Below are 72,089 nucleotides of genomic sequence, written 5' to 3'. Positions count from 1 at the left end.
GCCGAACTGTTCGTCGAACTGTTCGTCGAACACCTTCGAACACCGTTAAAACCAATGGCAGGCAAACAAAAACACATAGAAACACATAGAAAACACGTTCAAAGGTGTCCAAAAGCTGACAAACTGCTCAGAAGACACAACTAACACATGGAAAAGTGACAAGTACATATAGTCATGCGAAAAGAAAAGAGGTGGAGGAGTAAAAGGAGGGGGAGACACAGATATAGGCATGTCATGCCCTTCTAAAATCCAAAAAGTGAGAAGCCGACACGTTCAGTCCGCTCCTGCCCGTGCCACCTCCGTGTCGCCGGGTTTGTGCCAGAGCCGCGGTGAACCCTGACGGCCAGCCCCCCTCTCCCAATACTGGTGCCTGTCCGCTGGTGGGTCGAGCGAGCCCCCCTGTGGTGGAGGCAGCTCTAAGCTTTTTAATTTAAATTGTCTCTCTAATTTGAATAAATACACTTTAAATCCATTTACAAGGATCTATTGGAGGGCAAGTCTCATGCCAGCAGCCGCGTAATTCCAGCTCCAGTAGCGTCCACTAAAGCTGCTGCAGTTAAAAAGCTTTTATAAGGATCGAGCTCGGCTGTCCACCGCAAGGCATCCTACTGCCAGTCCGAGCCCCTATGCCTTGGGGTGCCTCCTGATGCTCTTCACTGAGTAGGCGTGGTCCCGAAGCATTTCCTTTGAAAAAATGAAGTGTCCAAACTACAGGTGGTGTAGCTTGCTTAACAGCCGGGATAATCCGCTGACTAGCAGACCCTGCTACTAGGCACAAAGTATTTCCTGGGCTAGATGCAGTTAAAAATTTGTAATTAGATACTCTCGTTGGATGCTGAGAAAGCATTCCATAGAGTCTCCTGGCACGCCATATATGATTCTCTTAAAAAGCTTGGGGTAGGGGTCTAGGGGACCCTTTTATAGCCAAAATCACGGCCCTGTATCTCAATACGTCACCTAGGCTGAAGATAAATGGAACTGTAGCACCCTGAGGGCTCGGTTGCTACAGAGGTATTGCACCTCACCCAGAGGTGTGATATCTCACTCTCAGGTAAGGATGTAGTGTGGATCAGGACCCGACACCTGCATGCATTACACCACATTGCCGTGGGGCAGGGCGACCAATATGCCCCTGAGATGGGCACGACAGTCCCTGTCCCTGGCTGGAGTGGGGGGAGGGAACACTGAGGAAGGGGAACCCTGTAGTGCAGGAGCAGGGAGGAAGCAGTTCCTGGGTGCATTGAGAAGGGAGAATAAAAGGTGGGCACCATCTTAGTTCAGTGCAGAGAAGTCTGAGCAGAAGTGGCAGGGAGCAGGGGCTCTGCATGAGCTCTGCTCCGGAGGCGGGCCTAGTAACAGAGGCCCAGGCCTGGAAGAGGGAGAAGGAAGGAAGAGGAGCGGAGAAGGCTCCAGGAACGAGGAACGAAGGGATCTCAGGGGTGCGAACGGGCGAGTCGCCACCGCACGCCCGAATCCACCTGCGTGGAGGGGTCAGGCCAAAGGGGGAGACCGGACCCTGAAACTAGTGGAGGCAGGAAACGACCCTCAGCTAGAAACAGGAGGCTGTGACATTCTATGTGGCGCAGCCCCTCGCTACACCCGCTAGGAAGGCTCCACATAGGGTCAGGGAAACTGGCGCCAAGTTTACCAAGAGGAGGCCCGAGGCAGCCGGACAGAAGGGTTGGTAAGAAAGGCCAGACAAAGGACACACAAAGGGGGTCCTGTGAAGCACTCCAAAGTTATCTGGGAGTTGTCTGAGCCCCTCACCTGGTGAGCACAGTACGACGTGGGCAGCCGTTACCTGCAGACGTGGTCTGGATAATAAGAACTGTGAGTAAAGGCCCTGGACTGCATCACTGACTCTGTGTCATTACTGCTGCTGCCCTGCACCATCACCCCCATCCTCCGCATACACTGCCCTGAGGCTATACTCCTCCCGTGGGGAGTTATGCTACGCTCTGCTGCACCCACAACACCAGCCTCAGCGGTCTGCCCTGGAGCGGCGGTTCACTCTGACCGCAATCCACGGGTGGCGTAGTCGGACATTTAAACATCAAAACCACATAAATAGTTCCGCCACTGGTTTGACCGCCCTGAGCCACGGAACCGGGTTGCCGCCACGGAGACTACAACCACCAGCATCCACCAAAAAGGGTCCGGCTCCGGGTGTCCCAAGGCCCAGGGGGCGCGTCAGAACATTTTCATCACCTTTCACAATCACCAATGGGACAAGGCAGGGATGTTCTCTGTCCCCTCTCTTATACATCCTAGTGACGGAGCACCTGCTCTCATCAATTCGCCATAACCCAATATTAAGTGGATTGAGGTGGGAGGCACCAAGTACAAGTGCTCTCTATTTGCTGATGATATCCTAGTATATATCACTCAATCACATATATCCATCCATGCTGTTATGGCTGAAATAGATCACTTTGTTACATGGTCAAATTTTAAAATCAATGCAGCGAAGTCTGAGGCCCTCGATGTCTCCCTCCCCAAATCCATATAGGATTCCATCCAGTCCAACTTTCCCTTTGCCTGGCCCTCACAGGGTATCAAATACTTAGGAATTCCTATTCATAGAGACCTCTCCCATCTATGTTATCTTAATTTTGGGCCCTTTATTGAACAACTCCATACAGACCACGGTTGGCAAGTTAGAACTGTAAGATTCACTACGTGAACCACTGGTATTTTGTGGAAAAGCACATGTACACTGTGTTCCAAATTATTATGCAAAAAGTGTTTAGGAGTGATAAGGGAAGAATTTGTTTGTTTGTCAGTTAAACTCATTGATGGTGATGTGTGTCAGGGCTCTTTATATCACTGTAAGCAATTGCAGACACCTGTGCTAATTAGTTTGGCAGGTGTGTCCAATGAAAGGCAAGACTACTTAAGAAGGCTGTCTCACATTATTAAGCAGCCTACATTTTCTGCCAAAATGGGAAAGAAAAAGGATGTGTCGGCTGCTGAGAAGCAACAAATTGTGGAGTGTTTAGGTCAAGGCATGACTACAATCAACATTGTGCGATGATCAGGATGAAGTGTCTTGGCAATCAAGAAGTATGTAGCTGATTCACAGTACACACGTGTGCGTGCTGATAAGGGCAAATTGAGGACTCTTTCCTACAGGCAATTACGTCAGGTTGAAAGAGCAGCGGCAAAAAAGCCTTGTCATAGCAGCAGACAAGTTTTTGAAGCTGCTTGTGCCTCCAACGTCCCCCGAACAACAAGATGCAGGGTCCTTCAGAGGTTTGCAGCTGTGCATACGCCATCCTGTCGACCTCCTCTATCCACTTCACACAAGCAGAAACGGCTCCAGTGGGCCAAACATTACATGAAGACTGATTTCAAAACTGTTTTGTTCACGGATGAGTGCCGTGCAGCGCTCGATGGTCCAGATGGATGGAGTGGAGGATGGCTGGTTGATGGACACCCCATGCAAACACGGCTACAGCGCCAACAAGGAGGAGGTGGAGTAATGTTTTGGGCTGGAATCATGGGGAGAGAGATTGTCGGCCCCTTTAGGATCCCTGAAGGCGCTAAAGATGAACTCCATAATATATGTGGATTTTCTCAAACAGCACTTCCTGCCATGGTTCAAGAAGAAGAACCGTGTATTTCACAGCAAGATCATTTTTCTGCATGATAATGCACCATCTCATGCTGCACATAAAACATCTGCATCTCTGGCTGATATGGGCATAAAAGGGGACAAACTTATGGTGTGACCCCCATGCTCCCCTGACCTCTACCCCATTCAGAACCTTTGGAGCATCATTAAAAGAAGTGTCTATGATGGCGGGAGGCAGTTCACATCTAAGCAACAGCTCTGGGAGGGTATTCTGTCCTCATGCAAAACAATTGAAGCAGAAACCATCCAAAACCTGACAAATTCAATGGACGAGAGAGTTCAGAAGCTCCTTTCGAACAAGGGGTCCTATGTGAAAATGTAACATCACCTAGAATAAAGTTTTGAGTTGAAAACTGTTTGATTTCAGTTTCTAACAACCTGCTAATGCTTATAATTTCAAAAATGACCATTTTTTTGGTCTTTATTAAAATGAAAAGGTTGATCGAAAAGTTTGGGGGATCTAAGAGTGTGGCAACCCAGTAGTCATGATTACTTCGAATTCTGACAATATGAGGGTCATGCTGCAGGTAGTGCAGCAAGAAGGCACTTATGTGACTTGCGCATCTCGGAGCCCCTAAATTATTTTCTGGGCTAGATGCAGCTAAAAATTATTATTAATTTTAAATCTGGTGAAGCTTTAGTATAGATGGCCTAATAGGATCAGTGCTGCACACTGCTACAAAGCCCAAATTATTTTCCAGTCAAGATACAGATAAACATGATTAGTAATTTTAAATCTGGTGGAGCTTATTATAGATGGCCTAATAGAATCAGTGCTGCACACTGCTACAAAGCCCAAATTATTTTCCAGTCAAGATACAGATAAACATGATTAGTAATTTGAAAGCTTAAAACGGTTGGTAGGGTGATTTTAACCAATCATCAAGCTTTTACTCTCCCCAGGATGACACAGGGGTAGAAAAGTCGTTTCGGATCCTTGATTTGTTCATCTTTATGAACGTGAGTCTGTCTACATTATCAGTGGAGAGCCGCGTGCGCTTATCTGTCAGCACACCACCAGCAGCGCTGAACACACGTTCAGACAGAACGCTGGCTGCGGGGCATGACAAGATCTCCAAGGCGTAAGTGGCTAGCTCAGGCCATTTATCCAGATTGGAAGCCCAAAAAGAGCAAGGGTCCAGTGACACAGTCATGGCTTCAATGTTTACTTGGAGATACTCCTGTACCATCGTCTCTAGGCGTTAACTATGTGTCAGACTTCTTGTCTCCTGTGGCCTTGCAAAGGATGGGCTAAAAAAGTGGTGAAATGATTCCGCAAAATTGATGTTACCAGCAGATACTGTGGTTCTGTTATGGTTTGAGTGCTGAACACTTGACGGTCCCACGGTTGGCAAGTTGGAACTGTGAGATTCACTACGTGCATCACTGGTATTTTGTGGAAAAGCACATGTAAGATTCTGCAACAGTCTCTGCTGATACTCCTGCATGCGTGCATCCCTTTCTATGGCAGGAATAATTTCTGCAAATTTACTTTTGTACCGGGGATCTAACAGTGTGGCAAACCAGTAGTCAGGATTATTTCTAATTCTCACAATTCGAGGGTCATGTTGCAGGTAGTGCAGCAAGAAGGCACTCATGTGTGTTGCGCATCCAGGAGCGCCAAGTCCCTGTTGTGTTGGTGGCGAGGTAACAATCATGCTTCCTTCCTCTGTCCTCTCCCCCCAACCTCGCACAACAGAAATGTGATCAAGGTCTCCCTCATCTGATGAGTCTTCCATCAGTTCGTCCTCCACTTCTTCCTGGGCTCCTGCACCTTCCTCACTAGTTTGGCTGCTACCATGCGCCCTGGTAAAACCATCTCCCCCACCCTCACATGCCTGCCGCCTTGGTGCTGCCGACCGTCTGGACCTTGCAGATGTTAGCCCTTCCGCATACAACTCCTCCTCCTCTACTTCCTCCACCTCCTCTTGTGCCACCACCTGACTCCGAATTCTGTTTAACATGTGCTCCAGCATGTAAATCACCGGAATAGTCATGCTGATAATGGCATCGTCAGCACTAAACATCTTCGTCGCCATTTCAAAACTGTGCAGAAGGGTGCATAGGTCCCTGATCTGAGACCACTCCTCCAGCGTGATTTGCCCCACCTCTGGATCTCGTTGGCCCAGGCTATACGTCAGAACGTATTGCACCAGGGCTTGTCGGTGCTGCCACAGTCGCTGCAACATGTGCAGAGTTGAATTCCACCGGGTAGGCACATCGCATTTTAGCCGGTGAAGTGGCAGGCCCAACGACTTCTGTAGAGATGTAAGTCGCTGAGCTGCGGGATGCGAACGGCGAAAGTGAGCACACAGCGACCATGCCCTCTGCAGAAGGCCATCTAGTCTGGGATAGTGGGCTAAAAATTGCTGGACAACTAGGTTCAAAACGTGAGCCATACAAGGCACGTGTGTGACATTGCCCCGGCGAAGGGCCGCACCCAGGTTTGCAGCATTGTCGCACACGGCCTTCCCTGGTTTCAGGTCCAGTGGAGACAACCATTCATGAAATTGGTTCTCCAGAGCTGACCACAACTCCTCAGCTGTGTGACTCACATTTCCCAGACATTTCAATGTAAAAACCGCCTGATGACGTTGAGCCCTACTGCCAGCATAGTAAGGAGGCGTGCAGGATCCCTTCTGCGCAGTTAGAAAGCTTGTGGCATGACCAGACAGGCTTTGGGTGCAGGTGGAAGACCGAGAGGAGGTTGAGGAGGCAGAAGCAGTGGAGGAACTTTGACATAAAGAGGATTGACGCACAACTCGTGGGGACGGCAAGACTTGGACAGCAGCCCCTTGTCCTGCTGTCACCATAGTTACCCAGTGCCCAGTCAGCGACATGTAACGCCCCTGTCCATGCCTACTCGTCCAAGTGTCTGTGGTGAAATGCACCCTGTCACACACAGAGTTTCTCAAAGAAGCGGTGATGTTGTGTGCGACATGCTGGTGGAGGGCAGGCACACCTTTCTTTGAGAAGTAGTGCCGACTGGGCATCTGGTACTGGGGCACTGCGACGGACATAAGGTCTCGAAAATCCTCTGTGTTCACCAGGCGGAAAGGCAGCATTTCTGTAGCCAAGAACTTGCAGATGGTGAAATTCAACCTCTTAGCTTTCTCATGGCTAGGAGGAAATGGTCTTTTACTTGTCCACATCTGAGGGACCGAGGGCTGGCTATTGTGCTTAGACGGGGTTGATAAGGGTGTCCCCGGCAAACTGCCGGTCTGTGAGGAAGATGCAGGCGGACATGTTAGGTTGCCTTGATCCAAAGGTGGTGCTATCGATGTCGGACAGCGCTCAACACCAGCTGGTGTTACCACCTCCAAAGAAAATGATGACCTGCCAATCACGCTGGCTGTTGCGGGTAAAGAGGTGGCAGGTCTGCGCCCCAAAACAGGTGTGACTGCTGTCCCCCCAGTCACAGAGGATGAAGAGGCCGCGGATGCACAAGATATGGCAGACGGTGGTTGGCCCGGCCGGCTAGGCCGCATTGTAGCACACTGAGCTTCCCACTGCAACTTATGCTTCATGTCCATGTGCCGGTTCATGCATGAAGTACTCAAACTATGTATTTTTTGGCCTCTACTTAGCTTTTGCTGACAAATGTTACAGATAACACGAGTTGGGTCATCTTTATCGATCTGAAAAAATGCCCAGGCTATGCAAGGCTTAGCACCCATGCGACCTGAAGAGCCACCACGACTTGTGGTGAGAGGCAGAGTTGTGTTTGAGGATGCAGTTTTTGACGTGCTTCCAGTACTACGTCTCTGTCCAGGAAGGCGCAACCTGACCTCGTCGTCACTAGCATCTTCCTCCACCTCCTCTGCTGACCTCATCTCTTGGCTGACTGTGGGTTGACAGTAAGTGGGATCTCCAACCTCATCATCATCACCCTGTGCGTTATCACACCCGTCGTCCTCAGAGCCAACCTGTTCCTGCCCTGACAAAAAACTAAAGTTGTCGCTCCAATCAGGTATTTGAGTATTATCATCGTCTTCCTCATTGTCTCCACCAACAGGAGTTACAGTTTGGGAATGAGGGTCTACATTATGGTCAGAACCTTCTGCGTCTGGTCCTGGATCCGACTCATAAAGATTCTGGGCATCAGTGCAGATCATTTCCTCGTCTGGATTCACAGAAGCGCTGGAGTCGACCTCTGATTCCCAGGCTATAGTATGAGTAAACAGCTCTGCAGACTCAACCATCTGTTCTACCTCATACTCAGACGGGAAGCTGGAGATTTGGGAGCTGTGAGGAAGCAAGTGCGATTGGGGTGACACCTTTGAGGACTGGAGTATTTGTGATGTTGAAGTTGATGTGGAGGAGAGCCCACTTAAAGGAGCACTTGATATCCGTTGAAGCACCTGCTGTTTTTGTGCCTCATCTGGAATTTGTAGCGATTGGCGTGGCCGTAAGAAAGGGATCTTATCACATTGTCCGCTAAAAGAAGTAGACATTTTAGTTTGGCTGGAAGATGGTCTTTCTTCTGCAGATGTTACTGTTGCTTTAACACCTACCCCACGGACACAACCTTTTTTCCCCTTCCCAACACGCCTATTCCCCTTTCCACCAGCAGCAGGCCTTTTTCCACTCATTTTGGTTGTTAACTAATTAACAACTCTGGAGTTGTTTGCACAAAAAAACAATGGATGGGAACCGAGCAGAGCTGAGTGGCCAAACTGTGGTATTAGGCCAAAACTATTGGCTGGGTTAGATGCAGAAAAAAATTATATTCAATTTGCAACCTGATGGAGGTCAGTATAGATGGACTAATAGAGAAAGTCCCACACACTGCTAGAAGGCCAAATATTTTTTCAGAGCTAGATGCAGAAAAAAATATATTCAGTTTGCAACCTGATGGAGGTCTGTATAGATGGATTAATAGAACAAGTCCCACACACAGCTAGAAGCCCAATATTTTTTCAGAGGTAGATGCAGAAAAAAATATATTCAGTTTGCAACCTGATGGAGGTCAGTATAGATGGACTAATACAACAAGTCCCACACACAGCTAGAAGCCCAATATTTTTTCAGAGGTAGATGCAGAAAAAAATATATTCAGTTTGCAACCTGATGGAGGTCTGTATAGATGGATTAATAGAACAAGTCCCACACACAGCTAGAAGCCCAATATTTTTTCAGAGGTAGATGCAGAAAAAAATATATTCAGTTTGCAACCTGATGGAGGTCAGTATAGATGGACTAATACAACAAGTCCCACACACAGCTAGAAGCCCAATATTTTTTCAGAGGTAGATGCAGAAAAAAATATATTCAGTTTGCAACCTGATGGAGGTCTGTATAGATGGATTAATAGAACAAGTCCCACACACAGCTAGAAGCCCAATATTTTTTCAGAGGTAGATGCAGAAAAAAATATATTCAGTTTGCAACCTGATGGAGGTCTGTATAGATGGATTAATAGAACAAGTCCCACACACAGCTAGAAGCCCAATATTTTTTCAGAGGTAGATGCAGAAAAAAATATATTCAGTTTGCAACCTGATGGAGGTCAGTATAGATGGACTAATACAACAAGTCCCACACACAGCTAGAAGCCCAATATTTTTTCAGAGGTAGATGCAGAAAAAAATATATTCAGTTTGCAACCTGATGGAGGTCTGTATAGATGGACTAATACAACCCAGTCCCACACACAGCTAGAAGCCCAATATTTTTTCAGAGGTAGATGCAGAAAAAAATATATTCAGTTTGCAACCTGATGGAGGTCAGTATAGATGGACTAATACAACAAGTCCCACACACAGCTAGAAGCCCAATATTTTTTCAGAGGTAGATGCAGAAAAAAATATATTCAGTTTGCAACCTGATGGAGGTCTGTATAGATGGATTAATAGAACAAGTCCCACACACAGCTAGAAGCCCAATATTTTTTCAGAGGTAGATGAAGAAAAAAATATATGCAGTTTGCAACCTGATGGAGGTCAGTATAGATGGACTAATACAACAAGTCCCACACACAGCTAGAAGCCCAATATTTTTTCAGAGCTAGATGCAGAAAAAAATTATATTCAATTTGCATCCTGATGGAGGTCAGTATAGATGGACTAATAGAATGATGCTATGCCCAAAAGATTTTACTTCACTAGGTGCAGTAAAAAAATTGGTATTCTATACACAGGTGGTATATCTTGCAACACAGATAGGCTACTCCACTGACTAACACACTCTGCAATAGGCCAAAAAGGTTTAGCTTTGCTAGATTCAGCCAAATGCTGTGAAAAAAACTTGCACAGCACTGGCACAGACCTGCCTGGCAAAAACTGATAGGAACTGATGTAACCTAGTCCTGAAAAGGACTCCAATTACAATTAGTCTTTACTCCCACAATCTATCTATTTAAGAGCACAGACCTGCCTGATAAAAGTCGTAGGAAATGCTGTAACCTAGTCCTTAAAAGGACTGCAATCACAACTATTCCCTACTCCCAAGCTATCTGTAGATTTGTGCGAAAATTGGCTTGAAATTAACAAGGTATAGCGCACACAGCAACAGCGGTGCCGTCTAACACGCAGCTGCAGCAGTGAGAAAATGGTGGCGACGGGGAAAATGGCTTGGTCTTATAGGGCAAGGACATGTGACATACACTGCCAATGACACATGCCCTTGCTTGTGTGAAAAAAAGCACTTCGCTCCGTGTGTGCGCTGCTGATAGGCTGACAGATTGCACCTCCCCACTGTAAATGCGGGAAAGAGAAAAAAAAAATGGAGATCTTCATTGTTCCTGCAGAGATCCATCCCCTGCCCCTCCCCCCACCCCGCTGTACACTCAAACTGCGTATTAACATTAATTTTCATCATTACTGAGAAAAAATACAGTTATGATTTTGGTGCACGAACAGTTATCGAACATAACCTCGAACAGCCGAATTTTTCTCAAATTGTTCGTGTTCGCCGAACGGCTCGAACACCGCCCAAAACAGCTCGAGTTTGAGATTGGCGAACAGTTCGAGTAGAGCAACGCTCATCTCTAGTGCAGAATTATTAGGCAAGTTGTATTTTAGAGGATTATTTTTATTATTGATCAACAACTATGTTCTCAATCAACCGAAAAGACTCATAAATATCCAAGCTTAATATTTTTGGAAGTTGGAGTGGGTTTTTTTTAGATTTGACTATCTTAGGAGGATATCTGTTTGTGCAGCTAACCATTACTGTCCCGAATTATTAGGCAACTTAATAAAAACCAAATATAATCCCATCTCACTTGTTTATTTTCACCAGGTAAACCAATATCAGTGCATAAAATTTAGAAATAAACATTTCTGACATGCAAAAACAAAAAAATTAGTGATCAATATAGCCACCTTTCTTTATGATGACACTCAACAGCCTTCCATCCATAGATTCTGTCATTTGCTTGATCTGTTTTCAATTAACATTGCGTGCAGCAGCCACCACAGCCTCCCAGACACTGTTCCGAAAGGTGTACTGTTTTCCCTCCCTATAGAGCTCACATTTTATGATGGACCACAAGTTCTCTATGGGGTTCAGATCAGGTGAATAAGGGGGCCATGTCATTATTTTTTCTTCTTTTAGACCTTTACTGGCCAGCCACGCTGTGGAGTAGTTGGATGCATGTGATGGAGCATTGTCCTGCATGAAAATCATGTTTTTCTTGAACGATACCGACTTCTTCCTGTACCACTGCTTGAAGAAGTTGTCTTCTAGAAACTGGCAGTAGGTCTGGGAGTTGAGCTTCACTCCATCCTCAACCCGAAAAGGTCCCACAAGTTCATCTTTGATTATACCAGCCCATACCAGTACCCCACCTCCACCTTGCTGGCGTCTGAGTCGGAGTGGAGCTCTCTGCCCTTTACTGATCCAGCCTCTGGCCCATCCATCTGGCCCATCAAGAGTCACTCTCATTTCATCAGTCCATAAAACCTTTGAAAAATAAGTCTTAAGATATTTCTTGTCCCATTCTTGATGTTTTATTTTATGTTTCTTGTTCAAAGGTGGTCGTTTTTCAGCCTTCCTTACCTTGGCCATGTCCCTGAGTATCGCACACCTTGTGCTTTTTGATACTCCAGTAACGTTGCAGCTCTGAAATATGGCAGAACTGGTGGCGAATGGCATCTTGGCAGCTTCACGCTTGATTTTCCTCAATTCATGGCCAGTTATTTTGCGCCTTTTTGGCCAACACACTTCTTGCGACCCTGTTGGCTATGTACCATGAAACGCTTGATTGTTCAGTGATCACGCTTCAAAAGTTTGGAAATTTCAAGACTGCTGCATCCCTCTGCAAGACATCTCACAATTTTGGACTTTTTTAGAGCCGGTCAAATCTCTCTTCTGACCCATTTTGCCAAAGGAAAGGAAGTTGCCTAATAATTAAGCACACCTTATATAGGGTGTTGATGTCATTAGTCAACACCCCTCCTCATTACAGAGATGCACATCACCAGATTTACTTAATTGGTAGTTGGCTCTCAAGCCTATGCAGCTTGGAGTAGGACAACATGTAAAAAAAGTATCGAAGTGATCAAAATACGCATTTGCCTAATAATTCTGCACGCGGTGTAGAGTGTCCGGGAACCTTCCCACACACTTTTCTTAGCAAGGACTGCTTCTCGGCAGGGTTGAACGGTCCCACCAGAGAATCCTCTGGTGTGCCTTGGCTTCTACCTCAGGAGAGTTCATGATAGCGCTAACTTTGCAGCGGCTATGGGGCTCTTGAGCGGTGAGAAAGGTTATCCCTCAGAATCAAATCCTCTGGTGGGCACAATGTTTTTCAATCTGAAACAGCTTCTCAGTGGGAGTTGTATTTCACCACAGCCATATTCTTTAGCTCGGTGAAAGGACTGGCATAGAGGGAAACCGTATCTACCCCGGCTGTCATTTCTCCATCCCCAGGTTCCACCCATTGTCACACACGACCATGCCTGGCTGTATGTTCAGCGGTGAGAGCCACAGATCAGGCTGCTGTGTTACAGCTTTCAAGAACTCTGCAGCGCTGGGCGGTTTGTCAATTAAGCATTAAGCATGTTATATTCAGCACAGCCAGTTGCCGCTTGGCCAAGGCAGTGCTGCAGTGCTGTCAGCTTGTGACTGATGTAGTCATTTCGGAGATGGAGGAGGAGGTGCATGAGCTGAACAATGTGATTACATTGAGGTTAAATTGATGACGCTGTTTTTTATACTAAAGAAAGATCATATTGTTTTGTTTTTTTACCTTATTTTTTAAGATAGATGCATTCACCGGGAAATGTAATTTTAACATTTTACAACCTTATCCGGCAATGTGGTGTGTGACACATCATCAGACACATCCTGTTTTATTTATGATGGAGGGACTCTGAAAGTCATAAAGCCTATTTTTATAGGGCCATCAGACGGCCCTTACTATTCTTAAAAGGCCAGCAGTCGGCCCTCGCTATTGTCAGGGAGCCATCAGCCGGCTATGCTTTGTTGTTCCCATTATTAACAAGTGGGTCTCCTATACTGTTATTGCGTATCCAGTGACTGCAAGGGCTGCCAAAAATTTGGACGCAACCCAATACCCCTTTGAAGAGACATAGAGGAGGGTCTCAGTTAAAAAAAGTTCCCATTATAAAGGAGTGGGTGGTAATGCCCATGCTGTGACTGCAAGGGCTGCCAAAATTTGTGAAAAACCCCTCTAAGAATTTAAAGACACATAGAGCAGGGCCACAGTAACGACAAATTCCCATTAGAAAGGAGAGGGTCTGCTATACAGTTATAGGGTATACAGTGAGTCCAACGGCTGACCAATTTTAGGAAAAACTCCACTAAGAATTTAAAGACACAGAGCATGGCCACAGTAACAAATACGACATGTTCCCATTAGAAAGGAGAGGGTCTGCTATACAGTTATAGGGTATGCAGTGAGTCCAACGACTGACCAATTTTAAGAAAAACCCCACTAAGAATCTAAAGACACATAGAGCAGGGCCACACTAACAACAAATTCCCATTAGAAAGGAGAGAGTCTCCCATAGTGTTGGCCTATGCAGTGAATGCAAGGGCTGCCAAAAATTTGGAGGCACTTCAATGCCCCTTGGAAGAGACGTGCAGGAGAGCCTCATAAAAAAATGTTCAAATTAGAAAGGAGCGGGCCTCCTATACTTGTAAGGCCCATGTACTAAGTGTATGGGCTGACAAACATTTACCCCTGGGGGGTATACATGAACATACTGTATAAAAAAAATTTTTTACGGGCATCATAAACACCCTTTAAAAAAATTAGGTGGGTGTTGCATCATGGACCACTGTCACCCTGGTGATATGGTGGTGGAGGATGAGGATGAGGAGAAGGAGGAGGACAAGATCAAATAGCCAAAATCAGGAAGAGTATACCCATGCGTGGGTGTGAAGAGGTGCATGGGAATACACCTCCCAAAAAAATACACTAGATTTGAGTTTATGCTACAACGAGGGTCAAGGGAATGGCCGCGTAACATAAACTCAGCCATGCGTGCCAGACTGCTAACAGGCAAGAGTTCCGTGTCCTCACCAAGAGGATGACTGACCATGCTCTCCTCCTCCTCCTCCTCTCTGTCCTCTGGCCATCCATGCTGAATCATGGACCATGGTCACCCTGGTGATATGGTGGTGGAGGATGAGGAGAAGGAGGAGGACAAGAGCAAATAGCCAAAATCAGGAAGAATATACGCATGTGTGGGTGTGAAAAGGTGCATGGGAATACACCTCCCAAGAAAAGACACTGGATTGGAGTTTATGTTACGCTGCAATCATTCGGTGGTGTTGAGAAGTCTGGCCCAATCCAGCCCTTGTTCATTTTTATAAGAGTCAGCCTGTCAGCATTTTCAGTTGACAGGCGGTTGCGTTTATCAGTTATAATTCCACCAGCGGCACTAAAAACCCGCTCTGATAAAACGCTGGCGGCAGGGCAGGCCAGGACCTCCAAGGTATAGAGAGCCAGTTCATTCCACGTATCCAGCTTAGATACCCAATAATTATAATGCACAGCGGAATCACGGAGGACGTTGGTACGGTCGGCAAGGTACTCCCTCAGCATCTTCCCAAACTTTGCACTCCTTGTGAGATTACCCCGCGCCTCAGGGCCTATGCGATGGGAGGGTCTGAGAAAACTCTCCCAGAACTTTGACAGTGTTCCCCTGCCTCTGCGGGATTGAAGTTGTGTCTCTCTCGCCTGTACTCCTTGGTTGTCCAATGAACTGTGCCCTCTGCCGCCAGCATTTTCAGATGGGAATTTCTTTAATAGTTCCGCAACAAGGGCCTTCTGGTACAGCCCCATTTTTGTAGACCTGTCCGCCTCAGGAATAAGAGATAGAAAGTTCTTCTTGTAGTGTGGGTCTAGAAGTGTCACCAACCAGTAATGACTGTCACCAAAAATTTTGAGAACGCGAGGGTCATGGGAAAGGCAGCGTAGCATAAACTCAGCCATGCGTGCCACACTACTAACAGTCAAGACTTCCGTGTCCTCACCAAGAGGATGACTGACCATGCTTTCCTCCTCCTCTCTGTCCTCTGGCCATCCACGCTGAACAGACAGTATGACAGCTGTGCAGGTAGTACTGTCTATAGTGCATAAAACTAGCTCCTGTCCTTCCTCCTCCTCCTCCTCTTCCTCATTATCACCCAATCCACATTGGGATGAGATGAGGCTTGGCTGTGTGTAATCACCCTGTATGGTTCCTTGCTCTATCTCATCATGCTCTGCCTGCAATACTTCCTCTTTGATTGTGAGCAGAGAGCGTTTCAGAAGACAGAGAAGCGGGATGGTGATGCTAATTATGGCGTCATCGCCACTCACCATCTTGGTGGAGTCCTCAAAGTTTTGGAAGATGGTACATATGTACATATGTACATCCATGTCCACTCCTGAGGTCTTATGTGTGGAGTCTGAACTGAATACCGATGGCCTTGTTGATGCTGATACTCAAAAACTGCCCTCTTCTGCTCACAAATCCTTCCCAACATCTGCAGTGTAGAGTTCCAACGCGTGGGGACATCACACACCAGTCTGTGAGCCGGAAGCTGCAAATGCTGCTGAAGCACGGCAAGGCCGGCGGAAGCTGTAGCTGACTTTCTAAAATGGGCACACAGGCGGCGTACTTTAACAAGCAGATCCGGCAGCTCCGGGTAGGATTTGAGAAACCACTGAACCACGAGGTTAAGCACATCGGCCAGGCATGGTACGTGTGTGAGCTCGCCTTCCTCAGAGCCGCCACCAGGTTCCGGCCATTGTCACACACGACCATGCCTGGCTGTAGGTTCAGCGGTGTGAGCCACAGATCTGCCTGCTCTTTCAGAGCTGTCCACAACTCTTCAGCATTGTGCGTTTTTTCAGCTAAGCATATTAGCTTCAGCACAGCCTGTTGCTGCTTGGCCGAGGCAGTGCTGCAGTGCTTCCAGCTTGTGACTGATGTGGTCATTTCGGAGATGGAGGCTGAAGAGGAGGAGGAGACTGAGGAGGATGAGGAGCAGGAGCTGTAGACCGTGGGGGCAACCCTGATTGACCTAGGGCCCGCAATCCTTGGCGTCTGGAGGATGTTTTCTGTCCCAAGGTCCGACTGGGTCCCGACTTCCACTATTTTAACCCAGTGTGCCGTCAGCGAGATGTACAGTCCCTGCCCACAAGCACTTGTCCACGTGTCTGTGGTTAGGTGGACTTTACCGGTAACTGCGTTGTTGAGAGCACGGCTAATGTTTTGGGACACGTGCTTGGGTAATGCGGGGACGGCACACTGGGAGAAATAGTGTCAGCTGGGGACCGAGTACCGAGGGATGGCTGTCGCCATCAGGTTGCGGAATGCTTCCATCTCCACAAGCCTAAAAGGCAACATTTCCAGCGTAAGCAGTTGTGAAATGTGAGAATTTAGAAGTGTGGCCTGTGGGGCGTTGGCTGCATATTTGCGCTTGCGTTCCAAGGACTGGGGTATGGACAACTGAACGATGCGCTGGGACAAGGACATGGACGTGCTTCCTGATGCTGCTACTTGAGAGTGTGCAACGACAGGTGCAGGGCAGGAGGCGTCTTCGCATGCACCATGGACAGGGCATTGGCTTGCATGCACAACAGCGGAAGAAGCAATGGTGCCACCCGGAGACACTGTTTCTGGACCCTGGGGTTCGGCCCACAAAGTCGGGTGCTTTGCTGCCATGTGCCTGATCATGCTGGTGGTGGTCAGGCTGGTCGTTTTGCCACCCCTGCTGATGCTGGCCTGGCAGGTGGTGCAAATGGCCTTTTTGGGGTTATCGGCAGAGTCTTTAAAAAACAACCAGACTCGGGAAAACCTAACAGTTGTACTGGCAACTTCCTTTGTGTTGGTGTTACAGAGAACGGTTTCCTGCCTTCTGTCTGCGGCCACCACACTGATTCTTCCTGCCTGTTGGGGTGCTCTGTCTCCCTCCCCCTGTGTGCTGCTGTCCTCGCTATGCATGTCCTCCTGCCAGGTTGGGTCAGTTACTATATCATCCACCACCTCATCTTCCACTTCCACACCCTGGTCCTCCTCCTGACTTTCTGGCAATTGTGTCTCATCATCGTCCACCTCTTGTGACACTTTCCGACCGTCGCCTTCGTGTGACCGTGGCTGTTCAAATTTTTGGGCATTGCTACACGCGATCTCCTCTTGCACCGCTTCAAGTGGATCGGCCTCTGGAAAAGTGAACAGCTCTTCAGAGTGTCCAAGTGTGGGATCAGTTGTCTCTGGGTACTCGGCATGGTGGGAGGAAGGAGGATCAGGGTGAGGAATATGGGGTCAAGACTCACAGCTACTGAGACTTGACCATGTGGAAGATAGGGTGGTGGTGGTGGCTAATTGACTGGAAGCATTATCCGCTATCCAACCAACAACCTTTTGACACTGCTCTGGGTTCAATAGTGGTGTGCTGCGGTCCCCTAGAAATTGGGACAGGAAGGTCAGGCGAGAAGATGTGGGTGTTTGTTGTGGCATAATTTCAGCTTGCCCACGGCCTCGTCCTTGGCCTCTGCATGCACCATTACCATCACGTCCAGTTCCCCATCCCTTGCCACGTGCCTTGCCCATTTTAAATGGAGGACAGTATCTTCCATGCTCACTACAAATGACTGAGTTTGGAGCGAACTTATATGTGATCCTGTGATGGAGAAAACAGAGTTTTAAATACCTGGCCTGTAGGTAAGTAGTTTGACTAGCAAACTGCTGTGAATTGCTTCACTGACACACTGAAAGAAATTTTTAATGGAGGCCAGAAATGGCAGTATTTTCTGACAACGTATATGTGATCCGTGGATGGAGAAAGCAGAGTTTTAAATACCTGGCCAGTATGTAAGTAGTTTGAACAGCAAACTGCGGTGATTTGCTTCAATGACACACTAAAGGAAATTTTTAATGGAGGCCAGAAATGGCAGTATTTTCTGACAACGTATTTGTGATCCGTTTGATGGAGAAAACAACGTTTTAAATAGTTCGATTTCTAGCGCTCTAATATGGAAAGGACCTGGCTGTATTCTGCAGTGCCAACAAGAAAATGGCACAGAAAAAATGGTGTTCTCTGGATTGCTTTTTAAGCAAATAATGAGGATTAAGATCCAAAGAAAAGTATTCCTGGCCCCTGAGACCTGGGCCTTTGTATAGAAATATCTAACAGCAGCAGGAGGCAGAATTGGAATGGAGCCTCTTGTGCTATGTGTACTGCAGTCTTCTATATACCCTGCCTGCCTATACACCCTGCCTGCCTGATATCTCTGCAGATGGATTAGTCCTCAGAAGGACTGTTTGTTAAGATAGATATGTGTAATGTACGGTTTTTCTCCCTACACTACCTAATACACGATCAAATCTGTCCCTGACGCAGCAGCAGCTCTCCCTACACTGTCTGATCCGGAGTGACTGTGACGAGCATGGCGGCGCCAGGTCTGATATAGACCTGATGACGCTGTGCGGCCAGCCAATCACTGTAATGCCCACAACCAACATGGCTACGGCATTACAGTGCATGGCAGGCAATCCCTGCATGTTTATTAGTTCTCTAAAGAGCGCCAAACATGCATGGAGGGGATCCGAGTTCCCGCCCGAGCAACCCGGAAATACCTGGCGAGCGCCGAGCATCTCGAGCAGTGAGATGCTCGGGCGAGCACCGAGCAGTAGCGAGCATGCTCGCTCATCACTAGTCACAACCCATCAAACAAAGAAGAACTGCTTACATTTTTGTGCCAGGAGTGGCATAAGGTCACCCAAAAGCAGTGTGAAAGACTGGTGCAAAGCATGCTAAGACACATGAAAGATGTGGTTAAAAATCATGGTTATTCCACCAAATATTGATTTCTGAAGACTTCCTGAGTTAAAACATGAGTATTGTTGTTTCTAAATGAATAAGGACTTGTTTTCTTTGTATTATTTGAGGTCTGAAAGCACTGTTTCTCTTTTATTATTTTGACGATTTCTCATTTGCTGCAAATAAATACAACATTTTTAGCTTTGAATTTCGGAGACATGTTGTCAGTAGTTTATAGAATAAAACAACAATGTACATTTTACTCAAAAATATACCTATAAAGAGAAAAATCAGAGAAAATGAAAATTTTGCAGTGGTCTCTTAATTTTTGCCAGAGCTGTATATATTGTCTAGGTTAATGGCAAAATCTGTGCAGTGCATGTAATGCTTAGAGTGCTTTAAAGAGCTGATCCAAAGCTGGCTGGATCACTTGAGTGCACATCCCGGCCAGCTTTAGTGCCTGTACTCCTCCATTGTAAAGCACACAGCTTGGGCTAGCTGCACTACCATCGTGCTGTCAAAAAGGAAGTCAGCAGACTGGGAGTGGAGCATGAAATATGAAAAATAAGAACAACCTTTTAAAGGGGTGGTCCAAAATGCAAATTAATTTTCATCCCAAATCTCTATCTAAGGCCATAATCTAACAATTTTCTAATATACTTGAATTAAAAATTCCCTAACCTTCAATAACTACACTATCTGACTGCTTTTCTTTTTTTTTCCTGCTTCCTTTTTAATGACACTTCGTTTGAGGATTCCAGTGCATGCATTCAAATGATGCATTTGACTCGCCCCCTGGGCCTAGTGTGGACTTGTGTGGGATACCCGGAGCCGGGTCTCTGGGGGTTGTAGAATCCGTGGCGGTGACCCGGTCCCGTGGCTCAGGGTGGTCAGGCCGATGGCGGTATTTTGTGGGGGTTTTAGGTTAATTGTCTGACTATGCCACCTGTGGATTGCGGTCAGCGCGGACCGCCGCTGCAAGGCAGACCGCTGGGGCTGATGGTGTGTGCAGCTGAGGTAGTGTGACTCCCCACGGGAAGAGTGGAGCCCCAGGGCAGTGTAGTTGATGGTGAGGGTGATAGTGCATGGGAGTCCCAGCACTAGTAGTGCTGGTGCGGCGATGAAACAGGAACGACTCAGAGTCTTTGCAGTGCAGTTCAGGGTCTTTACTGGTGATATTAAGGCAGACCCTCCCGGGAGTACTGGCTAACATAAGGGGCCTGGTCAGTCTGCGAGCAAACAGGAATTCCCCTGGCCAGGTGGAGTTGTAGGCCTCCCCGTCTATCTGCACTCTTTCTGGCTACCTTGCTGTAAGCGGGTAGAAGTAGCCCATGTCCCTGAGTATACCGTGTGGTGCTCAGCCGTATGGCTGGTGACTTGGGGTCTCCTGTTAACCTCCGCTCCTGGATGGCGGTGCTGGTCCCTTCCTTGTGACTGAGCCTCCGGGCTTCTATGGCCAGAGGACCTGGAATCCCCTGCCGGCTGGTTTCTGCTGCTGGGTGGATATCAGTCCCCACAGCTTCAGACTCCGGTGTCCGATACTTGGTTTCTTCTGCCAGGGCGAGCTCTGCTCAGCTCCAGCCCCTGGTCTTCAGCTACTGCTCCTACAGAGCTCCTGCTGTAACTCTCCCTGTGTCTGGAACTGTCTCCAGGCTCTGACTGAACTCACTAATCCCGCCCCAGACCCAGTTTATAAGGGCAGATTCCTCCCCTCCCAGGTCTGGGCAGGAAGTGTTGCTTGCTTAAGGGCTCCTGACCAGAGAAACCTCCCACCTGCTCTCAGTCATAATATTTCTATTACTGTGGCAACCAGACCCCTGGGGTGCCACATTCCCCCCTAGTGAATTTTAGTACTCCGGGACTAAACACATTTTTAAGAAAACACAAATACAGGTATAAACAATAATACAACAACATATATACAAGAAGGTGTGTCCGTAACCGGGTGTCCATATCACCCAACAAGGTGAAGTCTTGGCACAGAGTAGGGGACCTGTCCAAAGCAAACCCCAAGCGTTGGCCCTGGGTGTGGCTGCAAGGCTGAAGCTAGCTACTTTGGGCCACAAGGAGGCCACGCCAGACAGGTTTTCTCTTCCACGGCCATCTTCGCAAGAGGCACCAAGGTGCAACTATCTACATGTAGTTCCGGTTATTCAGCGTCCATAACCTGTCAGTCCAAATAAACCTACAGGGTAACTAGAGAAACATAATTAGTAACCAGGTAACAAAAACATAAACCTTTTTCAACATTTGCAATTTACAGATTACATTTTAGATTCTCCAGCGAGCGGGCATCTGTCCTCTAGTGCTCCTGGTGGACCTACGTAACCCACTATCTGGTTCTGCACTACAGGGTGTAGGAGGTGTTACGGGCAGGCCTGGCAGCTTTCTACGCACTCTTTGGCTTACTAGGGGCACGGCAGGTTCACTACTAGCAGAGGGTTGATTCTCCTGGGCTGCTGGTATGGATTCTTCTGCCTCCTGGGCCGGCTGCTCTTCTGACACTACCTGTTCTTCTGTAGGCCCTTGAGGGGCTGGCTGGAAAAAGGTGAGGACGGGTACCACGACTGCGTTGTTGATCTGAGTCCAGGACCGGGGAAAGTCTCCGAGTACGGTACTGATCATTTCTTCCCTTTCCTCTGCGGGTTGAGGGTTTTCTTGATCTTCTTCAGGGCTTTGCAGCTGCTCGGGACACTTCTTCAGGTGGTCTCTGGAGACAATGGCTGTGGTCTCTCCTCCATCCTTAATGAGGATACATACTTTTGGGTTCTCATGACTTGAGGGCAGTACGGTGTACGGGTCCTTCTCCCACTGGTCATCCAACTTGTGGAGCCGTCTCTTTCTCTTCAAGACCTGCTCTCCAGGTACCAGGGGAACAGCGGGAGCATACTGGTTATAAGCCTTCTCTTGCCTTTCTCTTGCTTGAGACAGACTTCGCTCGACGCTTTCCTGTACTTTCCGATACTGCTGCTGCCATTCTGTATCCCAGTCTGTCTCTGGCAAGGTGTCTTCAGGTGTCAGGACTCCCATATCCAGGTCAATAGGCAGCTTACCAGGTCTTGCTCTCATTAGGTAAGCCGGGGTACAGTTGGTGGAGCCTACGGGGATGTGATTGTACAAGTCCACCAAATCAGGCAGTTTTTCCGGCCACAGACTGCGTTCCTCCAGGGGCAACGTTTTTAGCAAGTCTATCACCACCTGGTTCATTTTCTCACATAGTCCGTTGGTCTGAAGGTGATAGGGCGTTGTTCTTATCTTCCTGCAGCCATACAGATTGCAGAACTCCTGGAAGACCTCCTCTTCGAAGGCTGGTCCTTGATCCGTCAGCACTTGCTCCGGGTACCCGTGTGGATGGCAGAAGTGCAGCTGGAAGGCCCTGGCTGCTGTTTGGGCCGTTAAGTCCTTGACAGGGACCACCACTAGAAACCGGGAGTAGTGATCTACGATGGTGAGGGCGTAGACGTACCCAGATTTGCTTGGAGCCAGTTTCACATGATCCAGGGCTACCAGTTACAGTGGCTGCCTGGTGATGATGGGCTGCAGGGAACTCTTCTGGCTGGCACGGTCCTTTATTCTTAGGTTGCACGGGCCACAGTCTCTGCACCACCTCTCGATGGCTCCTCTCATGCCTACCCAGTAGAACCGTTCACGCAACAAGAACTCCAGCTTTTTCCATCCGAAGTGTCCTGCTCCGTCGTGGTACGCCTCCAGAACCATAGCCGCGTCACGTCTTGGGACCACTACCTGCCAGGTCAGCTCATGTTTTCTAGAGTTCACCATTCTCCGGCACAGCTTCTCCTTGTAAAGAAACAGTCTGCTTTTCTCCTTCCACAGTTGCTTGGTCTCCTCCGGAGCATCTGGGTCAAGACGGGCATCAGCCTGTGTCAGCATTTCCTTCATCAGACGGACTGCGGGATCACTGTCTTGTGTCTCCGCCCAGCTGTAGTGGGGTAAGGGATTGAACGTGGCAGAGCGCCTGTCCCTCACACGGTGGGAATACAGGGTAATCCCATGGCGGTGGAACGCAGGGAGTTCGATTTCTTCCAGTTCTTCTGGATCTTCCCCTACGTCCGGTAGGTTTGGCATTCTCGACAGGGCATCCGCGTTGGCATTTGAGCGTCCCGCCGGGTATTTGATGGTGAATTCATAGTTGGACAGGCGGGCCATCCATCTCTGCTTCAGGGCACCAAGTCTTGCAGTGTCCAGGTGTGTCAACGGGTTGTTATCCGTGTACACGGTGAACTTGGAAGAGGCAAGGTAATGCTTGAAACGTTCGGTCACTGCCCACACCACTGCCAGGAACTCTAGCTTGAATGAGCTATAATTCTCAGGGTTCCTCTCCGTGGGCCGTAGTTTTCGGCTGGCATAAGCGATTACCCGTTCTTTCCCCTGCTGGATCAGGGACAGTACGGCTCCTAGCCCGATGTTGTTCGCATCCGTGTGGAGAATAAAGGGCTGGCTGTAGTCAGGGTACGCCAGAATTTCGTCCCCCGTGAGGGCCATCTTCAGCTGGCGGAAGGACTCTTCTTCCAGCTTTTCCCATCTGAAGGGCGGCTTCTGGTTTTTGGCCTTCCTGTATTGGCCTATCAGGAGGTCCTGCATAGGAGCTGCCATTTTGGTGAAACTGGGAATGAATATTCGGTAGTAGCCTACCAACCCGAGAAACTGCCGCACTTCCTTTATGCTGGAGGGTCTTGGCCAGTCTTTAATCACGGTGATCTTATCGGGGTCGGGAGCCACTCCGTCAGCACTCACCACGTCTCCCAGGTACTGCACCTTTGGTTTCAGCAGGTGACACTTGGAGGGTTTCACCTTGAGGCCGTAGCCTGCCAGGGCATCAAACACTTCTGCCAGGTGTTTCAGATGGTCCTCGTAGGTTTTGGAATAAACGATGACATCGTCCAGGTATAACAGGACCGTCTCGAAATTCCGGTGTCCCAGACAGCATTCCATCAACCGTTGGAAGGTTCCTGGTGCGTTGCAGAGCCCGAACGGCATACAGTTGAATTCGCTGAGGCCCATCGGGGTGGAGAATGCAGTCTTCTCCTTGTCTGCCTCTGCTACAGGAACCTGCCAGTACCCGCTAGTAAGATCCAAAGTGGAGAAGTTAGCAGATTTTAATGCAGCTAAAGATTCTTCTATCCTATGTAACGGGTAAGCATCTTTGTGTGTGATACGGTTGACCTTTCTGTAGTCTACACACATTCTCATGGTGTTGTCCTTCTTTTTCACTAGAACTAGTGGAGCTGCCCAGGGGCTACAGCTGTCCCTGATTACCCCAGCCTCCTTCATGTCCCGCAACATCCCTTTTGCATGCTGATAGTGTGCAGGGGGTACAGGTCAGTATCTTTCCTTTATGGGCGGATGGGGGGATGTGATGTTCTACCCCCTTTACTCGCCCGAAGTCTAGCGGGTGCTTACTAAAGACTCTTTCGTACTCCTGAACCACCCGGTAGACTCCCTGTTTTTGGTGTGAGGGAGTGGAGTCAGTACCCAAATGCAGTTGCTGACACCAGTCCTCCAGTTGTTTCTAAGAGCAGTAAAACTTCCAAAGGTTGAGATAAATTATGGATTATGGTGAACAATATGGCTAGCGAGGCATACGGGGACAGGTATACTTCGCTCTCCCCCATATTTATGATGCGGACGGGCACCATCCCATGGCGTACATCGACCACCCCCCGTGCTGTCAAAATGGTGGGCCTACTGTCTGAGTAGACTGGTTCTACCATTGCTTGGTAGTCTCTACCTCTTAAACCAATAGCTGCCCGGCACCAGATCATCATCTCACTTTTCGGGGGCATGGCAATAGGGAACGGGTCACACATTCTCACGCTACCTATCTCACCACCAGATAGTTCCACTTGTTGCCGCTTCATCAGTGCCCATTTCTCTTTTTGGAGCACACGCTGCTGGTTGGAACTGGCATTCTTGGCAACCTGCTGTAAAATGAGAATCACCTCTGCAAGACAATTTTCAATCACGTTAGTTCCCAAGGTTATTCTAGGGTGACTCTCATGACGGTCAATGTCCACAATAATCAGTCCTTGTGCCGCCAGTTCGACCTTACTGACCTTAATGGTCACCTCTTTGAACCCCACCTGCGGCACGGGCTGACCATTGCTGGCGATGATACTCAGGTCATCATCTGGGTAGCGAGTTAAGTCCGAGTCATTCCAGTACCGCTTAAAGAGCACGTATGGGATGGTAGTCACTTGTGACCCAGTGTCCAGTAGGGCACTCATAGGAATGCCATCCAGTACCGCAGGCAAGACTGGACGTCCCCCTATGTATTTATGATGCCAGTTCGATGGGCCTGATGATCTTATGCCTGGGGGATAGCCCTCTGCTCCAGGTTGTGCCCGTTTAAATGACAGTACCTTGCCATATGTCCGGGTTGATTGCAGCGGCGGCAGATGGGTTGTCTGTCCTCGTTGTATCTGTCGCTGGGTCTTGCTCTGGACGTTGGGATCCTCCTCTGTCGGCGCCACGGGATGTCCTCCGGTCCGGATGCCAGCTGGATCTTCCCTGGAGGGGAAACCTGTAAAGACTGCACAGTTCTGGTTAGCGCGGCTACGCTTTTGGTTAACTCTTGGACCTGATGGTGCAGGTCTGTAGCCGGGTTGTTATCCAAAGCCTGCAAACCAGCTCCTACAGACTCTGTAGATAAGGGCGCCGCCTCCTGATGATAGGTAATAGCAGGGCGCCGGTGGGTTACAGCGCTACCCGGTGCCGGTTCTCGGAGCACCCGGATGGCCCTGTCTTTGAACTTTGCAAAGTCTAAACCAGGGTTCTGCAAGGCCATTGCACGTAACTGGGTTTGGTGGGCTTTGGACAGCAGACCCTCAATGAATTGCTCAGTTAACAGTTCATCTGCATTCCGCACACTGTCAGGGTCTGCCTGTTTAATGGCTCCCAGTGCCTCTTGCAAATTCAAAGCATAGTCTCTTATACTGTCTTGGGCCAGCTGCTTGCACCCATAGAATTTCATTTTGATGTCTGCTGAGGTGCGGGTATCAAAGGTGTCCCTCAGACGGGCTAAGATTTCCTTTACAGTCGGACCAGGACTTTACTTCACGTTGGGCTGCCCCGGTTAGCTGGCCTACCAATATGCTCACTTTTTGTCCCTCTGTCAGGGGGTACACCTTAAACAGGCTGTACAGTCTCTCTTTAAAGTTGCTTAGGGTATGCGACTCCCCTGAGTACTGGGGCAGCCAGGCCGCTCCGGGGATATAGGGCATTGTAAATGGCATTACTGCGGCAGCGGTCGCGCTGGTGGTAGAGGGTCCCTCCGTATCCATCATCTTCCTCCCCCCTAGTTAAGTGTGGCCTACCTTCTGTTGCTTCTTCTCTGTAGGCCACGGCTCCGCAGACGATCGTCAGGGTGGGGGACCTTGCGTCGCACTCTGGTGACGTCAGCGTCGCTCTCTCTCCCTTCCAGGACCTTGCGCAGCGTCGATGCGTGAGGCGGAGCTTCGGGTCTAGCGTGCTTTCGGCGTCCATGCCCCTCTTCTTCCCGCACGGCGTCCCGAAGATGGCGTCCGATGGCGGGAAAACGACTGCGGATGGCGGGAAACTTTTGAAGATGGCGAGAAACTTTTGAAGATGGTGGGAAACGGCTCCGGATGGCGGGGACCTTCACCACGGCAGGTATGACAGTCTTTTGAAGGCGCGCAGTACCCGGTGGTTGCGGGCACGAAATCCTGCTGACTACGCCAAAGCTGACTCGCCCCCTGGGCCTAGTGTGGACGTGTGTGGGATACCCGGAGCCGCGTCTCTGGGGGTTGTAGAATCCGTGGCGGTGACCCGGTCCTGTGGCTCAGGGTGGTCAGGCCGATGGCGGTATTTTGTGGGGGTTTTAGGTTAATTGTCCGACTACGCCACCCGTGAATTGCGGTCAGCGCGGACCGCCACTGCAAGGCAGACCGCTGGGGCTGATGGTGTGTGCAGCTGAGGTAGTGTGACTCCCCACGGGAAGAGTGGAGCCCCAGGGCAGTGTAGTTGATGGTGAGGGTGATAGTGCACGGGAGTCCCAGCACTAGTAGTGCTGTTGCGGCGATGAAGCAGGAACGACTCAGAGTCTTTGCAGTGCAGTTCAGGGTCTTTACTGGTGATATTAAGGCAGACCCTCCCGGGAGTACTAGCTAACATAAGGGGCCTGGTCAGTCTGCGAGCAAACAGGAGTTCCCCAGGCCAGGTGGAGTTGTAGGCCTCCCCGTCTATCTGCACTCTTTCTGGCTACCTTGCTGTAAGCGGGTAGAAGTAGCCCACGTCCCTGAGTATACCGTGTGGTGCTCACCCGTATGGCTGGTGACTTGGGGCCTCCTGTTTGCCTCCGCTCCTGGATGGCGGTGCTGGTCCCTTCCTTGTGACTGAGCCTCCGGGCTTCTATGGCCAGAGGACCTGGAATCCCCTTCCGGCTGATTTCTGCTGCTGGGTGGATATCAGTCCCCACAGCCTCGGACTCCGGTGTCCGGTACTTGGTTTCTTCTGTCAAGGCGAGCTCTGCTCAGCTCCAGCCCCTGGTCTTCAGCTACTGGTCCTACAGAGCTCCTGCTGTAACTTTCCTTGTGTCTGGAACTGTCTCCAGGCTCTGACTGAACTCACTAATCCCACCCCAGACCCAGTTTATAAGGGCAGATTCCTCCCCTCCCAGGTCTGGGCAGGAAGTGTTGCTTGCTTAAGGGCTCCTGACCAGAGAAACCTCCCACCTGCTCTCAGACGTAATATTTCTATTACTGTGGCAACCAGACCCCTGGGGTGCCACACATTCACTCAAATAAAGCATCATCAGGGGCACCGCCGCAGCCTCCCTGAAGTGAAGCATCATCAGTGACGCTCATTTCAGTACCTCTGTGATGTGCACATTGTGATGTGCACAATGACAGTGCGCACTCTCGCCAGCTCAGATCAGCAGTAATGTGCCGGCCACAGAACGCATTGTCAGAATACCTGGCATGCAGAGATCAGCGCTGCCCCCACCAGTGACTTCACTTTAAGTCAATAGATTTCATAGAATTTTTTTATTAAAGGAGTCTGTCTGGTGACATAAATATAACATATCTCTACAGTTGCTAAGCACACATTGTTTAAGTAGAAGTGACGTACAATTATTTTTGTGCCATTCTTTCTTATACTCTTACATTTCTTTTATGGGAGTTAGATTAAATAAATGTGAACTGTATATAATGGACATAACTTTTTTATTGTTATATTAGCAAGAAATTTCAATTTTAATCAAAACAATTTCAATTTTAATCATAACAAAGATATGAATACAAGCATAGATGTAAATCCTGAAAGAGAAAAAGTTCTTTCAGATTAAAAATGCAGCCGCAATCAATTGATGACCAAGAGTCTGGCTACTGCAGGGAAAATGTCGTGTTACATGGCAATCATTCAGGTGAAAGGGGGTCCATTTATTACTATGGGTCGCTAAAGCAGGAGACAATGCATAGAGATATTCTCTGTCCTGGATCGAGAGGTGTCCCTAGTAGTGGACCCTTTCCACACCCCTTTAAATATCAGTAATTCATCCTGTCTGAGCCAAAATAATCCTTTGTAACTTGGTCTGAAGGCTACAAATAATAATTGTAACAGTAATTACCCTACAATATCTACTGTTTATAGCCACCGCACAAGTAAGGATTACAGCAGGATGGTAGGAAGGTCAGTATGCAGCATGAACGGCCGCTCAGCCAATCATGGAACTCATCCATCAGGCTAATTAGTATGTTTGGCTGGCTAATCAGAGGGACTGGCCGTCCAGTTACGGAGTTTTATATTGTATGAATCTGCAGTTTTAATGTCAGCAGTGTCATTTATTAGTGGTATATTCCCTAAACTGGTGCATTCTCTTCTGGATCAATATTACAGTTTATGGACCTGAATAGCTTTCTGACATTGCTATTGGATTAACCCTTTCTATCTGAAATGATCAAATTCTGATCTCTGGCTAGTATCTGATCACGTTTTGATTGATCCTCTGACTTCACAACTGGATTCCCTAAAGTCACACTCCTAATCCTGGTTCTGACTTGCAATGCTTCTGTCCTGACTTTCAAAGTCAGATTTCACAATGCAAACTGCATATGACGCGCCCCTGGGCCTGCTGTGTCGTGCGGCATCGCGCGCACGGGGGCTTACACGGAGCCGGATCAGATGGGGGTACTAGTCTCGTGGCGGTGACCCGGTCCGTGCCCAGGGAGTCAAATTGAGCGGCAGTCTTTAGCAGTAGATGTTAGAATGTTCGACTACGCCACCCGTTGAATGCGGCTATGAAGCCGCCGCTGCAGGGCAGACCGCTGAGGCCGGTGGTAAGGTTGTGCAGCGTAGCTGGTAGAACCCCCAACGGGAGGGGTATGACCTCAGGGCAGCAGATGTGAAAGATTGTGGTAGTGATGGTGCAGCAAGGAAGCTCAGAGACGTGTGGTGCAGTTCAAGGCTTTTACTCACAGGTGTTGCTCCGGTCACTTCGGCCAGCAGTGACCACCCGAGCCGTGCTGCGTCCACCAGGTGCGGGACTCGGCCAACCCCCAGGCAGTTCCAGAGCGTGGTCCCAAGCTCCCTTCTATTCCTTCCTACGGGCCGTCCTCACCAGGGACCCACCTTTGTCCGGCTCCCTCGGGCCTTTTGGTGGCGAAACCTTTCCCGGCTTCCCTGACCCTATGCGTGGTTTGCCTTCCTGGTGGATATGGTAAGGGGTCGCGCCAAAACTTGTCCACGACCTCCGGTTCCTGGCTAAGGATGTTTAGCCTCTACCAGTTTGAGATCCGGTACCCTCTTCTGCCAACCCTTCACCCATCTTAGTTCACTTGTGGGATCTCAGGGTTCCCTCTGCTTGTGTCCCTGGGCCTTTCACTGGGTTTTTCCTCTTCTTCCTCTTTCTCTGCTCTTCAGGCCTGGCCCTGGAGCTGGGCCCAGCCGGAGCCACAGCTCCCTGTCAGCCCTCTCTGGCTGAACTCTCCCTCAGAACAGACCCTGTCTCAAGATGGTGCCCACCTCTTATACTCCCTCTGACACCCGAGCCCAGGTGACTAGCACCCAATGGGCTCCTTCCTATGCCCAGAGTCCCTCCCCTGTCTGCTCCTACACTACTGGGATGTTCCTCCCCCCCTCCCACTCCAGCCAGGGACAGACGCTGCCGTACCTGCACATCTACCTAGTGGGAGTACCGTTGTTCTGTCCCCCGGAAATGGGATGAGTGTAGTGCATGCAGCTACTGAGCTCGGTCCCACACTCCATCCTTACCCGGGAGTGGAATACCACACCTCTGGTTTGAGGTGCAATACCCCTGTAGCAGCCGAGTCCTCGGGGTGCTACATTCCCCCCTGGTAAACCACAGCACGTCCTCGGGCTGGAAAAGAGTAAAGACATTTAGACATGCAAAATTTTTAAAGTACACACTAACATATAAAACATTATAAAAAACATTATCAGAAAATATAACGTTACGGGTAACTTCTTATATTATATAAAACTCTTTTATATAAAATGTTCTTGTTCTTCCAGCCACGGTGCAACTTGTGACCGGGTAAAGTGCAACAGTCACTAGAGAAAAACAGTTCTTTATAAAACCAGAAGGGGGCGCTTTAGGAAGCGCAACTATTTACAGGGTATGGCCGCTCTCAGTCCTCGGCCAGTGGGGAATAGGGGAATGGCTGCTCACAGTCCTCAGCCTGGTAAGGGATTAGGGGCACACAGGAAACAGTCCCTTTAAACAATTCCACACTAGTCCCAACGGGGACCATACTCTGATTAGCAGCATGTCAAGTACCCTTACGGGTAACTATTTACAGTACTTTATTTGGGCTACTTCCCTTCAGTAGCGGTGTCTTCTCCTTGGCTCCTCCTGAGGATAGTCTTCAGACCCGTCCGGGTCCTCTTGATCTTCCCCATACTGCAACTCCTCCTCCGTCAACCGGTGCACGTGAAGGGCGTATGGTCCTTTGGCACACTGGTGCCGGGTGAAGGTGACCTCATCACCCGGGTAAAGGTCACGTCCTTGGTGTCCCTCCGGCAGGTGGCTCTCAACATCCCTGCGGGTAACAAAGACATCGCCGGGGGTTCTGTGATCCCGGATAAAGCCCCAGCCGTGCTCCATTTGAAACTTTATTACAGTCCCGGTGGCGCGGGGACCGTGGGCCGCACGGCGGTTTCGTCGGGTCCGGCTTTTCTGCTCCGCGCTTTGGACCTGCAGCCGCTCCTCGCGGACCCGCCTCTCTCGCCGTTCCCTCTGAAAGACTTCCAGTTGTTGTCGGCAACACTCCTCACGTTGGGCTGCGGCCGCCCGTGTCTCTTGGGTGAACCCCATGAGGTCTTCGCCGGTGGGGTCCCACGCAAATTGGGCCTCTTCCAATGGGAGCGGGACAATGTTGGCGGGCGCCGGAGCCGGGATCAGAGGCTCACACTGGGGCCACTCCTTCCGGAGTCGGGGGTTGACGTACTCCGGTGGCCACACGAAGGACTGCCCATCCGGGCAAGTGTGCTGCGTGAATAGGTCTTCACCCAGGGGCAGCACTGTGGAGGTTGAGGGCGCGGTGGGGGCAGCGGCGCCCGGATTCACCAGGCCTTGCGACCAGGCCGGTGGCACTCTGAAGGTGAAGGGTACTGTGGAGACGGCGGCGCCCGGGGGTACTCGGCCCTGCGACCAGGCCGGTGGCGCTGTGGAGGTAGAGGGCGCTGTGGAGACTGCGGCGCCCGGGGGTACTCGGCCCTGCGACCAGGCCGGGGGCACTTCCTCTTTTGCCGCGCTCAGGGTCAAGGGGCGTGGCGTAACAGAGGGCACGACCGCGGCTCCTGCCACTTGAGGCCTAGTTGGAAGCAGCGGCGGTGCGGCAACGGGCGCGGTAAGTGGAACTTCGGGCTCTGCGACGGGGAGCTGGGGCAGGCTTGCGGCTACGGGGCACGGGGTGATGACGTCCCCATTACCTGCTTCCATCTCTGCAGCTCCCTCCGCGGCGTCGTCTCCGGCCTCCGTTCCTCCTGCACCATCCTCAGGGGCAGACACGCTCCACGTTGCGGGTGGCATCCTCTGCTGGCGGGTTCCAGCCTGCTGGACCATCTCTCTCCTCCACTCGGCCAGCGCTTCTTGCTGTACCCGGGCCATCTTCCGGGCCAAAGTCTCCAGCGCGGTCTGTGCACGCTCCCGATTTCTGGGGAGCTGTGCCAGGATCTCCACCAGGCCTTCTGGGGTGGCAGCCTGCAACATGTTCCGGACCACAGCGTCGGTGCTGATCGACTCTCCCTCCATCTCCGGGTGCGATCTGTCCAGACTCCTCCAGGCCGCACCCATCTCCTTGGTTTTGTTCTGTATCCGCCCCCATTGAGGGTGGTCCCGGGGCAACTTAGTGATTGTCAGTTCCAGGGGCAGCCCCCTCACGCTGATGGACATTTCTACCATTGCAGTCTCTGCTGATGGGGGCGGTTTCCGCTTTTGGCGCCATTCTTGGACCTGGCCCACGATGGGAGGTGGCTTCTTGCCACCCTCTGGCACGCCCACAATGGCGTCCGCTCTGCCAGGGCGGGAAATCGTCTCAGATGGCGGGAATCGTCTCCTTATGGCGGGAAACTCCGTGGATGGCGGGAAAAGGCTGCAGATGGCGGGCAAACGGCGGGAAACGACCCGAGATGGCGTCCGATGGCGGGAACCCTCTGGAATTGGCGGGAGACTCCTTTTTACGGTAAATATGAACTTTTCTTCTGGCACGCAGTACCCGGTGGTTGCGGGCACGTAATCCTGCCGACTACGCCAAAGTTGACGCGCCCCTGGGCCTGCTGTGTCATGCGGCATCGCGCGCACCGGGGCTTACCCGGAGCCGGATCAGATGGGGGTAGTAGTCTCGTGGCGGTGACCCGGTCCGTGCCCAGGGAGTCAAATTGAGCGGCAGTCTTTAGCAGTAGATGTTGGAATGTTCGACTACGCCACCCGTTGAATGCGGCTATGAAGCCGCCGCTGCAGGGCAGACCGCTGAGGCCGGTGGTAAGGTTGTGCAGCGTAGCTGGTAGAACCCCCAACGGGAGGTGTATGACCTCAGGGCAGCAGATGTGAAAGATTGTGGTAGTGATGGTGCAGCAAGGAAGCTCAGAGACGTGTGGTGCAGTTCAAGGCTTTTACTCACAGGTGTTGCTCCGGTCACTTCGGCCAGCAGTGACCACCCGAGCCGTGCTGCGTCCACCAGGTGCGGGACTCGGCCAACCCCCAGGCAGTTCCAGAGCGTGGTCCCAAGCTCCCTTCTATTCCTTCCTACGGGCCGTCCTCACCAGGGACCCACCTTTGTCCGGCTCCCTCGGGTCTTTTGGTGGCGAAACCTTTCCCGGCTTCCCTGACCCTATGCGTGGTTTGCCTTCCTGGTGGATATGGTAAGGGGTCGCGCCAAAACTAAGGATGTTTAGCCTCTACCAGTTTGGGATCCGGTACCCTCTTCTGCCAACCCTTCACCCGTCTTAGTTCACTTGTGGGATCTCAGGGTTCCCTCTGCTTGTGTCCCTGGGCCTTTCACTGGGTTTTTCCTCTTCTTCCTCTTTCTCTGCTCTTCAGGCCTGGCCCTGGAGCTGGGCCCAGCCGGAGCCACAGCTCCCTGTCAGCCCTCTCTGGCTGAACTCTCCCTCAGAACAGACCCTGTCTCAAGATGGTGCCCACCTCTTATACTCCCTCTGACACCCGAGCCCAGGTGACTAGCACCCAATGGGCTCCTTCCTATGCCCAGAGTCCCTCCCCTGTCTGCTCCTACACTACTGGGATGTTCCTCCCCCCTCCCACTCCAGCCAGGGACAGACGCTGTCGTACCTGCACATCTACCTAGTGGGAGCACCGTTGTTCTGTCCCCCGGAAATGGGATGAGTGTAGTGCATGCAGCTACTGAGCTCGGTCCCACACTCCATCCTTACCCGGGAGTGGAATACCACACCTCTGGTTTGAGGTGCAATACTCCTGTAGCAGCTGAGTCCTCGGGGTGCTACACATACATTAATACATAGCTCTCAATCCCGGTAAGGATGCTGTACTTACTTTGAAAATCCATGTCAGAATAGCTGTATAATCCTCTATGAAAGTTTGAGTTAAATCTCCGTACATCTAACCTGATTGACAACTCCTCAGTGTCCTTCCTCCCTCTAGCTGCTGAGATCTCACACTGCTCAGTACAAACTGCAGCTGTCAGACAGGCTGGGTGGGTCAGCAGAGCATGAATTCACTTGGACTATGAGCTATTCTATCATTATATAGCTGTACTTATAAAATGATCATCATAATATCAGGATCATAAACAGCCAGTCTGACATACATTTTCAAATTAAGTACACCAGCCTCATCAGGTCTTAAAGATCTATTTAATACTGCACACAGTTTGAATTGTGAAGTCTGGTAACAAATCTAATATAGAATCTACTGTACATCACCTGGTGGTGTCCACGGTAAGAATATTTCTGCAGCTTGTCTTATCTGGACTGTTCCACAAATATCTTGAAGATGTTTTGCCAAGACGTCTAAACATCTAAATAAAGGGGATAAAACCAGAAATCATATGAGAAAAAAAAGTAGAAGAAATATATACATATCTGCTCACAAGTGGAAGCAATAAATCCTCAATGGGTGCGGCGCACGGAAGAAAGCCTTGGGCCGGTTTTCAGGTGAATATTGATTGTAAAAAGAGGAATCCAGCTACTGCAAAAATTGTATATAACTATAAAAACATCTTTTTTTTATATACTTTAAAATAAATAGTTAAAAAACCGAAACACGTGGCCTACGCGTTTCGAGCATAAAACTCTCTTAATCATACTGAAGAGTGTTTTATGCTCGAAACGCGTAGGCCAAATGTTTCGATTTTTTTGCTATTTATTTTAGCGTATACCAACAGATGTTTTAATAGTTCTATACAATTTTTGGAGTAGCTGGATACCTCGTTCTAAAACCAGGAATACCATTGATTCCGCACTCCAAGTTAGCCAGCATCAAGACTACTGTAACACTTGGGTCTCCATGCGCATGATACAGATGAGCAATCGATACAATGACATTCTGCTGATAGAGTGAACGGACAAAGAACTCATAAATTCTGGGAAAATAAACAAGGTAATAAAAACTAAAAACCCTAGAAAGTGAATATGATGGACATTCGGCAGTAGCCGATCACTACAATTAACCGCGGATCTTGTGTATAATTCACATATCCTTTCCTTCCTCTGTGGTAACACTCGTTCTTGTGTTGCATTTTGCAGAATGAAAAAGTGGCTGCACTGTTGTGTTTGTCAAAGAATCGCACCACTTGTTTTGCCTCTCTGGGAATTATTAATATGTATTTCTTTGTTCGCCGAGACCCCCACATATGACAAGAAGTTATTTTGTCATCCACACCTGACACCTCCAACTAGGACTGAAGTTTTCAAAAACCCTGAAGCATTTTACAAAGACATTGAATGTATGCTGTTTTGACCTTTACATTTCTATAATTTGATTACTTGACAGATGCTTTTGTGCCCATAACTACCTCAGCAATAATTTTGAGAAAAATGGGCTCCAGCTGAGTCATTTTATATTCACCCTCACTAAATTCCTTGTCAGAAAGCGAAAGTCTCACAAACAATGCTGTGCAAGAAAAAAAATAAGTTTAGAAGCTGATTGATCAAAATAACATATTTAAAAGGTTAACACATATTACATCACAGTCCAGGTATGTCGCTGTGGTGTATTTGAGACGTAGAAGAAAATAGACATGTATAAAACTAAACACTTCTACAACAAAATTTATGAACAAATTGCCTTTTTTATGTATTTCTTAATTTTTTACTCCATTTGGACTGCTTCTGTATTCTGTATTTTTTGTTGCACATTCCTATTAGGACTGAAAGACATAGTGCCATCTTGGACATTTATTGAATACTCATAGGATATGACTAGTGTTGAGCGAGCATGCTCGACACTGCTCGGTACTCGCCCGAGCATCTCACTACTCGGGATGTTCGGCGAGCACCGAGCGTTTCCGGGTTACTCGGACGGGAGCTCGGGGACTCCGCCCTGCACGTTTGGCGCTCTTTACAGAGCCAATGAACATGCAGGGATTGCCAGCCAGTCACTGTAATGCCGCAGCCATGTTGTTTGTGGGCATTACAGTGATTGGCTGGCCGCACAGCGTCACCTCGAGTATTTAAACCGGGCGCCGCCATCTTGGACACAGTCGCTCCGGATCAGACAGTGTAGGGAGAGTGCTGCAGAGCTAGGGAGAGATTTATACTGCGAAATAGTTAGCGTAGGATCTCTAAAGCCTGCCAAATCAAACAAACAGTCCTTCTCAGGACTAATATCCATCCCAGATATCATGCAGGCAGGCAGGCAGGCTGTGTAGGAGACGCAGTGGTTATACCAACAAACACTACATTACAGTCCTGTGTGCTCCTGTTGGTCAAATTGCTAGACTTATCCCCCGGTCTTAGGGGCCAGGAAAAATCCTTCTTTTTTCATCTAAATCCTGTTTTGTTTTTTTTTCTCAGTCAGACTGTACAAATGCGCATCTGATTAACCTTTTGAGTGTGTCTGTGACTGTTCAGACAGCAATATATCTGTTTAAAAGAGTCTGGTATAGGTCAGATAACTAGAACTGTGGTTTTGCAGTTCCACTGGTCAAATCTCTGTATTATCCTGCTTTTGGCATTTTTTCCGTAAAAAAAAACTGTAATAGTGTCTCCCTGACTGTTCAGACACCAATATATCTGTTTAAAAGAGTCTGGTGTAGGGCAGATAACTAGAACTGTGGTTTTGCAGTTCCACGGTTCAAATCTCTGTATTATCCTGCTTTTTGCATTTTTTCCGTAAAAAAAAACAGTAATAGTGTCTCCCTGACTGTTCAGACACAAATATATCTGTTTAAAAGAGTCTGGTGTAGGCCAGATAACTAGAACTGTGGTTTTGCAGTTCCACGGGTCAAATCTCTGTATTATCCTGCTTTTGGCATTTTTTCCGTAAAAAAAACAGTAATAGTGTTTCCTTGACTGTTCAGACACAAATATATCTGTTTAAAAGAGTCTGGTGTAGGCCAGATAACTAGAACTGTGGTTTTGCAGTTCCACGGTTCAAATCTCTGTATTATCCTGCTTTTGGCATTTTTTTCGTAAGAAAAAAACAGTAATAGTGTCTCCCTGACTGTTCAGACACAAATATATCTGTTTAAAAGAGTCTGGTGTAGGCCAGATAACTAGAACTGTGGGTTTGCAGTTCCACGGGTCAAATTTATGTATTATCCTGCTTTTGGCAATTTTTGGCTTCAGCAACACGTGAGTAGCTGTCCTGGAGCGCATTTTGTCGAACCCAAGGTAGGACTGCCTGATGTTTTTTATGGTAAACAGCAAGATCTTTTTTCCTTTAAAAATGCTTGTTTGTTATATTTTCATTTGAGACCAAGATCCTCTGGGAATGAATCACAGCGCATTGGTTTTATTATGTCACTTTTGCGCAAAGAACTACAGAGTTGGGCCTTTTCTCTCCAGCCTAATGATCCGTGTTTAAGTTCTGTTGAAGATTTTTTTTCTGCTATGGGGCTATTATATGATGATCCTGATCGAATCTCATCTGCTGAATCAGAACTTACACGTTTGAATCAGGGGTCAGATGATGTTGAAAATTATTGCACACACTTCAGGAGATGGGCTTCAGAAGTTAAATGGAATGATTCTGCACTGAGATGTTTATTTCTTGCTGGTCTGAGTGAAAGGGTTAAGGATTTGCTAATTGCATTCCCTGCACCTGAGACTCTGCAGGAAGCTATGCAGTTAGCTGTTCGTGTGGACAGGAGACTGAGGTCCAGGGTGAATGATGTAAAAACTCCTGTAACGTCAGGTCCTAGTTCCCAGAAAATCTGCTCTGACAGCGGAGAACCAATGGAGGTGGGGGCAATGTCACTCCGCTCTCAGGAAAGAGACCGGAGATTCGCCGAGGGTTTATGTCTTTATTGTGGTAAGGCTGATCATTTGATTAAGTATTGTGAGCGACGTTTAAGTAACGAAAAAAAAAAGGTCAGTTACGCCCATATAGCTTGTTTACGCTCTGCAGGAGTATTTCTTTCTGGGAGTACTACTCTGCAGTGAGATTTGATTGAATTTCAGGTATTTGAGGATTGTGGTTCAACACTTAATGTGATTGATAAAGGGTTTTTGGAAAACCTTAAATTGAAATCCAAACCTTTGTCATAACCTATTTCTGTGGTTGCAATTGATAACACTCATTTGAAATGTATTACTCACAAGACTGCTGCATTTTCCCTCACTATCAATGGAGTTCACCAAGAAAGTTTGGACTTGGTTGTTTTGGATAATTTGCCCTTTCCAGTTGTTCTAGGATTGCCTTGGTTAAAACTGTACAATCCTTTTTTGGACTGGTCTACTAATGTGATTAAGTCTTGGAGTCCCAAGTTCTATGATAAATGTTGTAATGGTCGCATTGCGGCTGTGGAAAAAGGGGAGTTACCTGTACCTATTCAAGATTTTTGGAGTGTTTTTTCGGAGGAGGAGTCGCAAGTTTTACCTCCTCATAGGGATTATGATTGCGCCATTGAGTTTGTTCCTGGAGCTACTCTTCCCAAAAGTCGTTTGTTTAATCTTACTATCCCTGAAAGAAAGGCTTTGGAGGAGTACATAGAGACTAGCCTGGCTGCTGGTCACATTATACTTTCTAAGTCGCCTGTGGCAGTTGGATTCTTCTTTGATTAAAAAAAGGAGGGCGGTTTACGTCCATGTCTTGATTTTCGTGAAATAAGATTACCGTACGCAATTCCTACCCTTTACCGTTAATTCCTTACTTGTTTAACCAGTTAGTGGGAGCCAAGTGGTTCTCCAAAATTGATCTCCGGGGGGCATACAATTTGTTACGTGTGAAGGAGGGTGATGAATGGAAAACTGCTTTTAACACTCTGGTAGGTCATTTTGAGAATCTGGTGATGACTTTTGGTCTTACCAATGCACATGCATTTTTTCAGAACCTTATTAATGACATCCTGAGACCTCTGATTGGTAAGAATGTGGTTGTGTATTTGGATGACATTTTGATTTATTCACCAGATCTGAAGTCCCATTGGCAGAGTGTACGTGAAGTTTGCAGTTATTGGGTGATAATACACTCTTTGCTAAACTGGAGAAATGTGAGTTCGCTGTGCAGAAAATTAGTTTTTTGGGCTACATTGTCTCCAGCGAAGGCTTTGAGATGGACCCTGTGAAGGTTCAGGCTGTGCAGGAATGGCCTAGGCCTATTGGTTTGAAATCTATACAGAGATATTTGGGTTTTGCCAATTGCTACAGGAAATTCATTAAGAATTTTTCTGTAATTGTTAAACCTCTAACCGATCTCACCAGGAAAGGTGTGAATGCGGCCCAGTGGACTACTGAGGCCACTGAAGCGTTTGAGTATCTCAAAGAGAGGTTCAGTTCTGCCCCTATCCTTATGCAGCCTGATGAGACCAAGCCTTTTTTGGTCGAGGTCGATGCTTCATCGGTGGGGGTTGGAGCAGTTTTGTCTCAGGAGAACAAGGGTAGAGTACATCCTTGTGCCTTCTTTTCGAAAAAAATTTCAGAAACCGAACTGAATTATGATGTTGGATATCGGGAGTTGCTGGCTATTAAACTCGCGTTTGAACATTGGCGTCATTTTTTGGAAGGCTCTAGATTTCCTATTCAGGTTTTCACAGATCATAAGAATTTGATCTATCTGGATGCTGCCAAGCGCTTGAATGCCCGTCAAGCTAGGTGGGCACTTTTTTTTTCTCGGTTTCATTTTTCTGTTACCTATATCCCTGGTACTAAGAATGTTAAATCCGATGCTTTATCTCGCAGCTTCTCTCCTGCGGTCGGTGCCGAGGAGGAGGAGAGCATTTTACAGAAAGGAGTTGTGGTGGCGGCTTTGGACTCCGTTTTGGAGAATGGGATTCTGAAAGCTCAAGATGATGCTCCATCTAACACTCCCCATGGGAGGTTGTTCGTGCCTAGAGCCTTTAGGAGAGATTTGTTTGTGGAGTGTCATGAGTCTCTGTTGGCAGGTCATCCAGAAATTTCGGAGACTAAGAGACTGAGAAGTCATCAAGTGGGTGCGTCAGTGTACTGTGTGCGCTAGGTCAAAGGCTTCACATACTCCTGCTGCGGGGTTGCTTTGCCCTCTGGAGGTTCCTAGTGCGCCTTGGACGCATCTCACTATGGATTTTATTACTGATCTTCCTGTGTCCGAGGGTTTTACTGTCTGGGTGGTCGTGGACCGTTTTAGTAAGATGTGTCATTTGGTTCCATTCATTAAGTTGCCCTGCGCCAAGACACTCGCTAAGGCGTTTGTTAAGGAGATTGTCAAGCTCCATGGCGTTCCCACGGATATTGTTTCTGATAGAGGACCTCAGTTTGTGGCTCGCGTTTGGTGTGCTTTTTGTGACAGGTTGGGAGTCCATTTGTCATTTTCGTCTGGTTATCATCCTGAGTCTAATGGACAGACTGAAAGAAAGAACCAGGATGTTGAACAGTTTTTGCGTTGTTTTGTGGTGGACAATCAAGAGGTGTGGTCAGAGTTTCTGCCTCTCGCAGAATTTGCTCTTAACAACCATACATCCTCCTCTTCTGGGTGTTCTCCTTTTTTTTGTTGTCCTGGGAGACATCCGTCTTTTAGTTCGTTTTCCAAATTGGGGTCTGCGGTGCCGGAGGAGGAGAATTTTTCCGGTGATTTGGAGAGAGTTTTGATTAATGTACGTTGTAACCTTCAAGATGCTAACAAAAAGTCCAAGAAGTATTTTGACAGGAAATGTAAAGAGGTTTTGTTTACTGTGGGTGACATGGTTTGGTTGTCCTCGAAGAACCTGCGGTTGAGGATTCCCTCTAAAAAACTGGGTCCTAAGTTTGTGGGTCCATTTAAAGTGCTTCAGGTTGTTAAGCCGTCTGCTGTTAGGTTGGATGTCCCCACTTCCTGGAAGATTAATCCTGTGTTTCATGTTTCCTTGTTGAAAAAGGCTGACGTATCTGATAGGGATTCCACTGTCACATTTCCTCCTGTGGTGGAAGACGGCGAATATGAAATTTCGCGTATCTTGAATTCTAGATGGCATTGAGGGAGATTACAGTATCTTGTCTCCTGGAAGGGTTTCGGTCCCGAAGACAACTCCTGGGTAAGGACGGATGATGTCTCTGCTCCAAGGCTTGTTAAAGCTTTCCACAAGAGGTTTCCGGATAGGCCTGGGCCTGGAGGATCCGGAGGATCCTCATAAAAGAGGGGGTACGGATAGAACCCTCCTGTTAGTTTTTTCTATCTTGTGTTTTGCGGTCACGTGACCATCTGCCTATATATTCCAGCTCCACCTTTCTGGCCTTGCTGGACTTCAGTGTTGTTTGACTGTCTCTCTAGCCAGGTGTTTCGGTGCCTATCTCTGTCTAGTTCGCTTGGTCCTCTGGGACCTCTAGTACTTTTTGTCAGTTTGTCTTTTGTGTTCTGCAGCAACTTCTGTTAGGAGGTGTCCCATTTTTGTCCCAGTCCTTAGTACTTTTAGAGACCCCTCCCTTATTTCTATAGGTCTTCGTTCAGACTAGCCGAGGACAAAGGCGGGTCTGTTCACAAGGAACAGGCAGCCTGCTACATCGTAGGGATTCAGCTTAGTCTTACTGTAGGGACAGCTTTCCCCTATCTTTCCTTAGTTTATGTTGCAGATCATAACACGGCACTCCATTAATTCCCAAACAGACTGTCGAGTGTTGAGCTGTACTTTTTTCAACAGCCTCATAGAGAATGAGTGGAACGGCAGTTGTGCACTGCCACACCATTCTAAATGAGGATGATGGGATTAAAAGTGACCTCTTCTTCCAATCGGTGTGGATAAGTGAAAACTAGAGAAGGGCAGATCTTTTACAATTTTACTCCACCCGCTATGTCAAATTTTTCCCCCAAATTGCAAGCACAACAAAATCTCCAATTACTATAAAAACACGTGTGTGACACTTAAGTTTCCTCGGACTGTAACAAACACTTTTCAAGCTTTTTGATACAAACACAGCTTTAATGATGTCAAGTGACCTCAACATATATGGCTATGGTTAATGCATGATAGCTGTTTTTCACTGGTGTCCTGTCAAACACACTATCTGTAATGTTTATTCAGTGTTTTATTGCTATCTTTCCTTATTTCTATTGCTAAGCTATGACATTTTCTTACTATCCAAATTCTCTACAAAGTGGCTGCTGCCTTCTCAGCTTTGGCTTTTGTACAGGCTATGATAGTACATCCTGATTGAATGTGCTATACCATATGGCATAATAGCAGCAAGGCATTATGGGGACGCCTGCATGGCTACTACAGAGGTGGCATAAGGCCTTCTCTAACTAATGCAGTCTTCCGCTTTGTGTAAAATGGCATTTTTTGGTGAATCACAAATTGTTCAAGTTCACCAGGTCCAGCAAATTTCCACAAGAATTGGATTCAGATTGAATAGATTCGCTCATTTCTGGTAATGATTTTATTGCTCAGCATAAATGAGTACATCCCTTTAATCAACATCTCACTGAACGCAAGAACAGTTTCCAAAATTTTGACACGACTGAGTTTCTTAGAATATTTTTTATTCAACCCATAACTTGAAAGTAATGTTAATAATTACAGTTGAAACCAGAAGTTTAGATACACTATATAAAAAGACACATCTGCATGTTTTCCTCAATATCTGACATGAAATCAGAATAAACCTTTCCCGTTTTAGGTCAATTAGGATTACCATAATTTTTAATATTTGCCAAATGCCAGAATAATGAGAGAGAGAGAATGTTTTAAGGCATTTTTATTACTTACTGCAAAGCCAAAAGTTTACATACATTTCATTAGTTTTTGGTACCATTGCCCTTAAACTGAATGACTTGGGTCAAACGTTTGGGATATCCTTACACTAGTTGGTTGAAATTTGGGCCCATTCCTCCTGACAAACTGGTGTAACTGATTCAGGTTTTGCTTTTATTAGTTTAGTCTAGGAATTTGTGTTTGTTACTTAGTTTACATTGACAAAACCTAAGATAGAAACAAAATGAGCAAAAACCCTATTGTAAGTAAGTAAAAAGTAATAGTGCATATAAATAAACTTGGGTGCTTAGTAAATACTGTTTTTGATAAAAAAAAACAAAACGTAAAAGCCAGTCCACCGGCGTCAAGGTGTACCCAAATTGGAATGGGTCTATACTATCTCTAATATTAAAACCTTACCATGTGTCAAAACGATCTCAATGTGAATAAGGGCAGAGCAGGACCAAAGCCCGACTGTGGACACCCAGCCATGGGAAGCTATATAAATGCAATGCCCAGACCAAAAAAAAGGAGGTCACACCCTTGTTTGTACTGAGTACAAGAGCCTAAAGCAAAACCTCCAAAAATGAGCCAGAGTATAAGTTAGTATGCATGCAACGTATAGGAGGAGCATGTTCACACTGGCCATTAAACTGACAAAACCTAAGATAGGAACAAAATGAGCAAAAACCCTGCGGTAAGTAAGTAAAAAGTAATAGTGCATATAAATAACATAGGGTACTTAGTAAATGCTGTTTTTGAGAAAAAAGAAAAGTAAAAGCCATCTCACAGTGACAAGGTGAACCCAAATTGGGACAGTCCTATACTATTTCTTATATTAAAACCTTACCATCTGTCAAAAATTACCTCAATGTGAATAAGGGTTGAGCAGAACTGAAGCCCAACTGTGGACACCCAGCCATGGGAAGCTATATAAATGCAATGCCCAGCTCAAAGAAAGGGAGGCCATGCTATTGTTTATACTGAGTACAAGAACCTAAAGCAAAACCAAAAAAAATTGAGCCGGAGTTTACACTGTCTAAATTTAGGAAGTACAACTGATCTTTTTTCTCTTTTTTTTGAATTGCATTTGTCTAACACGCACTTTAGTTCGCACTCCATCAATATACAGGCGGTGCCCTCTACATTGTTACTTTTTGGTATTCAATTGGTTGGAAGCGTTTTAGTATTGAGATTCACGCAAATTTCAGCGAAGTTGGCAAATTCGAATTTCAAAAGATCGGCTCTACTCTAGACAGCAACATACACAAGATTATTAGATCCTTCATCTCAACCTCAAAACGGAAGTCATTTTTAAAATATTCCTTTATTGTATCTACAGCAAATGCAAATACTTCACAGCACGCGCCTGTATATAAGGGTAATGTTACTATAGATGTGATCTTGTGATACTTACTATAGTGTGACTCATTTCCGCAGAAGCGTAGGTGACATGGTGTGATGTTGGGCTCAGACGTATGAGCAAGAGATCTGTATGTGATTCATTGAATACAAAAAGCAATATACAAAAGAAATGTGTAAATAATATTCAATATCCATATGAAATTACACGACAATCTTAACCCTTGGCATTTACAGCTCTTTTCACCCCGGTTACATTATTCTGCACTCAGGAAAACAACGTACATTTCCATTTCATGTTATCATTTCATAGGGAAAGACAAATAGAAGATTACATCCATAGAAAAGAACCTCAATCAGATTCATCAGCTGCTGTACGTGTCATACTGCCGGTAAGAAATAAGGAGCAATTGCACCTTAAAAAAAACAAAACAATACATCAGGAAATTTCCGTAAATGCCTTTAAATTTTCCTTTTAAAAATCCTTATCCCGCACTAATGATGGCCGTGAACTTATTACTATTTTCCACTGCCTACACCATACTAATTTTCAAAAAATCCTTCATGGTACATTAAAAGTTTGCATACATTTGTACTATGACTAAAAAGAAATGTCTGCAACAAATGTGCAGGTCTCATATTATCATGGTGAAAACCGTATTGGTTTACTAGAAAAAGCTTTACCTTGAAAAAAATAACAAAGTATTTAAAGAAGCACTCCTCCTCCCACTCCCATCAAAGTTTTTATTCTCTTAATATACTGCAATCATCATATTATATAGCACTGTGTACTTACAATTGCTCTTTTTCCCTTTCTACCCAGATAATTCTTCTCTCTTCCATTAGGTCTATGACATCAGGTGATTAAACACTGACTAGCTGAATCCATCTAAGCTCTATGTAGAAACAAGAAGTCGCTTGTTCCTGCATGACTCATAAGTCACTGTAAAAGCCCCTGGTAGAGGGAGGAAGCAGATGGGTCAGGAGTTGCAGAGGGGAATGATAAATACATGGACAAGAGACTTCCTGTTTTTACATAGAGCAGAGAAAAGAGAAGAATCAACTGGGTAGAAAGGCAAAATGAGCAATTGTAAGTACACAGTGCTATATAATATGATGATTGCAATATATTAAGAGGATAAAAAACTTTGATGGAAGTGCTTCTTTAATGACCTGCAATATAAAAAATGTTTAGGCAAAAATGCTAAAAAGTGTTTTCCGGTTAAAACAAATTATTACAGATCCACAGGGTAAGCGATAACATGCTGATCAGTGATGGTCTGTCTGTTGGGACATTGGCAGAACGGGACACTTAGAATGAAGCAGTAGTGCGCACACTCGACTGCTGCTCCATTATTAGAGAAAAAAATGATTTGCAGATGGGTATCCAATCTGCCTCTCCATTTTGTAACGGTGATAAAAGTTTCCCCGTCAGAAATAAAAATTCCCTGATACAGTAGGTGATCATGATGTCCCTGAGGATAGGTGATAATTTGCTTTAAAAGGACAACCCCTTTAATTGTTATCCATTGTGTTTTACACAAAAAATGAATTTGAATGACATTTTCTTCTATTAGTAGTAATGGGAGTGATATCATATAATACACATTTTTTTCTCAAGCTACATATTGCATGCATGTTTGTACATGTTTTACTGATTTCAGATTTGAAATGTGTACAAATGTTGGTTAAAAATAAAATATTTTACTAATCTTAATACTATGGGGAGGAGAATGTATCACGTACAGATTTTTTTGAATCAGTTTTGTTGGAGGCAACGTTGTCATTATTGGTACAAATGTATTAATGTATAACAAGTTGGTTGGTAAATTTGTTGCATCTTTTAATATTTCTGTTACTTTGGATTTTAATCATCCCACAGACTCATTTTAGTTGCATCAATAAATGTATCTAATGCCAGGTTTCACACATTGAATTTCCCGTTTCGGGTACAGAACTTGATTTCTGGAGCAGCCACAGGTCTCCTGACCCGAACTCCACAGTCTCATTCATACATGCCTATAGCTCTGAGATCCATGGCCAATCCAGAAATAAGTCAGTGATTCAAGGTAATGTGAAACCAGCCTATATCCTTGCAGAAGCCATGCAAAAGAACAAAGGCTTTCTGGGGCATATAATATCGATCAAGTCGGTGGGGATCCAACACCCTCACCGATTATCTGTTACTAGCTCCGGTGGTGTTTCGAATATGAGTAATTTCTATTCCCAAAACAGCACAACTCTGTTCAATGTGTAATGGCTGCTGCCGAGTACTGCAGACCTGCTCCTATGTAATAAAATAAGAGCTGAGTTCAGCTCTTAGCAGCCGATATACATTGAATGGACCTGTACTGTTTCGGCACCATACAATGCTTTCATCCAGGCGCTGCCAGAGCTAATAACAGCTGATTAATGAGGACTAGGGATGAGCGAACCCCTGGAAGTTGGGGTTCTGGTTCCCGACCCGAATTTTAGTCCAAAGTTCGGTTCGGGTACCAGAATTATACCCGAACATGCACCTGATCCCGAACCCCATTGAAAACAACGGGGGCCTGTACTTTGGAGTTTGAAAATTCTCTCTCCTCGTACTCCAAACATTAAAACGGACTTCTGGGAGAAGTCGGTGTTCGGAGTTTAGCAACGGACACTAAGTGTCCGGAACAAACCCTTTCGGGTTCACTCATCTCTAGTGAGGGCACAAGGTATCGGACCCTCACAGATCTGATATTGATGTTCTATCCTAAGAATAGATCATCATCAATATTATATGGCCAGACAATGACTTCAATAAATTTACCACACAGTAAAATTAAACATAATTTTGGAGTAAAAATGTAACAGAAAATGCATACAGTTGTGCTTAAAAGTTTGCATACCCCGGAAGAATTTTTCCTTTTTTGGCCTTGTTTCAGAGAATATGAATAATAACAAAAAAACGTTTTCTCCACTCATGGTTATTGGTTGGGTGAAGCCATTTATTGTCAAACTACTGTGTTTTCTCTTTTTAAATCTTAATGACAACCAAAAACATCCAAATGACCCTGATCAAAAGTTCACATACCCTGGTGATTTTGGCCTGATAACATGCACAGAATTTGACATAAATGGGTTTGAATGGCTACTGAAGTTAACATCCTCACCTGTGACCTGTTTGCTTGTAATCATTGTGTGTGCATAAAAGCTGAGTGAGTTTTTGGGATCCAGACAGACTCGCATCTTTCATCCAGCCACTGACGTTTCAGGATTGTGAGTCATGGGGAAAGCAAAAGAATTGTCAATGGATCTATGGGAAATGGTAGTTGAACTGTATAACACAGGAAAGGGATACAAAAAAATATTCAAGGAATTGATAATGCCGGTGTGCAGCATTCAAACTGTGATTAACAAATGGAAAATAAGGCCCTCTGTAAAAACCAAACCACGGTCAGGTAGACCAACAAAAATTTAATCTACAACTGTTAGGAAAATTGTTCGGGATGTAAAGAAAAACCCACAAATAACATCAGCTGAAATTCAGGACACTCTGAAAATAAGCGGTGTGGCTGTTTTAAAATGCACAATAAGGAGGCACGTGAAGAAAAATGGGCTGCATGGTCGAGTTGCCAGAAGAAAGCCATTACTGCGCAAATGCCACAAAGTATCTCGCCTACAATACGCCAAACAGCACAGAGACAAGCCTCAAAGCTTCTGGAACAAGGTAATTTGGAGTGAGGAGACCATAATTGAACTTTTTGGCCACAACCATATAAACGTTACATTTGGAGAGAGGTCAACAAGGCCTATGATGAAAGAAACACCATTTCTACAGTAAAGCACGGAGGAGGATCACTGATATTTTGGGGATGTGTGAGCTACAAAGGCACAAGAAACGTGGTAAAAGTTGAAGGAAAGATGAATGCAGCACATTATCAGCAAATACTAGAGGAAATTTTGCACTCATCAGTCCGGAAGCTGCGCATGGGACGTACTTGGACGTTCCAACATGACAACGATCCAAAACACAAGGCCAAGTCGACCTGTCATTGGCTACCGCAGAACAAAGTGAAGGTTTTGGAGAAGCCATCTCAGTCTCCTGACCTCAATATCATTGAGCCACTCTGGGGAGATCTCAAGAGCGCAGTTCATGCTAGACAGCCCAGGAATTTACAGGAACTGAGGGCTTTTTGCCAAGAAGAATGTGCAGCTTTACCAACTGAGAAAATAAAGAACCTCATCCACAACCACAACAAAAGACTTCAAGCTGTCAATGATGTTAGAGGGGGCAATACACGGTATTAAGAACTGGGGTATGTGAACTTTTGATCAGGGTCATTTGGATGTTATTGGTTGTCATTAAGATTTAAAAAGAGAAAACACAGTAGTTTGACAGAAAAATGGATTCACCCAACCAATAACCATGAGTGGAAAAAATGTTTTTTTGTTATCATTCATATTCTATGAAACAAGGCCAAGAAAGGAAAAATTCTGCTGGGGTATGTAAACTTTTGAGCACAACTGTATAATAATACATTGATAAATGTAGAGCTATATGATACAATTTTAGATGTACAACTGAATAAAAATGAATCTAAAATCAAAATTTAAGCTTCATATTTGATGCTGAACACCATTCTACTACACAAACATATTAACTTTTTAAGGGTCATTCAATTTTTAATTTTTTCCTCGCCTTATTTCAAGAATCATGACATTTTTTTTGTTGTCAACATATACGTGTCAGGGCTTGTTTTTTTTGCAGAATGAGTTGTAGTTTTGAATGGCACAATTCATTTTACCATATAATGTATTGAATCATGGGAAATAGAAATTCCAAGTGTGATGAAATGGTAAAAAAAAATTGCAAGTCCACTATTGTTTTTTTGGGTTTTGTTTTTACGGCCTTGATTGTGCGGTAAGAACAACCTGGAATCATGATTGTCCAGGTCAGACCGATTACAGCAATACTAGAGATGCATCGATTTTATTTCTATTTAAGTGATGAAAAAAAAAATCAAAATATTGTAAAAAAAAAAATTACTTTGTGTCGGCATTTTCCAAACTAACATTTTTATTTTTCTATGGCTGAGCTTCACAGAAGAACACGGATGACAACGACTGGGATCTTCAGCAAACTCCTGGCTGTCATAGTAACCCATCAATCTCTCACAATTGCGTCGATCCAATGGGAGCTCAGCTGGTGCGCACATTCCATTTAAATGCCATTGTCAGAAATTGATAGCAGCATGTAAATGGCTAACAGCCACGGCTGGAACTCGTTGCCAGCTGCGACTGTTAGAGAAGGATGCCGGGTATTTAATGGTTCCTGAGCCCCCCTCCACACGTGAGGCACACTTCCCACTATGTGAACACAATGTCTTTTTGAGTTAAGGGGTTAAATAACTTTATAAATGCAGTTGCAGCCTGTGTTAGGGTATATTCATATGTGCTCGATTTATTGCAGAAATTTTTGTGACTATCCTGTTCATCTGAGTAGAGCTTGCAGAAATGTATGGAAAAACAGAAATATCCCCTTTCAGATGTACTGAAACTTCTGCAAGAATCTGCTGTGTGTGAATACGGCTGTCTTCACAGCTCATACTTAAAGCTTGAGCTGAGATCCTGGAATATATTGGATAAGTTGATTTATTTTACTATTCTTGAATCCTTTTACCTGGAGTAAAGATTACAATTCTCAAAATTCTTTTTAAACACTGAGCCAGCAAGGAATACTAGAAGATTTCAGCTCTGAAGTTCTCAGAATTGTGAATACAAGCTGTAGCTTAGGATCAGTAAAGCATTGCATTTACAAAGTGGATTGGCTTTTTATGAAGATTATTTCTGTGTGTAAAATGGTTCTTATAAGTAAACATACACTTTAAGCATTATATAGAAAATCACAAGTATTCAGTACTTGACTGCGAAAACTCGGCTCTTTCTCATAAATTGCACATTGTTAAAATATCATGTATTTTCATTTTTTTTCCCTTTCTAACAAAACCTTGCAGAAAAATGGAAATGACTGCAAAGGTTACTCATCCCCGCCAAGATAAGAAAGCTGATTAGAAAGCACTTAAAGCCAGAGTCTCTTGTGGATGCTAATCAGAAAAGAATAATTCTGTGTGATACCAAGACATTTGTGTTAATGAATGAACGACATATAATGCGGCTACTTCTCTGCTGATTTTATTCTACTACTTTATGCACAGACGTCAACAAAACTATTGTCCTGTCCCTGTCACATTGTATGTAAGGAGATTGTGCTTCCATATTGTGCAGATTCAATATTCATGTATTCCTTAACCCTGTCATGACCAGGGTTTTTATGCTTAATCGTCCCCACAGCAAAATGTAATCCCTTATAATGATACTTTTTAAGTATTTGAAGTTTATTTAAAGTAAAAATTGTTCGAAAAATTAGTAAAACCATTATCCTTTCACCCTTACCCTTCCAAAAATAAGGATACCGTGTCCAATTATCATTTTAGGATTTCATTTTTATCTCCCCTCCTTTCAAGAGTCATAGCTTTTTTATTTTTCCGTACACATAGGCGTATCAAGTCTTTTTTGTTGGTGGTATGAGTTGTAGTTTTGAATGAGATCATTCTCTTTACCAAATATTGTAGTGATAAATGCTGGAAAAAATCCATATGTGAAGAAATGGTTAAAAAAAAAAACTGCAATTTTTGTTTTTCCGGTGCTCACTCTGTGGTAAAAATGATCTGGCAACTTAAAGGAGTTGTCCACTACATTCACATTGATGCCCTATTCATAGGATAGGGCATCAATGTATGATCGGTCGGGGTCCCACACACGGCACTCCCGCCGATCAGCTGTTATCGGTGGCCGCAGTGTGAAAGTGGTTACCTGCGGTGCTTGGACGTCAAGATGTAGTGGCCGCCGCGGGGTACTACACATCCCCCTCCCATTCAATTGAATAGGAGGCGGATGTGCAGTAACAAGCGCCGGCCACTACATCTTGACGGCCAAGCACCGCAGGTAAGCACTTCCGGCCTGCGACCGCCGGCACCGTTAACACCTGATCGGCGGGGGTGCCACGTGTGGGACCCCGGCCAATGATACATAGCTGCCCTATCCTATGGATAGGGCATCAATGTGAATGTAGTGGACAACTCCTTTAAATTTCCAAGACAGTATGACTACAGAGATAATAAACTTATTCAGTTATTTATTTAAATTGTAAAAAGAAATTACAAAACTTTAAAAAAATTTGGTTTGTGTTGTAACTTTTTTATTTTTCCATTGACGTATGATGGCTTGTTTTGGTGTTGAGCTGTGTAGCTGTATTTTTGGATTGCTTTTTATTGCATTTTCTGTGGGAGGTGCAATGATTGAAAAATCACAATTCTACCATTTACCACGGGTCAATTAATTTTATATGTTTACAGATTGGACTTTTTCAGATATGGTGATATCAAATATTTTTATTTTTTTTTACTTATTTTTAACTGGAAGAAGAGGGATTTTATTATTTTTTTAAAGCATAATACAGCTAGCATTTGACCTGTGTGGAGGTGTACCAACACCTGAGCTTGCTCCATGCATCCACCGCCATATGTAATAATTTGCCCAATGTAGGAAAGGGCTTAAAAGGGTATTTCTAACCTTGAAATTTATTGGAAATTTGCAGAATATGCCATATATGCGTGGGTCATGCATATACCGGTAAGCGACAATTTTTCCATTTATTCTCTACCTATCAGCAGAAAAATCAGGTCCTTATATATAAAAGAAATAGCTGCTGAAAACTGTAAATCTGTTTTTATTGTAGGGATTCACGCTCTCAGGTAGGCAATAGATAGCGTTCACACAGGCAATGCGGTTTGGTCCAAACAGGTGCAGTTTTATTGCTTTTATAAAACTCCAAGGGATCCATAACCAAAACAGCCTCTTCTGGGCACAATGGTAAAACGGTAAATAAACAGTTAATTTAGCAGGCACATATATGTCAGCGCGGGCTCACCCGAACCGATTACAGTCCTTTTTCCCAGAGCAAACTTCATACACAGAAGAGCCACAATCCCAACAGTGTCGATATCCCCTTCAGCTTGAACTGCAGCAAATGAAATCGCCAAACGAAAGTGATCAACACCGGGCACAGTTCACACTGAACAGGCTGCAGCTTTCACAAGTTTCTCTGCAGCTCCCACAAACAGACTGCTCAGCTTTCCTAGCTGACCTATGCGTCTCCATTCAGAGAGAGACCCGGCACATCTCTCTCTCAGCTACAGATCACATTTTGTCTGGTCACTCACCAGCAGCACACTAGACTCTGCTCCATCCAGCAGACTGACACACCTTGTCAACACAGGCCCCATTTCTAGTAAAAAGCTAGGCAAGTGCATTTAAACAAACCCGGCAGAGATAGGACTTAACCCTGTCCTACCTGGCCCTGCTACACTATGTTGAGGACAAGAGCTTCATCAGGAATGTCAGAAAAGTAAGAAAGCCTGTCAATCAGTAAAGGGAAGGCAGGGTTAGCCCACATCTCATGAATATTGAGGACTCCGCAGGGCATGCATTATATTGAGAGGACTCTTGACTTAGCTTGTGCTGTGGTTACTTAACATTGACAGCTGCACCAGCAAAAGTAAATGGCCCAGCACAGAAATCAGGATCTCAGATCACTACATGATGCTGCTCTCAGATAGGGCAGCATAAACTTGGTGACAGAATACTTTTAAATTAATCATAACTTTATGGTTCAGCTCATTACAGTACATAATACAGCATTTTAAATAGGAAAAAAAAAATTTCCTTTTCTTTTTTTATATCTTTTTTTTTCACTTTTTATTTTAAATGTGATCACTTGATGCATGGGCACTATCAAAGTAGGAATTCAGCTGTTGACACCAGGATGACCTCCGTGGTACCATGTTCCATGAAGGCGTCCCCTTTGGAGCTTCAACATGAGTGTCCAGCACAGTATACATTCCACCCTACTTCCAGCTGAACAGGTGGAAATCACGTGGAATTTAAACGTTGAGTTTACATTCTTGGTGTTGTATAAAGGTTCAAAAAACTCTTGTGGGATGTCCAGGAAGTTTTCAGGATAAGGGGAAATCTCCTGGACTCCTGGAACAGTTGGAAAATCTCCCAACTGCACACAACATCTGTTCAAAATTTCCCACAAAGCCTTCAGTAGGCTTCTTTCTTGAAAAATGGGTCATGGAAGAGGCATGGTGGGAGCATGGAATTAGGCCTCACTGAGACATCAGTATTTTCTACATACAAAAACAAATAGACCAATTATTTTGATCAGACTTTGATCAGAGTGTGGTGTGAGTGTCATCAGTTTTTCTTGTACGTGGAGAAAAAAAAAGTTACTCCTTCTCCTTTCTGACAGTCTGTGAAAATCAGACCACACTGGGATGGCATCTGAGTGCTGTCCTATTTTTTCATGGACCCATAAACTTGCGTTGATGATTCTGCTCCAAGACATGTCTCAATTTTTTTAAATGGATCGCTCGGTCCGGGGAAAAAAATCAGACATGAACATCCCCATAGACTATCATGGGTATGAGTGCAATCCGTGAAAAATAAAGATTGCATTTGTACGAGAAAAAATGACGGTCTGAATGAGGCCTAAGTTTGAAGAGGGTGTGGTTATGGTGTGGTCTGGAAAAGGGGTTAGTCTACAGTAAAAAAAAATTCCAGTGTTGTGCTTCCTGCTACGTAAACTTCTCCCAAACGGGTTTATCAAAAAGTTGTCTAGTATTTTTGTTAAATCCATGTTTGACCTTTCTTTTAAATACAACATCTTGCAAATGTATTCAACTCCCGTTAAAATAAAAATTAACAGATTTCTCAGGTTTACCAGTAAACTTTCTGTCTCAAATAATATATTTCGGCAATGAAAAATTACTTGAAGAACAAACTTGTTTAGAACAAGAATAATAGGTAAATCTGCTGAAGGGCTTGAACAATCCACTCACAAGTAGTCATAGGTAATGTACAGCATCATACCGTCCACAGAAATTCTTTTTTTTCTCTGTAACACACTTGAGAAGCCATTTTTTGTGTATAGTATTCAGACTTCATATACATCTGACAGCAATAGACTCCTCTATATACCAAATATTTGGAGACATATAAAGGTTCAATTGTGTCAGGTGCCGTATCATATATCTGTACAACTCAGAGCTTCCTAAAGAACCACTTGACTGTTGGGGATGAATACTTTTGCAAATTACTATAAATGTTATTTTAAAAGGCCCATTCTGAAGTCAGTTTTTTTCACAAACGAGAAAAACGGACTGAGTTTCATCAGTGATTTTCATCAGATTTTCATCAGTTTGCTCAGAGTTTCATCATTTTTTTTTCACTGATGAGAAAAAAACTAAAAGTTTCTCCACTCTCCCCCATCTATTAATCCGTGAAACGCGAACAGCACACAGATGTCATCCGAGTGCAGTCTGTTCTTTCACCAACCCATAGACTTGATAGTTAGTTTTGATCCGACACTCAGATCAGTGTCGGACATGTCTCTGTGATTCGAGGAAATGATCTGATATTTGAACAGCCCCATTACCTCTCATAGGTAGGAGTGATTTCCGTGAAAAAAATGGATAGTATTTGTATGTGAAAAACTGATGTGTGAATGAGCCCTAAGGCTGCTTTTTAAAAACAGGGCATCATTGCGTACGATATGAGTACACCACAATTTATGCATTATTCTACGCACATATGAAATAAAATTCCAAAGTGTGTATGACGCGCCCCTGGGCCTGTGTCGCGCTGCGTTGCGCACGCGGGAGCTTACCCGGAGCCGGATCTGTTTAGGGTTGTAGTCTCGTGGCGGTGACCCGGTCCGTGCCCAGGGAGTCAAACTGGACGGCAGTCTGTTAGCGGTAGAAAATGGTTGATGACTACGCCACCCGTTGAATGCAGCCAGGGGGCTGCTGCTGCAGGGCAGACCGCTGAGGCCGGTGGAAGGATGGTGCAGCGTGATAGTATAACCCCCAACGGGAGGGGTATGGCCTCAGGGCAGCCGACGTGGATGATGGGGGTAGCAGGAACCACTCAGAGACGGTATGGTAGCGTTCAGGGTCTTTACTGGTAACAACGATAGACCCTCCCGGAGTACTTGCTAGCGAACGGGGCCTGGTCAGTCCTTGAGCAGATGGGATCTCCCCTGGCCAGGCGTAGTTGTAGGCCTCCCAAGCTGACTGTACTCTTCTGGCTACCTTGCTAGAAGCTGATGTAAGTAGCCCACGTCCCTGAGTGTACCGTGTGGTGCTCACCCGTATGGCCGGTGACTCGGGGCCTTCTAATGGCTTCCGCTCCACGATGGCGGTGCTGGTCCCACGCGTGTGACCGGGCCTTCGGGCTTCTGGGCCAGGGGACCTGAAATCCCCTGCCTGACGGATTCTGCTGCTGGGTAGAAGTTAGTCCCCACAGCCTCGGACTCCGGGTCCGGTAAAGAATCTTCTTAGTCAGGGCGAGCTCTTTAGCTGCCAGCCCCTGACTCCTTGTGACTCTGCTGCTTCCTATGCTGCTCTTGTCTCTACTCTTCCTGGACTCCAGGCTCAGGCCCCTGGACAGGGCCTGCCTGTGGAGCAGAGCCCATAGAGCAGCTCTGCTCCCTGTCTTCTCCTCTCAGAACTCTCTACTCTGCCTCAGCCCCAGGTTTATATAGGGGAAGTCCTTCCCCTCCCAAGACTGGGCAGGAGGTGTGGCATGCACAGGATCCCTGACCAAAGGACCTCCCACCTGCTCTCAGACGTAATATTACATTACTGTGGAAAACCAGACCCCTGGGGTGCCACATTCCCCCCTAGTGAAATTTAGTACTCCGGGACTAAACACATTTAGAAAAACATAACAAGGCAAAAACATTAATAATACAATAAGAAAACATATAAAGATGGTTACGGCGTGTCCGCAACCGGGTGTAGTCTTTGAAGAAAGCAAGGTGTCCATTTCACCAAAACAGGGAGACGTAACCAGGTAGGGGTCTGTCCTACCCCGAGTCCTTAACAGTCTTTTAGTCCATCCTGGGTTACGCTCCACTAACTGTACAAAGGATTCCCGGTAAATCCACCAAGGACTCCTATAAATAACTGGAAACACATAATATTTACAAGATATGGCCGCTCTCAGTCCTCGGCCAGTGGGGATAAGGATTGGCTGCTCACAGTCCTCAGCCTGTGGGGAGATGGGATGGCTGCTCACAGTCCTCAGCCTGGTTAAGGATAGGGGACACACGGGAACAGTTCACACTTGTCCCAACGGGGACCATATTTTAATTAGCAACACAAGTACCCCTACGGGTAACTATGTACAGTTCCACTTTACCGTACTTCAGTAACGGCATCCTCCTGCTCCTTCTTGTGTGTAGGCTTCAGACCCGTCCGGGTCCTCTTGGCTTTCCTCGTATTGGTAGTACTGCAGCTCCTCCTTGGTTAACGTGGAGGGCGTACAGTCCTTTTGCACCTGGGGAGTTCAGGCCTTGCGACCAGGCGTGGAGAGGGTCGCCGTTGATGACGCCCGGGGTCAGAGGGTGCAACTTTGGGCCTGGGCGCGGGCTGGTGGTGGTAGTGCCCAGGGCTGGAGGGCTTGGCCGCAGGGCTTGTTGCGGGGGCTGGAGCAGGTCGGTGTCTGCAGCGCCCGGAATCGGCGGCTCCACCAGGGGGCCCGGGAGCAGGCTGACGCTGGCAGCGTCCGGGACAGGGAGACTCCTCTTACCTGCTCCCGCGACCGCTCCTGCGTCACGCGTCTTCTCCCGGCGCTGGTCGGGGCCGGCGACGACTGGGGCACTGCCGATGCTGGGCAGCTTAGTCTGCTGCCGGTCCGCCATCTTGCTGTCCGTTCCTGGTGTCCTCCTCCCCCCTAGTGGACCGTGGCCTACCTTCCGGAGATCCTCTTCCGTAGGCCGCGGCTCCGCAGTCAATCGTCGGGGTAGAGGACCTGGCGTCGCGCTCCTGTGACGTCGGCGTCTGCTGGGCTCCTTCCAGGACCTTACGCAACGTCCGGACGTGAGGCGGGGCTTCAGTTCTCGCGCGCTTTCGGAGTCCACGCCCCTCTTCTTCCCGCGCGGCGTCCTCAAGATGGCGTCCAATGGCGGGAAAACTCCACGGATGGCGGGAAGAAGGCTGAAGATGGCGCCGGATGGCGGGAAACTTCACCGATGGCGGGAAGAAGGCTGAAGATGGCGCCGGATGGCGGGAATCTTCACCGATGGCGGGAATCTTCACCACTGGTAAGTTTGAACAGTCTTTGCTTTTCAGGCACGCAGTACCCGGTGGTTGCGGGCACGTGATCCTGCCGACTACGCCAAAGTTGACGCGCCCCTGGGCCTGTGTCGCGCTGCGTTGCGCACGCGGGAGCTTACCCGGAGCCGGATCTGTTTAGGGTTGTAGTCTCGTGGCGGTGACCCGGTCCGTGCCCAGGGAGTCAAACTGGACGGCAGTCTGTTAGCGGTAGAAAATGGTTGATGACTACGCCACCCGTTGAATGCAGCCAGGGGGCTGCTGCTGCAGGGCAGACCGCTGAGGCCGGTGGAAGGATGGTGCAGCGTGATAGTATAACCCCCAACGGGAGGGGTATGGCCTCAGGGCAGCCGACGTGGATGATGGGGGTAGCAGGAACCACTCAGAGACGGTATGGTAGCGTTCAGGGTCTTTACTGGTAACAACGATAGACCCTCCCGGAGTACTTGCTAGCGAACGGGGCCTGGTCAGTCCTTGAGCAGATGGGATCTCCCCTGGCCAGGCGTAGTTGTAGGCCTCCCAAGCTGACTGTACTCTTCTGGCTACCTTGCTAGAAGCTGATGTAAGTAGCCCACGTCCCTGAGTGTACCGTGTGGTGCTCACCCGTATGGCCGGTGACTCGGGGCCTTCTAATGGCTTCCGCTCCACGATGGCGGTGCTGGTCCCACGCGTGTGACCGGGCCTTCGGGCTTCTGGGCCAGGGGACCTGAAATCCCCTGCCTGACGGATTCTGCTGCTGGGTAGAAGTTAGTCCCCACAGCCTCGGACTCCGGGTCCGGTAAAGAATCTTCTTAGTCAGGGCGAGCTCTTTAGCTGCCAGCCCCTGACTCCTTGTGACTCTGCTGCTTCCTATGCTGCTCTTGTCTCTACTCTTCCTGGACTCCAGGCTCAGGCCCCTGGACAGGGCCTGCCTGTGGAGCAGAGCCCATAGAGCAGCTCTGCTCCCTGTCTTCTCCTCTCAGAACTCTCTACTCTGCCTCAGCCCCAGGTTTATATAGGGGAAGTCCTTCCCCTCCCAAGACTGGGCAGGAGGTGTGGCATGCACAGGATCCCTGACCAAAGGACCTCCCACCTGCTCTCAGACGTAATATTACATTACTGTGGAAAACCAGACCCCTGGGGTGCCACATGTACATCTAATCAAAGGATGTGAGAAAATGACAAAGAAAACTAACCTGCGCTATGATCATAGACTTTTTCTTCTAGATACCTGAATGCAGGAGAGATATACTGTATTTTTACACCATAAAAGGGTACCAAAAACCACTGAGTTAGAATAAGTAATAACAGTTTCACGTCGTTAAGTTAAATGTTCATGTGTCATCTGCATGTGAATGATCAAATAGTGCTTGATTACATATTATCAGTCAGTAACATGATGTAGCATGTTTTTGGCGCCCATCATTTGTAAATGGTTGGCACCTTGAGAGATTTAATGAAGCTCAAATGTCTGAGTAGTCTTTTGCATATTTAAGAGCAGTCTGATTAAAATAGCTCTCATCATGCCGCCTGTTCTCTCAGGTTGTTTCACAGAGACCATAATTAATCATAAATCTTATTCTTCACATAATGGAACGACGGTGAGTACAATGGCTGATGCTCAGCACTCTGCTCGCTGTAGGAAAGGTCCACTTTGCAATATTCAAAAAATTCCATTAACCTGACTTATTATTTTCGCCTCGTGTTTTATGGGTTTCTCACATGTATATATATGACTTTACTTATAGTATTCTGCTTCATTAAAATCAGATAATGATACATATTCAGCTTTTTTTCCTAACCTATTTTTATTTTCTGGTTATAGACTTTATTTTATTTTCATTCATTTCATATCTATCTCTTTCTCTCTCTCAAGTCCATGTTCAGTAAGTGTCCGGTACGAATGCTGAACGTTTCTGTTCAGGTCTGCTCATCTCTACTTAAATGGGTTTTACACTTTTAGTAAAGCTGTAAAATGCTTAAAATAACAAATACAAAAAGTACTTACCCTAACCAGGTTCAGTGCTGGCTCCATGCCTCTACTCGGGTCTCGATCTTTGGCTGCAGGGGTGACGTCATATCATCAGCATTGCTGTGGCTGATCACTGAGCTCAGTGGCTTGTGCCTTTTACATCGGCGTAGCCATTGAGCTCAGTGATCATCCACCATGGTGATGTGATCTGTTGATGTGATGTTACCTCAGCAGCCAAAACCCAAAGACCTGAGCAGCAGCAAAGAGTCGATGCTGGACCCGGAGAGGGTGAGTACATACTCTCTTTCTTATTTTAGGTATTTTAAAGTGCTAGGGGTCTGATTTCCTGACAGTGGGACACCTCTTTAAATCTGTTTTCCATTTCTCATACAATTCTTCTATTCCCCACTCATGTCTATCTCCGTAGTCAGTTATGTTCACCTAAAAACAACCAAAAACTTATCCTTACCTCTTTTTAAACACTGGTAAGACAATAAACCAATCCTCAGAGTTCCTCTCCTCGAAAATAGTAACTCCTAACTGAGATTCCATTAGTCAAAGTGACACTATTCCTATTGAATGCAGCTGCCAGGGTGCTGGGATTGTGTTTAAGGCCACAGCCCCACTATCAGTATTTGGTCAGTATTCTGTCAGTATTTTTTCTCAGGAGTGGGAGCCAAACCAGGAGTGGGTGATAAATGCAAAATTGGTGACTTGTTTCTATTATACCTTTTCTCTGATTGTTCCGCACCTGGTTTTGGCTCCCACTTCTGAGAAAAAATACTGACTGAATACTGACCAAATACTGATAGTCGGAACATGGCCTAAAAGTAAACTAATCTCCCTGTAAAGCAAGTCATTGCTAGGTTATCTTTTTTCCACCTATTTTTTTTCCTGGTATGATATCTGCTTCAAATACAGACAAAAATTCATATATTTATTCCGAAGATCATCAGTCACTTTGTTTATAACAGCCTGGAAACCTTGATAACAAGTTAAATTGAACTTGTCAACTCTCGGAGAGGCCAGGTTGGGACCCTCGGGTCTCCTGGCCTTGTACCTCGATGGACTGTCAGCTTCCTAAGCTTGCCACTACCTTCTCTCTGTGGGACCCGCCAAAAGCGGGGGGCCACTGGTTGAGGTAGTTGGGCCTGGAAGTCCCAAAGTCGCAGCTGTTCTATCCCAGATGGGCCAGCAGAAGGGTGAGACTGTGTAATGTTGCACCATCTTGGATATTTGCTGGGACTGTTCTATGTGTTTATTGGTTCAATGAAGTATTGCCACGCTGTTTTACCCTGAGTGGTATTTTACCCAAAGATGACCCCGTGTCTTCACAGTGGCATCCTAAAATTATCCCAAAAAAATATAATCAGTTTTTATCCTCTTATTTTGTTCTAGTTATATTTCACTAATCCAACATCTTTATTTCTGACAAGCAAAAGCTCACTTGGCAAAACTCATTCAAAGCAGTGTAGAGCAAACATTCTCAAGGTCATGACTAATAAAAAAATAACCTTAAACATTGAAAACCAACCGTCGGTATTATAATGTACAATAGTCTGTCTATGTCTGTGACAAGCTGTAACATTTAGGGGTTTTATTCATTTTTTTTATAGATAAGCATCTGCAAAGATTTTGAAAGGTACCGCAGAAGAAATAAAATGGAAGTGACCTTCGGTAAATTAGCATGTCAAGCATTTACTGTAAGTGCAATGTGGTCTTGAGTTGTTCGGGTAAAAATGCTCCATGCTGACATCTTGTCTATCATTGTTATTCAATAGGAAAGCAAATAAATATATAAATATGCGTTCTCTGAAAAGGAACGATGAATAAAAAAAAATACATTCTCATTAGTTAAATAAGTGATGAAATACATGTATGCTGACACTGACTTAGAAAAAACTAAATGGATGGAAGTCATCATGAATCACACGACCCCACCAGAGTTCAGAGAATTCTCCAGATGGACAAGTCTGGACATCAGTCCAAACGTCTAGTAGCGGACAGTCCTTTTTGGAGCTTTCTCTAAGGCCTCGTGCACATGGCCGTATTATCGGTCTGAGTGAGATCCAACAAAACCTCGGATTGCACCAAGACCAATGTTATTCTATAGGGTGGTGCACATGTCTGATTTTTTTCCTCGGCCAAAGTCTGTCAGAGGAAAAAATTGCTTCACGCCCAAGTTTGATCCAATATTCGGACCACACCTGGCGTGAGTGCGTGGAAGACATCGGACCGCACTTGGGTGATTGCAGTCCTATTTCTGCGAACTGATACAATGGAGAAGATGGAGAATTTTTTTTCTCCATCTTCTCCGCTCCGAGAGAATCGGATTACATTATGCTCACACTCTAATCAGAGTTTGATGAGAGTGTCATTTGCATAATTGACGGATTCTCTTGGATGAGAGAATCTACAGTCGTGTGACTCTAGCCTAAACAGGACTTTTTCACTGGATTTTTAACTTAAACTGAGAACCTCCTTCAATTCCTCTGTTCCATTGAATCTGGAACAGTTTTTCTTTTTTTTTCTGTGCCCCTCCGTTCCAAAGTTATTATTTGTTTAATTTTGTATACCACAGGACTTCTCTGTGGGAGTTCGCTTTTTCTCCTCTAAGATACAAGTTCTGTGGTGCTTGCCCAATTGGTTGAAGATTTTCTTTTATTACCGGGGTGCATAACTTTGGAAATGAAAGGGAATGAGTCAGCAGGTTTTTACTATGTAATCTGAGTACAGTATGAGGTAGGGGATAAAAGGATATTTTTTATCCCAGAATTCAGGGATGTGTCACTTATCAGGCTGTGTGCTGTTGTTTACTTCTAATGAAGGTTTTATCATCAAGACATTACCACAGCCAGGTATGGTGCTTAAGGCGAGCCCTGGTCCGAATCCGCCCCATTCTGTGATAAGCAGCTCACTGACAATATATAATATACAAAGAAAGCTGCGGTGTGGGCGGGGACAGCTGTAGTATGGGTGGGGACAGTTGGTGTGTGGGCGGGGGAAGCTGTGGTGTGGGCGGGGGAAGCTGTGGTGTGGGGGCAGTGACAGCTACAGGCTACATCCAGTTAACTAAGTGACACATCGCTGGAATCAGGGTCTCTTTTCCTACATTATGCTGCTCTCAGGTGACGTAGCAAAACCTGCAGACAGATTTCCTTGAAGGGGCAGAGTAAAAAAGAAAAACTGCTCCAGAATCAGTGAATTAGCCGCAATTGGAGATGATACTTGTCTTAAATTTAAAAATTCAGTGTAAGATCCTCTTTAAAGCCAATCATTTATCACTAGGATCTATTTTTATATCTTTGTTGAATCCTAATAACTGTATTTTTGTATTATATTTATTTTACTGCCTTAAATATAGCACTTTAATTTCCAGAGCGCTTTATAGACATTATAAAATTTACTGTTAAAGCTAATGGATGATTTGTCCTGGTTGTGCAATAATAAGGTTTCAGTGGAGTTAGAAGTGGACGTATAGCTCCTCTGTACAGGCCAAGAATAATTTCCTGAATCTAAAGAAACTCGATCCAACACTGGAGTTACCCCAGTTTGTTTGATAGCTGAAAAAGTACCCCTTTCTGCAAATGGACATATCCTTCTTTATGCAACGTACAGCCAACATCTCACCACAATATCTGAGATTGGAGTAATCCTGGTCTTTGTAGCCACATTTAACCTACTTGCTTAAATAGTTAATAAGTTTTTATGACAGTTAGGCCCCTGATAAAGGTCTGCCTATAGGATCTGAAAAATTATGCCAGAGACATTGGCGGACACAGACAGAAGAGTGCCCCTGTGCAATAATATATAGGCCCTTTACAGTACAATTGCTTATTATAATGCAAAATTGCACCTGCTTTGGAGGTAGAAATGGGAACCCTTTACCACTTGGGCCCCTGTGTGGCTGAACAGGTTGCACCATTGATAAGTCCGCCCCTGGCCAGAGGCAAGGCCTAACAATTTGGCTGTCAAAGTAACAAGTATAATCGATATTCCAGGCAATATGAAAGTAATTAAATTATCACAACTTAACAAGAAATAAAGTTAATAAAATAAAAATATATTATAGATGGTACAACTGCGATTGTGACGACACATAGATATACCGTAAGTTAACACGTTATTTAGACAGCGCAGAGCATGGCGTGGAATAGATTGCAAAAATCAATTGCAAAACTGCTAATATCTTCTCTATTCCCCTGTAAATATAACACTAGTATACAGTAATTTTGATGCCAACGATGTCTGAACGGTTTTATATTAAGTTTATGGTGCTGTTAAGAATATGACTTTGGTTTTGCCAGACTGGCTCTAGTTTCTGAGATATTTAATAGTTAATTAACTACAATAGAATTCATCAAAAAGCAGCTTTTATAGCGATGTAAGCCTACAGATTGAAATACAAAATAATTATATGGGATATTTCATTACCTAAGACACTGTTAAAGAGTCAAAAGACCGAAAACTATTGCATTTGTTATCACACACACAAGTCGCATTGGGGGAATGCATTTTTTTCATGGATGAATTATCTCAAAAACTAGAACTAATTCAGAAAAAGTAATGGAATTTTTGAATTCAGCACACTCAAAATACCCTAAATCCATTCAAAAAACCTTGACACCTGAAAAAAATATTTTTTTTTGTAGACCTGTGTCCTACAGTAAAATGTATGCACTTCCAAAATGGTGCCAAAACAACAACCTGTTACCCCCAAATAAAAATTCATCATATTTTAACAGATAATTAAAAACTATGGGTTTTCAAAAGTGTTACATACTTTTTTCTCCATAAAGCAGTATTAAAGGAATGTTTAAGCAGGTTTTACTACCGCAAACCAAACACATCTATGTTAGGTCGCTGTAATCCAGAATCAATTAATACCTTCATTTTTGTAAGACTTCTTTGTGTTCCAAAGTAATTCTCCATTTCATTTTTATGCTAATGAGCCACAAGCACAGGGGGCTTAGTCCTACACTTATAGCTCACAATAGTTTTTCCAATTTACACCACCCGCCGCCGTCCTTTGCTCCCTAATTGACAGGTCAGCGTTGTCTGATTGACTGGTTACACCACCGGATATCTCGAGCAGGAGCCGTCTTTCCCGGCAGCATTGCATCCACAGTCCTGATGATGCAGTGAGATCAGGACTATGGATCTGCATATGTGCTACTCCCTCTGAGAAGAACGCTGGCATGGGGAAAGACGGCGCCTGCGCAAGATTTCCGGTGAGCATGCAAGTCACTCAGAAAAGAGAACAAAGGACGGTGGAGGGTGGAAATTTCTTTAAAGTGGACGGAGAGCTGTCAGTGCAGAGCCAAACCCCCTGCACTTGTGCCTCATTAGCATAAAAATGTAATATAGAATTACTTTGGAAGGACTACAGACATGAAGGTATGGGATTGATTATTAATTACAACAACCTAACATAGGTGTGATTGGTTTGTGGAAGTAAACCCTGCCCACAGGTTCCCTTTAAAATGTAAGAAATTTTGTATAACTGTAACTATGCCAACCTGTAAAATGAAGTTAATGTACTATTTATACCACAGGGCACATGGCATAAAAAAGGTAAAAAACTATGACAGAACTGCAGTTTTCATGCCACAAATGAAAACAAAATCAGTAGATTATATGTACTGCAAAATGGCGGCAATAAAAACTATGTATCGCAGATGCATAAAACAAGTCATCATATAGATGAAACAATGAAAACAAAAAGCGAGCTAGATAGATGAGGGGATAGAGAATCCCAACACAAGAAATTATTGCCATTTCGGATATGTTTGTTTCCTGTTATTTAATGGGAATTTTTCTATGCCCACTGTGGTGCACTGATCTATACGTACAACAGCTTTATTCGTGGTCCATTGATTCTGAGGACATTAAATCAACCCTGTCACCATACAACATGCTTCAAATCCTTACATGGAAAAATTTAATCTCGACTAATGTTTTGAGAGCTAATTTCTAACTAAATTAAGTGTAATCAAATAGGGTTTAAATTATGCAATGAGATATAAATTACTGTGCTTAACTGTTTTTGAAGCACAGCTAAGTCAATGAGATATAATAGGATTCTAAAAATGCCCCAGAGGCATACACAACAAATAACTATTAGCCAAAACATTTCCTGCACTCAAGAAGTTTTAAGTCTCCCCACTTTAAAGAAAAAATCTGAACTCAGATCTCAAGTCTTTCACCCAAAAATCTTTTTAAGGTCTGCAGTATGGGCAGTGCATCAGATCTCCTAGGCAGCCATAGCTAGCCCCACACTCTTCTAGCAGGATCCTTTTCTTCCAGGTGCCTAAACAAAGGTGATGGGGAAGTCACCATGCCTGAAGAAGGAGGCAATTCCTGGAGGATGGGATTATCCGGTCCTCATCACTATCTGAATTAGACATGAGTGGTTCCTGTACTGAATCTGAGGTGAAGGGGTCACCAGAGCATCACTCCTATAAGGGCAGAGCATCAACCCCATTGAGGGGTCACCAGAGCATCACTCCTATAAGGGCAGAGCATCAACCCCATTGAGGGGTCACCAGAGCATCACTCCTATAAGGGCAGAGCATCAACCCCATTGATGGGTCACCAGAGCATCACTCCTATAAGGGCAGAGCATCAACCCCATTGATGGGTCACCAGAGCATCACTCCTATAAGGGCAGAGCATCAACCCCATTGATGGGTCACCAGAGCATCACTCCTATAAGGGCAGAGCATCAACCCCATTGATGGGTCACCAGAGCATCACTCCTATAAGGGCAGAGCATCAACCCTATTGATGGGTCACCTGAGCATCACTCCTATAAGGGTAGAGCATCAACGCCATTGATGGGTCATCAGAGCATCACTCCTATAAGGGCAGAGCATCAACCCCATTGAGGGGCCACGAGAGCATCACTCCTATAAGGGCAGAGCATCAACTCCATTGATGGGTCACCAGAGCATCACTCCTATAAGGGTAGAGCATCAACCCCATTGATGGGTCACCAGAGCATCACTCCTATAAGGGTAGAGCATCAACCCCATTGATGGGTCACCAGAGCATCACTCCTATAAAGGCAGAGTATGTGTGCTGAGGCCCTTCAGTGCCATGTAAGCAGATTGGTGCTGTGCATACATTCCGGTGTCACAGGAGGCTCAGAGAGGGAAAAAAAACTTTGGCTTGAGAGCTAGAAAAGTTTGTCTTTATAAATGACATTATTAAGTTAATATTACTCTTAAAGAAGCTCACCAATGAACTTTCTTTTCCCTTAAACTTTTGTATAGCTGTATGTAGAGTAATGTCAGTGTGTTAAAATACTCACCTACCGCCATTTTCTGTCATACCCAGCGCCGCTCCAGTCCTCTTCTCAGTGATGTCACTGCTATTCAGAGCCTCCAGCTCACTATATATGTGAGTTTCTGTCACAAAGTAAGTCTATGGAGTCTTGTTCTAACGCTCCATAGACTTACATTGTAAAAACCACTTCCGGGTCACACAGTGCGTCCCGGAGTGTCTGAAGTGCAGTGACATCACTGAGAAGAGAAGCAGAACGGCACTGGAAACTGGAGGGGGTAGGTGAGTATATTAACATAATCACACACTACACTACATACACATATACTCAAGATTCAGGGAAAAAGTGTTTATAGGAGGGCTTGATTGATTGCAATGAAGAAGTGTCAGAAGAACATAAATACTAAGGTTGACAGAATTATTTTCATGATGTAGTAGTAGGGAAAAAAATTACAAATATATGAGCTTTCTTTACATATATTAAAGGGTTTTGTGAGGGTTTTATACAGCAGGCAATGAAATTAAATAAAAATAAATAGCTAAAAATCACCTATTATATGCTGTGCCTATGGTCCTGACTGTCTTTGTTTACTTTTCCTGCACATTTTGTACATTTCGAGTACATCCATGTGACCACTACAGCCAATCATAGGCCACAAGTATCTGGTGATATGCATGTATGCATCACTACTGAGGCGAATGATCCGCAGGTCAGCAGTCCAGGAAAAAATACACAAACGCTGGCAGAGATGACTTGAGTGGTGTCAAGTAATTTTTATTTTTGCCTGCTGTTAGAATACATGTTTAAAATGTTAGGTAATCCCTTTAAAGGAATATATCACCAGGTTTTCGCTACCTAATCCAAGAGGAGCATAACATAGAGACAGACACAATGCTTCCAGCGATGTGTCACTTACTGCACTACTTGCTGTAGTTTTGATACTATGAGGCTATCATGCAATAAACCCGCTGCAGACTAGTCATCCATATACATGAGCTCTGTATAATTCCACCCTCACTGTTTGCCAGTTTTCTGCATAGTCACAGTGTACATAGAAAGCTGCCAATCAGTGTTGTCGGTGAAGTTATACAGGGCTCAGCAGTCAGAGAACTGGGAGATCTGCAACAGATAAAACACTTCTTTATCAAAACTGTGAACCCCCTCAAACCATAGAACAGTGCTCTTCAGTGCATGCTCATCTCTGCTCCATTCATTGTTGAGGGGACTGCAGGAGAGAGTTGAGTTCAGCGTTCAGCTATTTCCAGGAGTCCAATGAATGGAGCACAGGTGCTGATGGTTACCCTCAGATGGGCTCTACCTAGCCCAATTCTCAGAATCGCTATCTAATAGTTCCAGCAGTTAAACTCATAGAAATCAGAGTGTTATCTCCTATTCTGTGGATAGTGGATACATTTCAGTCTTGGGAAAAAGCCTTTAAAAAGGTTGTCCACTACTATACAGAACGCCCATTCACATTTCCCCTCTGGTAAAGCGCACGGTGGATGATGGGCGGTGAAACCCCGACCACAGTCCATGAATCAGGGGGGAGCGCGTCACTGGGTCACGCCCGGCTGCAGCCGGAACTTGACGTAACATCAGTGGATGCCAGAGCCGGCTGCAGCTGGGGGTCACGTGATGCCTGTGAGCGGTCAGCAATAGCGCTGCTCACAGGCAACAATCACAACAGATGGTAATTACAAAAAAAATTATTTCCACCGTTTGAAATGTTGGACATTCTGTATAGTAGTGAACAACCTCTTAAAGTTTCATAGTCTGCTTCTCTTAGTGATAGTTCTTGACTTTTTGAAGACCTATACAAGCTGAATATTATATGGTCTAGATTTTGTCACAGTAGATTTTCCATCATTTATTTTTTCATACAAACCAATATAACCTGTGCATCTATGAAACTTAGTACATAAACTTTCCAGTGCTCTGAATGTGGCACCATATATAGCTATTGTAGTATGGGGTAGATATGTACATAGCACATACCCTAGAAACAAACTCAACTAATAGGTAACAATGGCGCCTCAGGTTTTCCTGACTTGTGATATGCTTTGATACATAGCCCTCCTTACTAGACTTTTGATCCTACCATTTGTAATCAATGTAATTGAGAGGTAGTTTAGTGGATTCACATAGTATCTGTAGAGAATCTTTGACTACAAAGGTATAGGATACACAGAAAAATGGGCAACATACTGTATATAGCAGGTGTCCTTGGCATGACAGTTTAATGTGATATGTACCGTGGGGGAAATAAGTATTCCCCCTACAAAGAATGGAGAGGTCTGTAATTTTTATTGTAGGTACACTTCGACTGTGAGAGACAGAATCTTAAAAAAAAATCCAGAAAATTACATGGTATGATTTTTACATAATTAATTTGCATTTTATTACATGAAATTAGTATTTGATACAATTGAAAAACACAACTTAATATTTGGTACAGAAACCTTTGTTTGCAATTACAGAGGTCAGACGTTTCTTGTAGTTCTTGACCAAGTTTGCACATACTGCAGCAGGGATTTTGACTCACTCCTCCATACAGATCTTCTCCAGATCTTTCAGGTTTCAGGGCTGTCGCTGGGCAACATTGAGTTTCAGCTCCCTCCAACGATTTTCTATTGGATTCAGGTCTGGAGACTGGCTAGGCCACTCCAGGACCTTGAAATGTTTCTTACAGAGCCACTCCTTAGTTGCCCTTCCTATGTGTTTTGGGTCATTGTCATGCTGGAAGACCCAGCCACGACCCATCTTCAATGCTCTTACTGAGGGAAGGAGATTGTTGGCCAAAATCTCGCGATACATGACCCCATCCATCCTCCCTTCAATATGGTGAAGTCGTCTTGTCCCCTTTGCAGAAAAGTACCCCCACTATGATTCACATTTGGGACGGTGTTCTTGGGGTTGTACTCATTCTTCTTCTTCCTCCAAACACGGCGAGTGGAGTTGATACTAAAAGGTTCTATTTTGGCCTCATCTGACCACATGACTTTCTCACATGCCTCCTCTGGATCATCTAGATGGGCCAGGACATGTGCTGGCATGAGCTGGGGGACCTTGCATGCCCTGCAGGATTTTAATCCATGATGGCGTAGTGTGTTACTAATGGTAATATTTGAGACTGTGGTCCCAGCTCTCTTCAAGTCATTGACAAGGTCCTCCCGTGTAGTTCTGGGCTGATTCCTGACCTTTCTCAGAATCATCCTTACCCCACGAGGTGAGATCTTGCATGGAGCCCCAGACCAAGGAAGATTGACAGTCATATTGTGTTTCTTCCATTCTCTAATAATTGCGCCAATAGTTGCTGCCTTCTCACCAATCTGCTTGCCTATTGTCCTGTAGTCCATCCCAGTCTTGGGATGTGGTCATGATGCACTGTTATGGGGGAGGGGGTCTGCTGCTAACACTGTTATAGGGGTAATTTCCCCCAATTCTGTACTAATATCCCCATCCTGGCATATAAGGCCCCCATCCTGGTATGCATGGCACCCTTCATCCCCATCCTGGCATGCATGGCACCCCTCATCCTTGTATGCTTGGCACCTCTCACCCCTCATCCTGGTATGCATGACACCCTTCATCACTCATCCTAGTTTGCATGGCATCCTTCATCCTGGTATGCTTGGCACTCCTCATCCTGGTATGCTTGACACCTCTCATCCTGGTATCCATGGCACCCCTCATCCTGGTATCCATGGCACCCCTCATCCTGATATGCTTGGCACTGCTCATCCTGGTATGCATGGCACCCTCAGACTGGTATGCATTGTACCCCTCATCCTGGAATGCTTGGCACCCCTCATCCTGGTATGCATGGCACCCCTCATCCTGGTATGCATGGCCCCCCTCATCATGGTATGAATAGCACCACTCATGCCCATCACACTACACACAAAAAAATAAATGATACTACTCACCTTCCTTCCCTCTGCTCCAGCGCTCCAGCCTGATCTCACAGTGTGAGCCGCACATGATGTTACTGCCATGCACCCTCACACTGAGATAAGCTGCCGGAAAAGTCACTGCTCCCCACGCCGGGACTAAGGACATGAGGAGTAGTGACTATTCAATCACCTTAATAGCGCGCGCAGTGTCAGGCCAGAGGTGGCTCCTGCTGCTGCTGGGCGATTGCGTGTGCCCGCTATTAAAGAGCATGAATATTCACCCCTCTCCTCGCCCATGGGAGTGCAGAGTGGTGAATATTCATGCTCTTTAATAGCGGGCACGAGTGGAGCCGAGCAGCTGCAGGAGCCGTTGCCGCTGCTGACTCTGTGCGCCTACTATTAAGGACAGTGAATATTCAGTGCTCCACACTCCCATGGGCGTGGGGAGCAGTGAATATTCATTTTCTTTAGCAGTGGGGACACCTGAGAGCTGGAGGGTGACTCTTGGTGAGTCGGGGGTTGTGATATTTTAGGTGTCATGTAAATTGAAATAAAGTTGTTACCATTTGACACCTAATTACAGTGCTTTGTGTATTTATTTTGTGTTGTTCTGTCTGATTCATTTTGTTTGGGAACAGGGTCGGACTGGGCTAGCGGGGTAGCAGGGATTTCCATTGTGGGCCCCGCCCCCTGCTGCCGAGGAGAGGGGTAAGAAGAGAAGGGGGGGATGTGGTTTTAAGGGGCATGGGCCCTTTAAAAGCGCAGGAAGAGTGTATGCAGGGACGCACGCACGCGGCTTTTATTATCTGAACCGCCGCGGCACGTTCCTGTGAAGCAGCTGAAGTTAAGCGTCCCCCTTCGCCGGTCGGCGTATGATGTCATCATCATGCGCCTGCTGCGAAGGAAGTGCACAACCCAGTCGCCGGTGCGCTGGATCTCAGCAGAGGAGGAGGGCACCGCACAGGAGCACAGGAAGGTAGGAGGAATCTTTTGTGTGGGTGGGTGCGTGCGTGCGTATGCGTGTGTGCAAGAATGCAGAATGGGATGGGGGCTTGGCTGGACACATGGCAGGGGGTGGCCTTGCTGGACACATGGCAGGGGGGGGCCTGGCTGGACACATGGCAGGGGGGGCCTGGCTGGACACATGGCAGGGGAGTCCTGGCTGGACACATGGCAGGGGGGGCCTGGCTGGACACATGGCAGGGGGGGCCTGGCTGGACTTATGGGGAGAGAGGGCTGGACTCACGGGACCAGTAAGAAAATATGAGGGGGCAGGCTGGACACATGAGGGCCTGGATGGATATATGGGGGCCTGGATGGATATATGGGGGGCAGGTTGGACACATGGGGGCTAGGATGGATATATGGGGGGGACAGGCTGGATACAAGGGGGGGGCAGGCTGATCACATGGGGGCCTGGATGGATATATGGGGGCCTGGATGGATATATGGGGGGGCAGGTTGGACACATGGGGGGCTAGGATGGATATATGGGGGGGACAGGCTGGATACAAGGGGGGCAGGCTGATAACATGGGGGCCGGGATGGATATATATGGGGGGCAGGATGGATATATGAAGGGGGGCGGGCTGGACACATGGGGGCAAGGATGGATATGGGGGTGGCTGGACATATGGAGGCCAGGATGGATATATGGGGGGGCAGGCTAGACACATGGAGGCCAGAATGAATATATGGGAGGGGGCAGGCTTGACACATGGAGGCCAGGATGGATATATGGGGGGGGGGTGGGT

This window comes from Phyllobates terribilis, unplaced genomic scaffold (genome assembly GCF_046119375.1).
Source record: "Phyllobates terribilis strain yellow unplaced genomic scaffold, ASM4611937v1 Scaffold_4__5_contigs__length_816908805, whole genome shotgun sequence".
Taxonomy (NCBI): Eukaryota; Metazoa; Chordata; class Amphibia; order Anura; family Dendrobatidae; genus Phyllobates; species Phyllobates terribilis.
The sequence above is the reverse complement of the archived record's forward strand: the minus strand, read 5'-3'. Positions refer to the sequence as shown.